The sequence below is a fragment of the Nicotiana sylvestris genome, chromosome 4, assembly GCF_000393655.2.
Source record: "Nicotiana sylvestris chromosome 4, ASM39365v2, whole genome shotgun sequence".
Taxonomy (NCBI): Eukaryota; Viridiplantae; Streptophyta; class Magnoliopsida; order Solanales; family Solanaceae; genus Nicotiana; species Nicotiana sylvestris.
The window spans coordinates 12,947,344-13,019,432 of NC_091060.1; the positions used below are offsets into that span (position 1 = coordinate 12,947,344).

Here is a 72,089-nt window from a genome sequence, read left to right on the forward strand (position 1 = left end):
TAGGAAGATACAAAATTGGATTGGGATTATTAAATCAAATATGATCTATTGGTTCGAACCATTTCACATAGGCATTGGTAAAGCAATTAAGTCATAAAGCTAGCATACTTTTCCCATTTAGCAAAATAATCACTTATGAACATCCTTAGTTCGTTTTGGCTGAGTAAAACAACTTGAGGTGTGTCATGTTGAATAAAATCCCAAAACTCATGGCCCTCATTTAATTAGTTTTAACTCTTTAGAAATTGAGATTTGCCATTTTGTTAAATAATCTATGGCCCTCAGATAATTAATACTAATTCTTTTATAATTGGGATGTGTCGTGCCAAATAAAAATGACAAATGTGTGGCCCTCATATAATTATTTCTTTCAAAAAACTTAAAATTTGAGGCGTGCCACTTAGCTAATTTTCAGGGCCCTCGCAAAGTTAATAAAACGTTAGTTGCTTTAGGCACGTTTAATATACTGTCGTAGTTGTGGACACGTTCGCGTGACATGATTACAATTCTAAAGACAATTCGGAGTATGCGTTCGTGCAACTTTGAACAAATCTTCTCAATAAAAAATGGATTTTCGGAGGTTATTAAATTAAATTATCTCATATAGTCCGAGGCGCGCCGCTTACCATTTAATCATACAAAAAATGACAAATGTTCGCAGTTTGTTTTAAGCACGCGCAACTTCGGCCAAATTCGTTTTTATAATAAAAAATGTTATTAATTTAATTATGTACACGTACACGTGACATGATTCCTTACATACAAAAAAATAAAACGAATATGCGTACGCGTGATTCGTTTCAAGACAATTCTATAATTACAAATAATCAAGCTAAAAGCGGTAATAAAAGTTAAAAATATGCAATAAGTTTAAAATTTGTAATAAGTCAGATAATTAGGCCAAGTATAAATTGTTAAGCGACCGTGCTAGAACCACGGAATTCGGAAGTGCCTAACACCTTCTCCCGGATTAACAGAATTCCTTACTCGGATTTCTGGTTCGCGGACTGTTAAACAGAGTCATATTTTCCTCGATTCGGGATTCAATTGGTGACTTGGGACACCATAAATCTCCCAAGTGGTGACTCTGAATTTCTTAAAATAAATCCCGTTTCGATTGTCCTTTAATTAGAAAAAAATCTCTTTACGTATACCCTTTTCCGCGGTATAGGAAAAAGGAGGTGTGACACAAGTATACACGTAATTAATCATCTATGTTGGATTAAGAAGATGAATCCTGATGTTATTGACCATTTTCATGCACTCTTGTTTATCTGCCTTATGTGGGAGAGTTATTCTATGGCACATGAGTTGTCTGTGCGGTCATGAGTCATTGTTATTGTTGGTACGTGAGTGGTCCCTGCGGATATTAGATATTGTCACGCTCTTGGCACGTGAGTCATCCACGCGGTTATGAATTGTAATATGGGCACAAGATCCTAAATGATTAGGGCTCATGAATTAGGACCCGTGATTTGTGATTATGAGGTTTGGTACCTCGTGGAAGTTCTTGAATAAATCTGATGTGAAAGCGGTTGTTCTTATTGAGTTATTACTTGATTTCTTTTATTTGGTTTCACCGGACTTAAACTGCGTTCAGCTTACTCTACAACGTTATTACTTGTTTGCCACGGTTGCTAATTGTTGCTCTTATTTCCCTATTATAAGCATTGTTTTTGTTATTGTTATCATTCTTAGCTCTATATTGATATTGTCCCCTACTATTTCACATTTATACTTGTTCTGGTTGTTTAGTCCAGCAGGTATCTTGGCTATCCCTCGTCACTACTCTGCCGGGGTTAGTCTTGATACTTACTGGGTACCGATGTGGTGTACTCATGCTATGTTTTATGTATATTTTTGTACAAATTCAGGTACTTTAGAATTTGGTTGTTGGTTAGCTAGTTGTTCGGACCTTGCCGTGGAGACTCAAGGAATACCTGACGTCGCGTTCGCAGGCCTCGGAGTCACCTTCTGATATTGTACATATACTCTTTATTTCTATTCCGAAACAGTTGTACTTAGAAGACTTTCTAGTAAACTCGGTAAAGCTTATGACTTGTACTTCAGGTTTTGGGATAGTTGGCTTGTATAGAAAATTCATGTTTCATGTTTAATAGTTTTTGGTTGAGTTTTCCATTTATTCAGTAAGTATTAGGCTTACCTAGTCCCTAAGACCAGGTGCCATCACGATATTTTACGGAGAAAAATTGGGGTCGTGACAGTATCTTTCCTTATTAAAAGAAGTGGCATCAAAAGGACCACATATATCAGTGTATATAATTTCAAGAAGCTGTGTGCTTTTTGTTGCTCCTTTCTTTGTGTATTTTGTTTGTTTTCCTTTAATACAATCCACAAAAATATTAAGGTTTATAAATTCCAAATTTGGAAGGATTTCATTCTTAGCTAACCTTTTCAGTCTTTCTTTGGATATGTGACCTAAACGTTTATGCCATAAGTAAGCAAAATGTTCATTCACCAAACTACGTTTGGTTCCAACATTATGATACAGAGTTAAGAGAGTTTTCGGCAAACAAATTATCAAAGTTCAATTTGTATGAATTATCACAAATAATATCAGAACCAATAAAATGATTATGCTTAAATAAACTAAATTATCCATTGCCAAAATTTAAAAAAATATCCAGCTTTATCCAACTTAGACAAATATTTAAATTTCTTGAAAGAGACTATACATAAAAAGTTTCAAATAAGTCTAAGTGACGCCAAATATCTAGGATTAAACAATAAGTCCTGATATCTTCAATTGGAGCCTTCATTCTATTCCTCAAGTACACAAATCTTTCATTCCGATTTATGGTCTGGGTTGTAAGGAATCCCTGCATTGTATGAGAAACATGAATAGTAGATGCAGAGTCAATCCACCAAATATTATATGAAAAGTTAAATTTGATTCGAGACACGTAAAAGCACAAGGCTTACCTTTCTTCTCGAACCATGCCTTACATTTCAGGCAATCTTTCTAAAAGTGTCCAAGTTTTCCACAGAAACTATACTTATAATTATTGCGTTCCTTCTTACGTACTTTAGAAGAGGATTCATTGACATTATGTTGCCTTTGTTTAACTTTTCCATGTTTCTTCCTTTCTTTCTAGCTCCTTGATGTCCTACAAGGTTAATGGAGTGGGCTCATTGATTCTTCAGCCTTGTTTCCTCTTGAACCAGCATTCTGTACAGTTCATGCATGTTCTATTTGTCTTTCATGGTGTTGTAGTTCATTTGGAAAGGACTATACTCAAATGGTAATAAATGGTAATGAGTTAATGATTAATTGAACAAGGGAATTCTCATCCACTTTTATTCCAAAAGACTTAAGTCTTGCTACTGTATTTGTCATTTTAATGGCATGGTCATGCATGGTACGCGAACCATCAAATTTCATAGTAGTTAAAGTACTCATTAGTTTCCCATCAAGATTTGTCAGCGGTTTGGGAGCATTCTTCCACAAGTTTCAGAAGTTCTTTCGTGCTTTTAGTTTTGGGAAGAGTAGTTTTAATGTTGCCCGAAATATTCATTCGCATAAACATTAAGCTTAGTCTGTTAGACATGTCCCAGTGCTTAAAATAAGACCTTTCTTCATCACTGCTAGTTTCAGTAATAGCAGTTGGCCTCTCAGTATAAAGTGCAACATCAATATCTAAAACTCCGAGATGGAATTTGATTTGTTCATACTAGTCTGAGAAGTTGAGTCTGTTAAAGGTCGTAACAGAAGCAGAGTGTGAATGAAGAGCAAGTGCTGCAAATAAAATATGCTCATTTGTTAATGCTTTGAGTAAAAAAATTAAAATTCAAATTTTATGTATTGTTAAACGTATATTGATGTTCTCTTTTAGGCGAATATTCAAAATACAACTTTAGACATTATGATGCTTAAATATTTGAACATAATTCGATAACTTTTAATGCACCAGTTAGTAATACTTACTATCTTTGGATATATATAAATAGAACTAATAGCACATCGACTTAATGTTCGATGATTATAAGAACAAACTATAAATCTTTGGGCGATCCATAAATGTCTTATAATCAAGAACTTCAATTTACCCATAAATATTATATCATTTATAAGCATCGAATTTTATGGGTAATTGAATTTATGTTCAATAATTTTGGAATTAATCCTTCAAAGATTCGACCACTTTGGTGATTAACGAATTTCGCATATATGATTCCAAATAATTTCATCAAATTTTATAACCTTAATTTTGATGAATTTAGAGGATTTTTGCATAACAGTGAAACATTAAGAGCTTTTCCATGATAAAGTTCATCTCTTTCTTTTAATTCCTGCTAAACATTCACATCAAAAGTATTCACATACATACTGTAGAAAAGTTCTCCAAGAACTAACAATTAGTCAATGTACTCTTTCAAATTTAATTTAATATTCTGGATATAACTAAACTGTTATCAAACTAGAAAAGATGACATAATAAAGATTTGCCATAATAATTCCAAATCTAGTAAGAGACAATATTATAACAAAAAATTCAATTCCAACAGAATCATGATTCATGTCTCTGCCTAACAATATTCTTGGGAACCATTGTTTATAAGAAGTTGTCACGACCCAAACCGATGGGCCTCAACGGGTGCCTGAATCCTACCTGTCAAACACCCCTAAGCATGCGTCTAAGATATGAACCTAAATAACATCTATTGCATTACGAAAATAACATACGTGAAAGAAATCTGTCATCAAGTCATATGTACGTATACATGCAAAATACAGTGGGCGAGCCGGCAAGACTGCTATAGACAACTATACATCCAAAACTGAAAGCCGACAAGGCCACATACAAGCTAACTAGACATACTGTCCACAGACCTCTAATAGAAATATAACTGTACAAAGACGGGACTGAGCCACGTCATACCTATATATATGTACACACACAAAAAAAATGTATTGTACCAAAATCAAAAGCAGCTCCGGATCAAATGGAGCACGCCAACTCTCGCTGATCAGGGATCCTAAGAAGGGGGACCGTCAGCTTGCCTACCTGCACTTATGGGCATGAAACGCATGCCCCGTGAAATAGGGCGTCAGTGCGAAAAATGTACTGAGTATGTAAGGCATGAAAATTAGTACGTAAAAGACAAAGATGAAACATGGAATATAGAAACACATCTTTAAATCTGAATAACTTTGTAAATTCTAAAACGTTTATAACGTCATGCACATGCGTATAAATGTCGTGTCATGCATAGGTATGGGTGTACATAATATCATCAAGCCACTAAGGGCATCCCATCGTATCATCTCGGCCACTGTGGGAAACATCATCAACATATACCAGCTGATCAGGTGGTGGTGCGTATATAACGCCGTAACCTTTTCTCATATCCTATATACATATATTTATATGTATACACATATATAACGCCATCTGGTCATGGGTCAATGTACATGTACAAATGAGTGAAATGCATGAAAAATACGTAATAATCTCGATATTCCTTTCGGATAAACTTTTCCAACTGCGTATTATTCTGAGTCTCATGAACAGAAGCTAATATTAATTCTCATGGGGAATCAAGAATATAAACACCCATACTATTTCTATGAATAGAGTAATTTATGTAAACTATGTGTTTGCTCGTTTTTTCAGTATCATATAGACCATGCCAAAAGAAAGAAGGGAGAGTCTTAACATACCTGTTCCTGGAATTATTTGAACGGAATGAAGCTTCTGCTTTTGTGAAATATGTTGAACGAAATTCTGCTTGAATCTCTTGAAATTTTGAAACGAATTTGTGGTTGTTCTTTGAAATTTCAATCGAAATTTTGGCAAGAATTTGGACGAAATATTTTTTGTTTCAAGGTTTTTGGTTTCAAGCCAAATATATGAATTGAAGCTAAAGACAGAATGGATAAGATTTTCTAAGTTTTTCTAAGACTTAATCTTTAAGTCATGATTATGTTATTCATAGGTAGCCACCTAGAATTATGACTGCTTAGTCATTTTCTAGGTTTGTGGCTTCTTTCCACGTTTGGGGGGGGAGGGGTTAATTTATTAATTTTTTATCCACTAATTAGTTAACCGGGTAATGTCCTGTTACCCGGTAATTAATCAATTACCACAAATTACTTAAAATTCTATTTATTTTTAAAATACTTCATATATACTTTATATATTATACTACCGTGGTCATATGGTACCTTGTATGGTACTAATTTATAATTATCAGGTATTATCGCTCGTCCCGTATTTTATTCCAAATTGGCCACTTTCAACGAAACTCATTTTTTTTAATCCGTGTACCACTTTATTTAACATCAATATGATCTCATCCCCGAGTCTATGTCGATTAACTGAAAACGAAATTTTTAACGTACGAAAACACGAGATGTAACATCATTCCCTCCTTAGAAACATTCGTCCTCGAATGTTCAACTCCACTTTGGCAGGGTCGACTTTGTAACAACACTATTACCAACTCTCCCTATAGAAGCTTAATAATCCAACGCCACACCGAACAACAATTATCAATAACGACAATGGCCTCACATGACCAACGACAACAACCAACACAAGAATTTATACACGTACCTTATGATTATGACGTCTCAGTCGGACCCTTCTCTGGAGGAGGAAATAGGTAGGGATATCTAGACTTCATGTTTTCCTCGGCCTCCCAAGTCATTTCTTCCACATTGTTCTTCCTCCAAAGTACTTTCACGGAGGCTACCTCCTTATTCTGCAGCTTGCGGGTTTGTCGGTCTAAGATGGCAACCGGAATATCTTTAAATGACAAGTCCTCTGTAATCTGTACATATTCCGTGGGCACCACTCGGGTAGGATCGCCAATGTATTTCCGTAACATAGATACATGAAAAACCGGATGGACAGACTCCATCTCCGAGGGCAATTCTAACTCATAAGCTACTTGGCCTACTTTGCGAATGATCTTATAAGGCCCAATATACCGTGGGCTAAGTTTTCCTTTCTTGCTTTAAGAATACCCAGTCATCAACCCCGAACTCTAAATCTCATCGCCACACGTTAGAATATGACTTCTGACAACTCTAAGCTGTCAATAGTCGATCCCGGATAAACTTTACTTTTTCTATGGCCTGCTGAACCAGGTCTGGCCCATGTAATTCAGATTCTCCAACATCGAACCACCCTATAGGCGACCTACACTTCCGTCCATAAAGAGCTTCTTATGGAGCCATCTGAATACTGGCATGGTAACTATTATTATATGTGAACTTAATAAGCGGCAGATGATCATCCCAGCTACCTTTGAAGTCTATTACACAAGCTCGTAACATATCCTCTAGTGTCTGAATATTACACTCAGCCTGTCCGTCTGTCTGGAGATGAAATGTCGTACTAAGACTTAATTGAGTCCCCAATCCTTTTTGGAAGGACCTCCAGAAGTTAGCTATAAATTGAGCTCCTCTATCCGAGATAATAGATACAGGGACACCATGCAATCGTACTATCTCCTTAATATAAAGCTTTGCATAATCCTCTGAGGAATATGTAGATCTAATGGGCAGAAAATAGGTTGACTTTGTAAGCCTATCAAAAATCACCCATATCGAATCGAACTTATGCTGGGTACGAGGAAAGCCTACGATGAAGTCCATATTGATTACTTTCTATTTCCAAGTCAGAATCTCCATAGCCTGCAATAGTCCACCGGGTTGTTGATGCTCAGTCTTAACCTACTGACAGTTAGGACACTGAGCAACAAATTTTGCTATATCCTTTTTCATTCCGTCCCACCAATACACTTCCCTGATATCATGATACATCTTTGTTGCTCTTGGATGGATAGAATAACGAGAATAGTGAATGTGATGACCCAAAAGGGTCATCACTTGTTTTAGAAATGAATTCTACATTTCGAGGCCTTAAAAACCTCTTTCAACATCATCTCAATTTGCGTGCATAGTCTGGGCGCATAACCGAAAAGCCATTATGTGGAAATCTATGAAAAATGATGAATTTTGACTTTCAAATGAATTTAAGTTGACTTCGGTCAATATTTTGGGTAAATGGATCCGTACCCATGATTTGACGGTCCCGAAGGGTCCGTGGAAAAATATGGGACTTGGGCATATGTCCGAAATCGAATTCTGAGGTCCCAAGCCCGAGAAATGAATTTTTAAAGAAAATTGTTTTCTAGAATATTTATGAGTTTTGGAAATGAAATATGTTTAAAACTTGATGGTATCGGACCCGTATTTTGGTTTCAGAATCCGATATAGGTCTTATATATGATTTAAGATGAGTCTGTGAAATTTGGTAAGAAAAGGAAGTCATTTGAGGTGATTCGGACCCGTAGTTGTGAAAATTGATACTTTGAAAGTTTTGAAAATTTTCTTAGATTTCTATGCTAAATTCCTTGTTTAAGAGGTTATTTTGGCGATTTGATCGCACGAATAAGTTCAGATGATGTTTTTGAGTTAGTGTGCATGTTAGGTTTGGAGCCCCGAGGGCTCGGGTGAGTTTCGGATGGGTTTAGGAAGGTTTTGAACTTAGGAAAAATTGCAGGTTTTTGTTGTCTCAGGTGCACAGAGGTTTTGTTCTTCGCATTCGCATGGTTCCACTCGCGAACGCGTAAGGCAATTTCCTCAGGTGCCAGTTTGTTCTTCGCGAACATGGAGCGTGGGACGCAAACGCGAGGCTGTGGGAGGGAAGTACCCTTCGCGAACGCATAAGGTTAAAGGCCTAGGGGGGAGGGTGTTTCACATTTATTCTACGCGAACGCGGCCATCTGACCACGAGCGCGAAGGCTCTAGGAGATGAAGCTCCGCAAACGCGAGCTATCGAATGTGAACGCGATGATTAGCTGGGCCTGACCCATAGCGAACGCGACAAGCCTGTCGCGAACGTGATGAAGGCCTGCCTAGTGATTTTTGAACAGTAACAGAACATACGGGATTTAACCCAAATTTCATAACTTCTTCTTCCAAACTCCAAGCAATTTTTGAAAGAGAACTTCACCACAAATCCATAGGTATGTAATCGTGCACTCATTTTTTTCAATTTCCATTAACACCCATTAGATTTCTAGGCTTAAATCATGTTCTTAAGGGTAGAAATTAGGGATTTGGGTAGAGTTAGGACTTTTTGTATCATCGGGATTTAGACCTCGTTTTTGGGTCGAATTTTGGAACAAATTATATATTCGGGGTCATGGGTAAATGGGTGATCGGATTTTGGTCCGAACCTCGTATTTTGACCAAGCGGGCCCGGGATCGATTTTTGACTTTTTGGGAAGAATGATAGGAAATCTATAATTAAGCATTGGATTTGGATTCTTTGGCGTTTATTGATGTTATTAAGTCGATTATGTCTAGATACAATTGATTTGGAGCCAAATTCAAAAGGAAAAAGCGGTGTTTGAGGCTTGAGTTGACCGTGAAAGTTCGAGGTAAGTATTTGGTCTAACCTTAGCTTGAGGGATTAGAAGTCGTGTCTTATTTGCTACGTGTTAACTGTGGAGTACGACGTATAGGCATGGTGACGAGTATCTATACGTCGGTGTCAAGCATGCCCGTGAGTCTTGTATTGTTATTGTTATGACTTTGTTGTGGTTTATTGCTCTTTATATGAGGATTATCATCATTGTTCCCTTGCCAGTATGTTATTATCATTATTGTTCCCTTACCGGGATGTTATTGTATTATTATTATTCCCTTGCCGGGATGTTTGTTTTGATATTATTGTTCCCTTGCCGGGATGTTGTTGTAATATTATCGTTCCCTTCCCGAGATGTTGTTATATTGCTATTGTTCCCTTGTCGGGATTCATTTATGATTGGTGTTGATAAATGAAATGGGAGCGAGTTGCACGCCTGCAACTGTAGTATATGAAATGGGAGCGGGTTGCACGCCTGCAATGGTAATATGTGAAATGGGAGCGGGTTACACGCCTGCAACGGTAATATATGAAATGGAGCGGGTTACACGCCTGCAACGGCATAATATGAAATGGGATCGGGTTGCACGTCTGCAACAATATTACATGTGTACATGTTCTTATATTTACTTATATTTGCTGGTAATTGGTTTATGGCATTCCTTATATTTTTCTACTGTTGTTCTGTTATTACCTGTTACTCCCCGCAACATGTTTCCCCCGCCAAACTTTAGTTGTAATTATTTTCTTTTATTTCCGATATATATGATTTAACTACACAACTTTATTTGGTAGTCTGGTCCTAGCCTCGTCACTACTTTGCCGAGGTTAGGCTGGGCACTTACCAGTATATGGGGTCAGTTGTGTTGATACTACACTCTGCACTATGTGCGCATACTGATACCGGAATGCTTGGACCGCAGTGATGGTGCTGTCTTCAGTCCATACAGGCGACCTGAGGTAGTCCTGTAGACGTCCGCGGGCCTTGGCATCTCCTCCTATATTTTCTCTTACTGTTTTTACTTATTTAGAGACAGACTTATGTGTTTTATTCAGACCTTGTTGGTAGTATTCTTAGACCGTTTATGAAACTGTGACTCCAGTTCTGGGTAGTCTTGTTTAAATAGTTGTATTAGATATACTCAATAGTTTTATCAGTTGAGATCTGGCTACCATCAGTTGAGGATTAGGGCATCTGACGTCCCTAAGATAGCTTTCCACACTTGGTATGGGCATTATGAGTTCTTGGTGATGTCGTTCGGGTTGACAAAAGCCCCAGCAACTTTTATGGATTTGATGAACTGAGTGTTCAGGCCTTACTTGGATTCGTTCGTGATAGTCTTCATTGATGATATTTTGATCTATTCCCGCAGCCGAGAGGAGCACGAGCAGCATCTTAGAGTGGTTCTTCAGACTTTGAGGGGTAGCTAGTTGTATGCCAAGTTTTCGAAGTGTGAGTTCTGGTTAAGTTCAATTGCATTCTTGGGTCATATTGTATCAGCAGAGGGTATTCAGGTAGATCCAAAGAAGATTGAGACAGTCAAGAACTGGCCTGACCAGCACCAGCTATAGAGATTCGGAGTTTCTTGGGGTTGGTAGGCTATTATCGTTGGTTTGTGGAGGGGTTTTCGTCTATTGCAGCCCCAATGACCAGGTTGACCCAGAATTGTGCCCAATGTTCGGACGAGTGTGAGGCGAGCTTTCAGAAGCTCAAGACACCTTTGACCACGACACCGGTATTAATTTTGCCCACAGGTTCAGGGCCATATACACTTTATTGTGATGCATCTCGTATTGGACTTGGTGCGGTGTTGATGCAGGATGGCAAGGTCATTGCTTATGCTTTGCGTCAGTTGAAGATTTATGAGAAGAACTATCTGGTCCATGATTTGGAATTAGTAGCCATTGTTCATGCGTTGAAGATTTGGAGGCATTATCTAAATGGCATGGTGTGTGAGGTGTTCACGGACCACAAGAGTTTGTAGTAATTGTTCAAGTAGAAGGAGTTAAACTTGAGGCAGAGAAGGTGGTTGGAGCTATTGAAAGACTATGATATCACCATTTTATATCATTCGGGAAAGGCCAATGTAGTGGCCGATGCCTTGAGTAGGAAGTCAGCCAGTATGGGCAGTCTTGCTTATATTCCGGTCGTTGAGAGGCCGCTTGCTTTGGATGTTTGGGCTTTGTCCAATCAGTTCGTGAGGTTGGATGTTTCTGAGCCCAGCTGCGTGTTAGCTTTCACAGTCGCCCGTTCTTCTTTATTGGAGCGTATCCAAGATCGGCAGTATGATGATCCCCATTTGTGTGTCCTTAGAGACACGGTGCAGCACGGAGGTGCCAAGCAGGTTACCTTAGGAGATGATGGAGTTCTGAGATTGCAGGCTCAAGTTTGTGCGCCTAATGTGGATGGACTCCGAGAGTTGATTTTAGAGGAGGCCCACAGTTCCCGGTACACTATTCATTCGGGCGCCGCTAACATGTATCAGGATTTGCGGCAGCATTATTAGTGGCGGAGGATGAAGAAAGGCATTGTTGCATGTGGCTCGGTGTTTGAATTGTCAGCAGGTTAAGTACGAACATTAGAGGATGGGTGGGTTGTTCCAGAAGATTGAGATTCCTGAGTGGAAGTGAGAGCGTATTACTATGGACTTCATTGTTGGACTCCCATGGACTCAGAGGAAGTTCGATGCAGTGTGGGTTATTGTTGATAGGATGACCAAGTCAGCACATTTCATTCCTGTGGCAGTCTCCTATTCTTCCGAGAGGTTAGTTGAGATCTATATCCGGGAGATTGTTCGTCTTCATGGTGTGCCCATATCTATCATTTCGGATCGAGGTACGCAGTTTACCTCACATTTTTAGAGAGCAGTTCAACAAGAGTTGGGCATACGTGTTGAGTTAAGCACAGTGTTTCACCCTCAGATTGACGGGCAGTCCAAACGGACTATTCAGATTTTGGAGGATATGCTCTGAGCTTGTGTCATTGACTTTGGAGGCTCGTGGGATCAGTTTTTCACTTTAGCAGAGTTTGCTACAACAACAACTATCAGTCGAGTATTCAGATAGCTCCTTATGAGGCTTTGTATGGTAGGCGGTGTCGGTCACCGGTTGGATGGTTCGAGCCGGGGGAGGCTCGGTTGTTGGGTACGGATATAGTATAGGATGACTTGGACATGGTCAGGATTATTTAGGATAGGCTTCGCACAGCTCAGTCCAGGCAAAAGAGTTATGCCGAGATTTGTGAAGAAGGGCAAGCTTAGCCCTAGGTTCATTGGCCCGTTTGAGATTCTTAATCGAGTTGGAGAGGTGGCGTACAGACTTGCGTTGCTGCTGAGCTTATCAGTCGTGCATCCAGTGTTTCATGTGTCCATGCTTCGGAAGTATCACGGCGATTCATCCACGTGTTAGATTTCAGCACTATCCTGTTGGACAAGGACTTGTCTTATGAGGAGGAGCCGGTAGCTATTCTGGACCGGCAGGTTCGTTAGTTGAGATAAAAGAGTTTTCCTTATGTTCGTGTTCAGTGGAGAGGTCACCCTGTTGAGGAATCGACCTGGGAGTCCGAGTCTGATATGCGGAGCTGTTATCCCCATCTTTTCCCCGACTCAGGTATTTCCTTCTTCTATCTGTTAGAGGACGAACAGTTATTTTAGAGGTGGAGAATGTGATGACCCAAAAGGGTCATCACTTGTTTTAGAAATAATTCTAAATTTCAAGGCCTTAAAAACCTCTTTTAGCATTACCTTGATTTGCGTGCGCAGTCCGTGCACTTAGCCGGAAAACCATTATGTGGAAATCTGTGAAAAATGATAAATTTTGACTTTAAAATGAATTTAAGTTGGCTTCGGTCCACATTTTGGGTAAACGGACCCGAACCCGTGATTTAAGGGACTTGGGCGTATGCCTAAATCAAATTTCGAGGTCCCAAGCCCGAGAAATGAATTTTTAAAGAAAATTATTTTCTGAATTATTTATGAGTGTTGGAAATGAAATGTGTTTAAAACTTGATGGTATCGGGCCCGTATTTTGGTTCCGGAGCCCGGTACAGGTCTTATATGTGTTTAAGATGAGTCTGTGGTATTTGGTAAGAAACGGAAGTCATTTGAGGTGATTCGGACCTGTAGTTGTGAAAATTGATACTTTGAAAGTTTTGAGATTTTTCTTAGATTTCTATGATAAATTCATTGTTTAAGAGGTTATTTTGGCGATTTGATCGCACGGATAAGTTCAGATGATGTTTTTGAGTTAGTGTGCATGTTTGGTTTGGAGCCCCGAGGGCTCGGGTGAGTTTCGGATGGGTTTCAGAAGGTTTTGAACTTAGTAAAAATTGCAGGTTTATGTTGTCTCAGGTGCACGGAGGTTTTGTTCTTCGCGTTCGCGTGGTTCCACTCGCGAACGCGTAAGGCAATTTCCTCAGGTGCCAGTTTGTTCTTCGTGAACACAGAGCTTGGGACGCAAACGCGAGGCTGTGGGGGCAGTACCGTTCGCGAACGCGTCCAGGCACTCGCGAACGCATAAGGTTAAAGGCCTTGTAGGGAGGGGGGTTTCATATTTGTTCTACGCGAACGCGGCCATCTGACCGCGAAGGCTCTAGGAGCTGAAGCTTCGCAAACGCGAGCTATCGAACGCGAACATGATGATTAGCTGGGCCTGACCTATCGCGAACGCGACAGGTCTGTCGCGAACACGATGAAGGCCTGCCTAGTGATTTTTGAACAGTAACAGAACATACAGGATTTAACTTGGACTCATTTTTTTCAATTTCCATTAACACCCATTAGATTTCTAGGCCTAAATCATGTTCTTAAGGGTAGAAATTAGGGATTTGGGAAGAGTTAGGACTTTTTGTATCATCGGGATTAAGACCTCATTTTGGGGTCGAATTTTGGAACTAATTATATATTCGGGCTCATGGGTGAATGGGTGATCGGGTTTTGGTCCGAACCTCGTATTTTGACCAAGCGGGCCCGGGATCAATTTTTGACTTTTTGGGAAGAATGATAGGAAATCTATAATTAAGCATTGGATTTGGATTGTTTGGTGTTTATTGATGTTATTAAGTCGATTATGTCGAGAAACAATTGATTTGGAGCCAAATTAAAAAGGAAATGCGGTGTTTGAGGCTTGAGTTGGCCATGGAAGTTTGAGGTAAATGTTTTGTCTAACCTTAGCTCGGGATGTTGTTATATTGCTATTGTTCCCTTGCCGGGATTCTTTTATGATTGGTGTTGATAAATGAAATTGGAGCGGGTTGCACGCTTGCAACGGTAGTATATGAAATGGGAGCGGGTTGCACGCCTGCAACAGTAATATATGAAATGGGAGCAGGTTGCACGCCTGCAACGATAATATGTGAAATGGGAGTGGGTTGCAGGCCTGCAATAGAGCGGGTTGCACGCCTGCAACGGTAGTATATGAAATGGAAGCGGGTTGCACGCCTACAATGGTATCATATGAAATGGGATCGGGTTGCATGCTTGTAACGGTATTACATGTGTACATGTTCTTCTATTTCCTTATCTTTGCTGTTAATTGGTTTATGTCATTCCTTATATTTTTTTACTGTCGTTCTGTTGTTACCTGTTACTCCCCGCAGCATGTTTCCCCCACCCAACTTTATTTGTAATTATCTTCTTCTATTTCCGCTGTATATGATTTAACTGCACAGGTTTATTTGGTAGTCTAGTCCTAGCCTCGTCACTGCTTCGCCGAGGTTAGGCTGGGCACTTACCAGCACATAGGGTCAGTTGTGCTGATACTACACTCTGCACTGTTTGGAGATACAGAATAATCGGAATGCTTGGACCGCAGTGAGGGTGTTGTCTTCAGTCCACACAGCCAACCCGAGGTAGTCCTGCAGACGTCCGCGGGCCTTGTAGTCTCCTCCTATATTTTCTCTTACTATTTTTACTTATTCAGAGACAGACTTATGTATTTCATTCAGACCTTGTTTGTAGTATTCTTAGATCATCTGTGAAGTTGTGACTCCAGTTCTGGGTAGTCTTGTTTAAACAATTGTATTGGATATACTCAGTAGTTTTATTGTTTTTCTTCTGCTTGTCATAAATTTCACTGTCTTTAAATTAAGCTTATAATTGTTAAAAAATTTAAAATGGGAAAAAGGTAAATTGTCCAAATAGTCGGCTTGCCTAGCTTACATTAGTAGGCGCCATCACGACTCCTGAGGGCGAAAAATCTGGGTCATGACAAGTTGGTATCAGAGCTCTAGGTTACATGGGTCTCACAGTTCATAGACAAACTTACTAGAGTTTGAGGGATCGGTAAAGAGACGTCTGTATTTATCCCCCAGAGGCTATAGAGTTAGGAAAAAACTTCACATTTATTCCTTCCTGTCGTGCGGTTTGGTTTCTCAATGCTAATTGAATTTCTACTCTGTTCTTTCGCAGATGGCGAGAACACGCACTTCCTCATCCACTGACCAGCAGCCCGAGCCCCCAGTAGCAGCTCCTACGAGGGACAAAGGGCGAGGCCGAGGTCGTGCTAGAGGCTGAGGTAGGGGCAAAGCTCAGCCTAGAGCAGCAGCACCAGTGGGGAAGCCTCAGGTTGACTTTGATGATGAGGTTTCGGCCCAGACAGTTTCGGTGGGCCCATCTCAGGTCCCATAGGGGTTTATTGCTATACTAGTACTCTAGGATGCTCTGGTCCGTCTAGTGGGCCTTATGGAGAGTGTCACCCTGGTAAGCTTGCTTCTTGTAGCACCAGCCGTCTCTCAGGATGGAGGAGGAGCCCAGACTCTTGCTACTCGCACTTCGGAGTAGATGGCTCCTCAGTTTCAGACTCTAGCAGCTCAGCCAGTTGGAGCAGTTAGTCGGGTGTGATAGCTCAGACCGGTGATGGAGCATCTATGTCTGCCGATACTTTGTGAATATTGGACAGGTTCACCAAGCTCTTCACTACTACTTTCAGCGGTGCATCTTCTGAGGATCCCCAGAATTATCTAGACAGCTGTCATAAGGTTCTCAGGAACATGGGAATAGTGGAGACTAATGGGGTCGACTTCGCTACTTTCCGCTTGTCTGGATCCGCCAAGACTTAGTGGAGAGATTATTGTTTGGCTAGACCAGCCGGATCACTAGATTTGACTTGGGAGCAGTTTACTCAACTATTTCTGGAGAAGTTTCTCCCTATCACTCAAAGATAGGCCTATCAGAGGCAGTTTGAGCGTCTCCAGCAGGGTCCTATGATCGTTACTCAGTATGAGACCAGATTCATCGACTTGGCACAACATGCTCTTATCATACTTCTCACAGAGAGAGAGGGTGAGGAGGTTCATTAAGGGACTTATTCAGCCGATTCGACTTTAGATGGCTAGGGAGACAGGGAGTGAGATTTCTTTTCAGGAGGCGGCCGATGTGGCCAGGAGAGTGGAGATAGTTCTATCGCAGGGAGGTGGTTAGGGGTCCGACAAGAGGCCTCGTCATTCAGGCAGATTCAGTGGTGCCTCGTTTGGAGGCATGGATTCGTATGGTAGAGGCCATTCTCCTAGGCCTTTTCAGTTAGCACTTCAGGTTTCTCACAGTGCTTTAGGTGGCCATGGTTCTCATATGCAGTATTCTGATTAGCAGTCTTATAGTGCACCACCGGCTCCTATTAGTGCACCGCCACTTCAGAGTTTTCAGGGTCGTCAGCCCCAGCAGCCGAGGGCTTGTTTTACTTGTGGCGACATGAGGCACATTTCTAGATACTGTCCTCGAGCATCGAGCATCTCTCAACATCCAAGTTCCCATGCCATAGTTCAGGCACCGAGTGTTCCACAGCCCACCCAGCCAGTCAGGGGTGGGGGTAGAGGAGCTAGAGGTGGAGGAAGAGGTGTTAGAGGTGGAGGCCAGCCAGCTGCAGGCCGTCCTAGAGATGTAGTCCAGGGTGGTGGGGCCCAGCCCCGATGTTATGTTCTTCCAACCAGGCCTAAGGCTGAGGCTTCCGATGTAGTTATCACAGGTACTGTTCTGGTTTGTAATAGAGATGTTTCAGTACTATTTGATCCAGGGTCTACATAATCCTATGTGTCATCTTATTTTGCATCATATCTGGTCATGCCTAGTGATTCCTTGAGTGCTCATGTTTATGTGTCTACACCGGTAGATGATTCTATTGTAGTAGATCATGTTCATCGCTCTTGTGTAGTTGTGATTGGGGGTCTTGAGACTTGAGTAGACTTATTACTGCTGGACATGGTTGATTTTGATGTCATACTGGGGATGGACTGGTTATCACCTTACCACGCTATCTTGGACTGTCATTCCAAGACTGTGACCTTAGCCTTGCTGGGTTTACCTCGTTTAAAGTGGAGAGGGACTTCTGGTCATTCTACCCGTAGTGTTATCTCTTATGTGAAGGCTCGAATGGTCGAGAAGGGGTGTTTGGCCTATTTGGCATATGTTCGTGATTCTAGTGCCGAGGTTCCTTCTATTGATTCTGTGCCTATTGTTCATGAGTTCCCTAAGGTATTTCCTTCAGACTTGCTGGGTATGCCACCCGACAGGGATATTGACTTCTGCATTGATTTGGCTCCAGGCACTCAGCCCATTTCAATTCCGTCGTATCATATGGCCCCACCTGAGTTGAAAGAGTTGAAGGAGCTGTTGCTACACTTGCTTGAAAATGGCTTCATTAGACCCAGTGTTTCTCCTTGGGGTGCGCCGGTGTTATTTGTCAAGAAGAAGGATGGATCGATGAGAGTGTGCATAGATTACCGGCAGTTGAACAAGGTTACAATCAAGAATAAGTATCCATTGCCGAGGATCGTTGATTTGTTTGATCAGCTTTAGGGTGCCAATTTATTTTCGAAGATTGACTTGAGATCTGGCTACCATCAGTTGAGGATTAGGGCATCCGACGTCCCCAAGATAGCTTTCCGCACTCGATACGGGCATTATGAGTTCTTGGTGATATCATTCGAGTTGACAAAAGCCCCAACAGCTTTTATGGATTTGATGAACCGAGTGTTCAGGCCTTACTTGGATTCGTTAGTGATAGTCTTCATTGATGATATTTTGATCTATTCCCACAGCTGAGAGGAGCACGAACTTCATCTTAGAGTGGTTCTTCAGACTTTGAGGGGTAGCCAGTTGTATGCCAAGTTTTCGAAGTGTGAGTTCTGGTTAATTTCAGTTTCATTCTTGGGTCATATTGTATCAGCAGAGGGTATTCAGGTTAATCCGAAGAAGATTGAGGCAGTCAAGAACTGGCCTAGACCAGCATCAGCTCTAGAGATCCGGAGTTTCTTGGGGTTGGTAGGCTATTATCGCTGCTTTGTGGAGGGGTTTTCATCTATTGCAGTCCCAATGACCAGGTTAACCCAGAAGGGTGCCCAGTGGTCGGACGAGTGTGAGGCGAGCTTTCAAAAGCTCAAGACACCTTTGACCACGGCAACATTATTGGTTTTGCCCACAGGTTTAAGGCCATATACACTTTATTGTGGTGCATCTTGTATTAGACTTGGTGCGGTGTTGATGCAAGATGGCAAGGCCATTGCTTATGTTTCACGTCAGTTGAAGATTTATGAGAAGAACTATCCGGTCCATGATTTGGAATTAGCAGCCATTGTTCACGTGTTGAAGATTTGGAGGCATTATCTGTATGGCGTGGCATGTGAGGTGTTCACGGACCACAAGAGTTTGCAGTATTTGTTCAAGTAGAAGGAGTTAAACTTGAGGCAGAGAAGGTGGTTGGAGCTATTGAAAGACTATGATATCACCATCTTATATCATCCGGGAAAGGCAAATGTGGTGGTTGATGCCTTGAGTAGGAAGTCAGCCAGTATAGGCAGTCTTGCTTATATTCCGGTTGGTGAGAGACCGCTTGCTTTGGATGTTCGGGCTTTTTCCAATTAGTTCGTGAGGTTGGATGTTTCTGAGCCCAGCCACGTGTTAGCTTTCACAATCGCTCGTTCTTCTTTATTGGAGCGTATCCAAGATTGGCAGTATGATGATCCCCATTTGTGTATCCTTAGAGACACGATGCAACACGGAGGTGCCAAGCAGGTTACCTTAGGAGATGATGGAGTTCTGCGATTGCAGGGTCAAGTTTGTGTGCCTAATGTGGATGGACTCCGAGAGTTGATTTTAGAGGAGGCCCATAGTTCCCGGTACTCTATTCATTCGGGCGCCGCTAAGATGTATCAGGATTTGCGGTAGCATTATTGGTGGCGGAGGATGAAGAAGGACATTGTTGCTTATGTGGCTCGGTGTTTGAACTGTCAGCAGGTTAAGTACGAACATTAGAGGCCTGGTGGATTATTCCAGAAGATTGAGATTCCTGAGTAGAAGTGGGAGCGTGTTACTATGGACTTCATTGTTGGACTCCCACGGACTCAGAGGAAGTTTGATGCAATGTGGGTTATTGTTGATAGGCTGACCTAGTCAGCACATTTCATTCCTACGGCAGTCTCCTATTCTTCTGAGAGGTTAGTTGAGATCTATATTCGGGAGATTGTTCGTCTTCATGGTGTGCCCGTGTCTATCATTTCGGATCGAGGTATGCAACTTACCTCACATTTTTAGAGAGCAGTTCAGCGAGAGTTAGGCATACGGGTTGAGTTAAGCACAGTGTTTCACCCTCAGACTGACGGGTCGTCCGAGCAGACTATTCAGATTTTGGAGGATATGCTCCGAGCTTGTGTCATTGACTTTGGAGGCTCGTGGGATCAAATTTTGACTTTAGCAGAGTTTGCCTACAACAACAGCTACCAGTCGAGTATTCAGATGGCTCCTTATGAGGCTTTGTATGGTAGGCGATGTCGGTCGCCGGTTGGATGGTTCGAGCCAGGGGAGGCTCGGCTGTTAGGTACGGATCTAGTATAGGATGCCTTGGACAAGGTCAGGATTATTCAGGATAGGCTTCGCACAGCTCAGTCCAGGCAAAAGAGTTATGCCTACCGCAAGGTTCGAGATTTAGCTTTCATAGTCAGTGAGCAGGTATTGCTTTGAGTTTCGCCTATGAAGGGCGTGATGAGATTTGTGAAGAAGGGAAAGCTTAGCCCTAGGTTCATTGGTCCGTTTGAGATTCTTGATTGAGTGGGAGAGGTGGCGTACAGACTTGCGTTGCTGCCGAGCTTATCAGTCATGCATCCAGTGTTTCATGTGTCCATGCTTCTGAAGTATCACGACGATTCATCCACGTGTTAGATTTCAGCACTATCCAGTTGGACAAGGACTTGTCTTATGAGGAGGAGCCGGTAGCTATTCTGGACCAGCAGGTTCGTTAGTTGAGATCAAAGAGTTTTCCTTCTGTTCGTGTTCAGTGGAGAGGTCAGCCTGCTAAGGCATCGACCTTGGAGTCCGAGTTCGATATGCAGAGCCGTTATCCCCATCTTTTCCCTGACTGAGGTACTTCCTTCTTCTGTCCGTTAGAGCCGTTAAAAAAATCTTTTAGCATTACCTCGATTTGCATGCTCAGTCCAGGCACTTAGCCGGAAAACCATTATGTGGAAAGCTATAAAACAAATGATGAATTTTGACTTTAAAATGAATTTAAGTTGACTTTGGTCAATATTTTGGGTAAACGGACCCGGACCTGTGATTTAATGGTCCTGAAGGGTCCGTGGAAAAATATGGGACTTGGGCGTATGCCCGGAATCGAATTTCGAGGTCCCAAGCCCGATAAATGAATTTTTAAAGAAGATTATTTTCTGAAATATATATGAGTTTTGGAAATGAAATGTGTTTAAAACTTGATGGTATCGGGATCGTATTTCAGTTTCGGAGACCGGTACAGGTTTTATATGTGTTTAAGATGAGTCTGTAAAATTTGGTAAGAAACGGAAGTCGTTTGAGGTGATTCGGACCCGTAGTTGTGAAAATTGATACTTTGAAAGTTTTGATATTTTTCTTAGATTTCTATGCTAAATTCGTTGTTTAAGAGGTTATTTTGGCGATTTGATCGCACGGATAAGTTCAGATGATGTTTTTGAGTTAGTGTCCATGTTTGGCTTGGAGCCCCAAGGGCTCAGGTGAGTTTCAGATGGGTTTCGGAAGGTTTTGAACTTAGTAAAAATTGCAGGTTTTTGCTGTCTCAGGTGCACGGAGGTTTTATTCTTCGCGTTCGCGTGGTTCCACTCGCGAATGCGTAAGGCAATTTCCTTAGGTGCCAGTTTGTTTTTCGCGAACACGGAGCTTGGGACGCGAACGCGAGGCTGTGGGGGGAGTACCCTTCGCAAACGCGTCCAGGCACTCGCGAATGCATAAGATTAAAGGCCTTGGAAGGGGGGTTTCACATTTGTTCTACACGAACGCGGCCATCTGACCGCGAACGCGAAGGCTCTAGGAGCTGAAGCTCCGCGAACACGATCTATCGAACGCGAATACGATGATCAGCTTGGCCTGACCCATCGCGAACGCGATAGGCCTGTCGCGAACGCGATGAAGGCCTGCCCAGTGATTTTTAAACAATAACAAAACATACGGGATTTAACCCAAATTTCATAACTTCTTCTTCCAAACTCCAAATTGGGCGATTTTTGAAAGAGAACCTCACCACAAATCCATAGGTATGTAATCTTAGACTCATTTTATTCAATTTCCATTAACACCCATTAGATTTCTAGGCCTAAATCATGTTCTTAAGGGTAGAAAATTAGGGATTTGGGTAGAGTTAGGGCTTTTTGTATAATCGGGATTTAGACTTCGTTTTGGGGTCGGATTTTGGAACTAATTACATATTCGGGCTCGTGGGTGAATGGGTGATCGGGTTTTGGTCTGAACCTCATGTTTTGACCAAGCGAGCCTGGGGTCGAGTTTTGACTTTTTGGGAAGAATGATAGGAAATCTATAATTAAGCATTGGATTTGGATTGTTTGGCATTTATTGATGTTATTAAGTCGATTATGTCTAGAAACAATTGGGTTGGAGCCAAATTCAAAAGGAAATGCGGTGTTTGAGGCTTGAGTTAGCCATGGAAGTTCGAGGTAAATGTTTGGTCTAACGTTAGCTTGAGGGATTAGGAGTCATGTCTTATTTGCTACGTGTTAACTGTGGAGTATGACGTATAGGCATGATGACGAGTATCTATACATCGGTGTCAAGCATGCCCGTGAGTCTTGTATTGTAATTGTTATGACTTCATTGTGGTTTATTGAGCTTCATATGAGGATTATCATCATTGTGCCCTTGCCGGGATGTTATTATCATTATTGTTCCCTTGCCGGGATGTTTGTTTTGATATTATTATTCCCTTGCCGGGATGTTGTTATATTGCTATTGTTCCCTTGTCGGGATTCTTTTATGATTGGTGTTGATAAATGAAATGGGAGCGGGTTGCACGCCTGCAACGGTAATATATGAAATGGGAGCGGGTTGCACGCCTTCAATGGTAATATGTGAAATGGGAGCGGGTTACACGCCTGCAACGGTAATATATGAAATGGGAGGGGGTTGCACGACTGCAACAGTAGTATATGAAATGGGAGCGGGTTGCATGCCTGCAACGGTATCATATGAAATGGGATCGGGTTGCACGCCTGCAACGGTATTACATGTGTACCTGTTCTTCTATTTCCTTATCTTTGCTGGTAATTGGTTTATGGCATTCCTTATATTTTTCTACTGTCATTCTGTTGTTACCTGTTACTCTTCGCAGCATGTTTCCCCCACCCAACTTTAGTTGTAATTATCTGCTTTTATTTCTGTTGTATATGATTTAACTGCACAGGTTTATTTGGTAGTCTGGTCCTAGCCTCGTCACTACTTCGCCGAGGTTAGGCTGGCCACTTACCAGCACATAGGGTCAGTTATGCTGATACTACACTCTGTACTGTGTGCAGATACTGATACCGGAATGCTTGGACCGCAGTGAGGATGTTGTCTTCAATCCACACAGGCGACCCGAGGTAGTCCTGCAGATGTCCGCGGGCCTTGGCGTCTCCTCCTATCTTTTCTCTTACTATTTTTACTTATTCAGAGACAGACTTATGTATTTCATTCAGACCTTGTTTGTAGTATTCTTAGACAGTCTATGAAGTTGTGACTCCAGTTCTGGGTAGACTTGTTTAACAATTGTATTGGATATACTCAGTAGTTTTATTGTTTTTCTTTCGCTTGTCATAAATTCCACTGTCTTTAAATTATTGCTTATAATTGTTAAAAGATTTAAAATGGGAAAAAGGTAAATTGTCCAAACAGTCGGCTTGCCTAGCTCATATTAGTAGGCACCATCACGACTCCCGAGGGCGGGAAATCCGGGTCGTGACAGTGAGTTTCTCCTATAACCTGCTGACACAGCTCTGCAACATTAGGCACACATAATCTCCCTTGATATCTGAGGACCCCATCTTCTATAATTTCAAACGGTGTCTTTTCCTTCTGAAGAGTGGTATCCCTATAATGAACTAGCACAAGATCCTCGTACTTGCATTCCTTTACTTCAGTTACTAAAGAGGATGTTGTTGTATCCTGAAGGGTAATTCCAATATCACCCGAGTCCAGTAACTGAACTCCAAGACTGGCTAGTTGATGAACCTCATGGGCTATTCCCCTCTTTTATGGCCGAAAATACGAGGCTACCCATAGATCTACGGCTGAGGGCGTCAGCTACTACGTTTGCCTTCACCGGATGGTATAAAATATCAACATCATTGTCTTTAAGTAGCTCCAACCATCTCCTTTGACGTAGATTCAATTCCTTTTGCTTGAAGATGTACTGGAGGCTCTTATGATCTGTATAGATATCAACATGAATGCCATACAAGTAGTACCTCCACATTTTTAGCGCATGAATCACCGTGGCTAACTCTAAATCGTGGGTCGGGTAGTTCTTCTTTTGCTTTCTTAGTTGTCTAGAAGCATAAGCCACAAGCTTACTATGCTACATCAGCACACAACCCAATCCAATGCCTGCCGCGTCACAATAGATCACATAACCATCGGTCCCTTCTAGAAGCATTAGAACCGGTGCTGATGTTAATATGTCCTTTAATGCCTGGAAACTCCGTTCGCAAACATCAGTCCATTGAAACTTTTCTCCCTTCTGAGTTAACTTTGTCAAAGGTGCTGAAAGGGAAGAAAATCCTTCCACGAATCTTCTGTAATAACCTGCCAAACTGAGAAAGCTACGAAACCTCCATCGGTATTGTGGGTCTAGGACAAGTCTTTACTGCCTCAATCTTTTGTGTATCCACCCGGATACCTTCACCCGAAATAAAATTCCCAAGGAAAGCTAAAGAGTTCAACCAGAATTCACATTTAGAAAATTTTGCATACAACTTCCCTTCTTATAGAACTCTGAGCACAGTACGCAGATGATCAACATACTCATCCTCTGAACGAGAATACACCAATATATCGTCGATAAATACAATTACGAACAGATCTAAAAAAGGCCTGAAGTCACGATTCATCAAATCCATGAATACTGCTGGGGCATTGGTCAGACTGAATGACATAACTCGAAACTCAAAGTGCCCATATCTAGTCCTGAATGTTGTCTTCGGAATATCTTCATCCTTAACCCTTGCCTGATGGTACCCAAACCTCAAGTCTATCTTTGAAAAACACTTGGCACCTTGCAACTGATCAATTAAATCATCAATTCTCGGGAGTGGGTACTTATTCTTGATCGTCACCTTATTCAACTGCCTATAATCAATACACATGCGTAAGGAACCATCTTTCTTTCTCACAAACAAAACAGGTGCTCCCCACGGTGACGTACTAGGTCTGATAAATTCTTTTTTAAGTAAGTCCTTTAATTGTTCGTTCAATTCTTTCAGCTCTGTGGGGCCATCCTATAGGGAGGAATAGATATTGAGTGAGTATCTGGTAGTAGGTCAATAGAAAACTCAATTTCTCGCTCTGGTGGGAGACTCAGAAGCTCATCGGGAAAAACATTGGGAGACTCATTCACCACAGGTATGGACTGAATGATTGGTGAATCCATTTCCATATCCTGAACCCAAACTAAGTGATAAATACATCCCTTTCTGATCATCTTCCTTGCCTTGAGATAGGAAATGAATCTTCCTCTCGGCGATGCCGTATTACCTTTCCACTCCAAAACAGGCTCCCCCGGAAATTGAAATCCGACTATCTTTGATCTACAATATATGTTGGCATGACAAGAAGCCAACCAATCCATACCCATTATAATATCAAATTCTACCATATCTAACTCGATTACGTCTGCTACGGTAGTTCGACCATGAACTACTATTATACAACCCCTATATACTTGCTTAGCTATCACTGAGTCTCCAACAAGTGTAGATACCTCAAAAGGTTTAACCAATTCAGGTTTTGTTCCAAACTTACCAGTAACTAATGGAGTAACGTATGATAAGGTGGAACCTGGGTCAATCAGTGCATATACATCATATGAGGAGACTGATAATATACCTGTAACAACATCAGACGATGACTCCTGGTCCTGTCGTTCTGCCAATGCATAAATGCGGTTCTGAGGGTTGCTCGAGCTAGATGCTCCGCCTCTGCCTCTACCACGACTCATTGGTGCTTGGGGACCTTGCTCAGGGGGGCGTACTGATGATGACGAACCAGCTGCAGATCCCGACGGCTGAGCTATGCTTGCATCATATCTCATCGGACAATCCCTCATAACGTGGCCTGGATAACCACAAGTATAACAAATACCTAACCCCATACGGCACTACCCGGTATGCTTCTTACCAAATTGAGTACATCGCGGCAAGGGTGGCCACATCTGATTTGACTCACCCCTTTACTAAGAACTTGAGGCCTTGAAATTCTGACCAGACCTTGAATATGTAGAATAATCAAATCTCTTATTGCCAAACTGAGGGGGCGCGCTAGCCGAGGGCTGGGATGGATACCTCGAGTATTGCTGCCTCTGACCACCTCGAAACTCACCAGAAGGACCCGAAGACCTCGCTCTCTTATTCTGGGCCCTATCATGCTCATGATCATCCATCTGTTTCTGTTTATGCTCCTCTACACCCTGAGCGTATGCCTGAATACGAGAAATATCCATGTCTGGCTGAAGTGAGACCGACATACAATCGTAAAGCAAGTGAGGCTCTAACCCCATCACAAACCGGTGCACCCGATCCTCTATCTTATATACAATAGTGGGAGCATACCTAGCCAACGAAGCAAACTGAAGGTTGTACTCCCGAACACTCCATGTTACCCTGCCGAAGGGTCAAGAACCTATCAACTCTGGCCCGTCTAAGCTCTGGTGGTAGATAATGACGAAGAAAAGCTTCTGTAAACTTCTGTCATACCGCTAGAGAGGCATCCTCACCTCTAGACAATTTCAAAGACTCATACCAATTAACTACAACATCTCAGAGTCTATAGGAAGCTAGCTCAACTGACTCAGTCATAGTGGCCTTTCATTACCCATAACGTCCTTTGCACTCTATTAATAAATACCTGAGGGTCCTCATTTGGATCTGCTCCAATGAATACCGGAGGGTCTAAATTAATAAAGTTACGAACCCTCACACTCACAGACCTATTTGCATGACCAATACCTACTTCCTAATGTCGAGCCTGTGCGGCTACTAATCGGGTCAATAATTGAATAGCATCTCTCATCTCCTGACCCGGTGCATCCGATTGAGGTGTTGATTGTACAGGGGCGGGCGCTAGAGCTGGTGCCCCTCGGAGCTCTTCTAGAAAGGGCGGGGTATGTGAAGTCTAAGATGGAACCTCACCATGAGACTCTTCCCGAGCCCTAGTAACTCGTGGCGCTCGACTAGTAGTCTCATCAACCACGAACTTTCCCTGCTGGGTTGCTGTACTCTTTGGAGGCATCGCTGAAAATATAGCATATTGTTAGGAACATGAATTCGTGTATCGTATGATCTGAGATAAAAAGAGAGGATAACATCATATATGTCCTGTAGCCTCCTGTTTATAAGTGTGGTGCACAACACACTCATAAACAAGATTCTATTAGACACGGTCTGCAGACAACCCTAGGACAGAACTGCTCTGATACCACTTTTGTCACGACCCAAACCGATGGGCCGCGACAGGTGACTGAGTCCTACCTGTCAAACACCCCTAAGCATGCGTCTAAGATATGAACCTGAATAACACTGCTGTATTACGAAAATAACATACGTGAAGGAAACCTGTCATCAAGTCATATGTATGTATACATGTAGAATATAGTGGGTGAGCCGACAAGGCCACATACAACCCAACTAGACATACTGTCCACAGACCTCTAATAGAAACATAACTGTACAAAGACGGGACTGAGCCACATCATACCCATATATATATATATATATATATATATGTACATATATATATATATATATAAATGTATCGTACCAAAATTAAAAGCAGCTCCGGATCAAATGGAGCACGCCAACTCTCGCTGATCAGGGATCCTAAGAAGGGGGACCGTCAGCTTGCCTACCTGCACCTGCGGGCATGAAACACAAGCTCCATGAAATAGGGCGTCAGTATGAAAAATGTACTGAGTATGTAAGGCATGAAAATTAGTACGTAAAATATATAGATGAAACATGGAATATAGAAACACATCTTTAAATCTGAATAACTTTGTAAATTCTAAAACGTTTATAACGTCATGCACATGCATATAAATGCCATGTCATGCATAGGTATGGGTGTACATAATATCATCAAGCCACTGAGGGCATCCTCGTCTCGGCCACTGTGGGCAACATCATCAACATATACCAGTTGATCAGGTGGTGGTGCGTATATAACGCTGTAACCTTTTCGCATATCCCATATACATATATTTACATATATACGCGTATATAACGCCATCTGGTCATGGGTCAATGCACATGTATAAATGAGTGATATGCATGAAAAATACATAATAATCTCGATATTCCTTCCGAATAAACTTTTCCAACTACGTATTATTCTGAGACCCATGAACAGAAGATAATAATAATTCTCACGGGGAATCAAGAATATAGACACCCCTACTATTTCTATGAATAGAGTAATTTATGGAAACTGTGTGTTTGCTCGTTTCTTCAGTATCATATGGACCATGCCAAAAGAAAGAAGGGAGGGCCTTAACATACTTGTTCCTGGAATTATTTGAACGGAATGAAGCTTCTGCTTTTGCGAAATATGTTTAACGAAATTCTGCTTGAATCTCTTGAAATTTTAAAACGAATTTGTGGTTGTTCTTTGAAATTTCAATCGAAATTTTAGCAAGAATTTGGACTAAATGTTTTCTGTTTCAAGGTTCTTGGTTTCAAGCCAAAGATATGAATTGAAGCTAAAGACAGAATGGATAAGATTTTCCAAGTCTTTCTAAGACTTAATCTTTAAGTCATGATGTTATTCATAGATAGCCACCTAGAATTATGACTACTTAGTCATTTTCTAGGTTTGTGGCTTCTTGCCACGTTTGGGGGGAGGGTTAATTTATTAATTTTTTATCCACTAATTAGTTAACTAGGTAATGTCCTGTTACCCGATAATTAATCAATTACCACAAATTACTTAAAATTTTATTTATTTTTAAAATACTTTATATATTATACTACTGTGGTCATATGGTACCTTGTATGGTACTAATTCATAATTATCGGGTATTATCGTTCGACCCATATTTTATTCCAAATTGACCACTTTCAACGAAACTCGTTTTCTTTAATCCGTGTATCCCTTTATCCTTCATAACACTTATTTATCGCTTGTTATAAATAGCGTAAGTACGTTAACGTCAAGATAATCTCATCCCGAGTCTATGTCGGTTAACTGAAAACAAAATTTTAACGTACGAAAATGCGAGATGTAATAGAAGTACTACGACTAAAACAATTTTTAATACTTTCATAGTTCCCATCAAAGTTACCATAATACATATCAACAGCAAACTTGAATTCCTAAATTTCATAATTAGGGTTCATCAAATTGGGAGAAAACTTTAATCTTTATGGAAAATCATTTGTTCCAAAATCTTGTGCTCTTGATACCACAAGTAAGGATTTTTAATGTTCTAGATTGTGGTGCATAAACAATCGATATAAAATCCTATTAATTATTTAGAACCGTGCAACTATATAATTTTCACATAAAATACATATACAATAATTTCAATCAAGAAAACTTACCTGAATCCATAATGTGTTTTCTTGATAATATTGAGCGAAAACCTTCTTCAGAGTTGATGTTCTTGAGAAAATAAGTACGTCTCTCTCTTTACTTTTTTTTATGTTCTTTTTAGAATAGAGTGTGATAAAGATACGCTATTCTTCTTTTAATAGGCAGAGAGTGGGACCATTGATTAATTCCCACTTTTCATTAAAGTAGGTTAATGGGGAGTTATAATCATAATTAACTTCCCATAATTTTATCCATATACTAATTTAACAAAATATATTTATTAAACCAAAATATTTCATAAGCCACACGTGGGACATATTTTATATGGATAAGAAGCACTAATTCAAGATATGACCGTTGCAGAAATATTACATAAGATACCAAGATTCATCCCGTCATTATTAGCTTTTATTGGGCTTTATTACCCTTTAATATTATTTTTTTTATATTGGTAATTAATTGGTAGATCCTACACCCATAGCTCTAGTATAAATAGAGACTTACATTCCGTTGTAAGTGGAAGAAAGACTAATAGCAAAAATCTAGTATTCCCTCTCTGAAGCTTTATACAAGTGTTGTCAAGGTTTTTCATTTATTCTTGATCCTGGTGGGAACATTCCAAACTCCGGGCTTGTCTTTTCTCCAATTGTTCTTATTTTATTCGCTTGTGCCATTCTTTACTTTATTTTATCGGATCAATTTAATCACGTATCTATATAAACCACGATACAAATTCAACTGTACCGTTTTTCCGGTAAACAAGCGTGTGGAGGAGAGGATGGTAAGTTGTGATGGCTACTGTTGTGACAGTTATATAGCTTGTTTGGCCAAGCTTTTGTGAAGCCAAAAGTGCTTATTTTTTCAAAAAATAATAATAATATTTTTTAGAGCCGAGTTGTTTGGCCAAGCTTTTAAGACAAAAATAAGTGTTGTTTAGTAACAAAAACTCTTTTTCATAAGCTAAACAAAAAGTAATTTCTCCCTAAAAGTACTTTTTGAACCTTGGCCAAGCACAAATTGTTGCTCCAATATTGGCAAAAGCGCTTTTCAAATTGATTAGCTAAACACAAATAATTTTTCTTTAAAAATACTTTAAAAAAATATTTCTGACAAAAAAATACTTTCCAAAATAAGCAACTTTTGAAAGTTTGGCCAAATAAACGGGTAATTTGCCCGTAAAGCCCCACGAACTCTTTTTCTTGGAGTGCTTGCTGATTGAATTAAAATGATAAAAAGACAGGGAAAACACATGGAGTTAATAAGAAATTGAATTTCGAAGGTGAAACATGTAATTAAAAAAGATCCGTTATACAAAGTTGATAGCTCAAAGGGTAATACTAAATACACTCCAAAACTAACAGGTTGATTAATTTACAAAACAGAATAGTCGAACGAGACATTTGTGTTTCTCAACAAAAGGATGCTCATTAAACAACCCTCAAGCAAGCAGATCAATCTTTTACAACAACCTGCTCTGATTATATCTAGACAAATAGAAGCCAGCCGACGAGCAATGACACAAAATGCACGTCGTGCATGGTGAAAAAATATGGCTATGTATATTTTTAGACAAACCAGTTACACTAAGACCGGCAATAAACACCCATGGATTCGGAAAAAAGGATCAAACACTCTTTTCATCAGTCACCACTTGAAGCAACTTGTTCGGAAAAAAATATTGAGTGTGGATTATGTAAAGAGGGGTTTACTTACTGACTCAACTTTAAAATAGGCATCACGCGCTCATCAAAAAATATACGACATGCAATATGCCAGGATGGATAGGGGTTTTTAAAAATTATACCCGGAACGAATTGAAGTGCCTATCTAGTCACTAAGTAAGTTTATGTCTATCTTACAAAAGATGCCAAGTTTAAGGGGTTATCTAGGTATTTGGCCAACGAAAAGGATACCGCATTTACTCGCATTACTGCTTTATAGCTTTCTTAACTTGTAGCCCAGCATAATGCTAGTCTAAATCCGCTCTATCAACTATTCTACCGGGTAGTTGTGAGCTTGTGCGCATATCCAACTGTTCTAATGAGAACCTGTTACTTTTTACCGACACAAGTACTAATGTTTTTTGTCAATCGGAATTTGAACTCTGATCTCCAAGATTTACACAAACATCAGTGACCACTAGGCCATACCCTTGGGTGCAAATGGTTAAGCTAATTCTAAGATCCGATCCAACTTTTCAGCCACAAAATATCCATGTTAATGGATAGCTGATCCAGTTATTACCTGCTCACATCTTGGCCACTTTGAACATAGTAAAAAACACCGCTAACAACATTATCTGGGAGCTCATTCCACTGAATATTTTCAGATGTTATTCTCAAACAGAAAATAACTTGTCACATACCATGCTATCAACAACTAACAGCCCCAATTTAGCCAAAACAATTAATAAAACAAATTCAGGAACTGCAGTAAGAATGTTAAAGACCAAAAAGAGTTGACATTTTATATAGCATATTTAGCCGTCACAGTAATTAGAACCCCATATAATACATCACCATCTGCCTGGGGTATCTATAGAATCAAAACTTGTTCAGAATTTCAAAAATAGAGTACAGTTGCTCCATCAGTGGACCTCAAGAAAAACCAGGAGCAAAAGAGTCTGCAAATCAAGATGGTTTTGCCACTTCAGTTTTTTCATAGATACGCTGAAGCTCACGACTAGCAGCTTGATAGGAAGCTGTATACAAGATGAAAAAATGAGTGTTAAAATAGAATAGTAGTAGAGGTGGTAAAATTGGTTAATGAGTGAAATAGGTAACACAGGACACATCGGCTAATTAAACGGGTCTAGCTATAAATGGGGGGAAATAAGAGCAGCTTTCACATACTTATCCAAACCCGTTAGAACACGTGATTACTTTTGTCATACATTTATCACACACTAATCCATTTTACCACCTCAAACTAGAAGGAATAAACAAGTAAAAGAAAAATGTGTCTTGCACTTATGGAGAAACAGAGTATTCACCTTTCCAAGTTTGGAAATTTTTCTGGTTGATAGGAGAACCAGTGATATTTTGAATTGCTTCAAACAGCTTTTCCTGAGGGGTATTCTTTAACTCCTGGACCACGGCATAAATTGTCTTCCCATTCTCGAAGTAAATATGATTGTTAGGATGTTTGGTCTTGCAAGCAGCATGACGCTCAAATTCAAAAGCATTTAGATTCTGCGTAAAAAACATTAATGCCCCCTTAGACATGAAATTTTGAGGAAGCATCTTGGCTGAATTGCCGAAAACATATAATAGAACACTAAAAGTTCTTGCCTTGGACAGCTTGCAGTCATTGCAGCCACACAAGTAACCAGTCCCTTTAATAATTCCTCGAACAGTTTTCTGCATGTATGCATGTAAAAGATACTCAGAACAAAAACCTCTAAACATCACTGAAGAATTCAAAATCAAAACGTACCTCTCTTGACCACGAGACATACTTCACCGGCACTCCATCAAGCATACCAGTTGACAATAGACTTTTAACATTGGATGGGAAATTGTTCGGGGAACTCTTAGGTGTCTTCTGCGCCTTCTGCTTGGACATGTTTTCTGTTCTGACAGTAGTTTCTGGAGCAACAATCTCAATTTGATCTGCAGAGTGCTCCACTGTACTTCTCTCTGTCAGTGATTCTGAAGCTTCAAGAGAGGATTCACTTATCAACATATCATAGCTGCTGATGACCTTGTCAGAAGGATTATTTCCTCCATGCTCTTGCTGAATCTCCCCAAAAGATATGGTGGCTCTTTCACCCTTACTCATTGATATGAAGCTTGAATTTTCTTTGCTGCAAGTACCAGTTGATATGACAGCTTCTACCACTTTATCAGGAGTTGGGCACCTAAAGGCAACACCAATCTCTGCATTACCAGTCAGACCCACAGGCATGAAGTTTTCATTAGCTTTACTATAAGAAGGGAACATAGAAATGAAATTCTCATGCGCCTTGCCATAAGATGGTATTGGTGTGAAATTTCCATTTTCCATGTATGGCTGATTTGCTGTTCTGTAATAGCCGTTTCCTTTGTCAAATGATTGATCCATAAGATACAGACTGCAGTCACCCCTGCCGTACTGATGACCCATTAGCATGCGATTTCCATTCACCTTGTTGACTGTATTGCCTATAGGAGTGGCGGTTTGTTCGCCCTCTGCGAAGTCGTGCCCCATTGAAATGACATTTCCAATTCCAGCACTATATGTTAGTCCTACAGCTGTAGCATTTATGCTATCTTCTCCAATATTTGAAGAGTTCCGCAAAGAAAAAGGATAACCACTTGTATATTCATTTGCAAGATTGACCCTGGCTTCTCTAGTTCCAGCATTCTGATAAACAGGATCTTCCCCAGCATGAGACATTGATAAACTCACAGTTGAATTATTTTGAAGAAGATTCATGAAACGGTTTCTTTCTGTTGTCACATTTTCATTGCCTGAAGAGAAGACGTTTGTATCGCCAAAGCTGAATGTGCCTAGAGGCTCAGGTGCACGTGATCGATCACTAGAATGAAGTGGGGCAGACTGAGAATTAAATGCATTACCCCAGAAGGAAAAGTTCAGACTTGCAGGTGTTGAAATTGGTTTATCGCTGACAGACTGCAGAGCTTGTTTCTTATTGGAGAATAACTCCCCTTCAGAAGCATCCATAAAAAATTGATGAGCACGCTTCTGTTCAATCCTCAACGAAGTCTCGCCGCCCATCTCTCCATCAGTTAGAGGACCATTGTCTTTTAGCACCCAAAGGCCCTTATTCTGTAAAGACTGGGAAGATCACATAACAATTGTCAACGAGAGGAAAAGAAATAATTCAGGTTGTAATAGTAAAAGCAACCTGGAAGGGAAATGAGTACGAAGCAATTTGGAAGGGAAATGACCAACTTCAGGATAAATAATGAGCATATGATAGTCATATGCAGAAGGCCTAATCGATATGCATGAGTTTGTTTTCTTTAACTTCTATATTTGTTTGGGAGGAAAATAGATTACCTAAAAGAGAAAGGTCGCTAGCAAAGTCAGTTGTAACTATTTAAAAGATGGGAAAAGGGTCGAAAATACGCCTGCACTTATGAAATTGCTCATGTTTACCACTTTTATAGTTGGGTCTATTCAAACCACCCCACCCTCACCCCCACCCCAAAAGAAGAAAATCTCAATTTTTCCTTCCCGCATAACGATCCTCCAGCTGAATTTTTTAATTCGCTTTTGCTGATGTGTCCGTCAATGTGGATACTTCTGTCCCCTTTATTAATTTCTGCTTATCTTCTTCGTAAATTAGGTCTCCGGTCAACTCTTCCAAGTTGGAGTTCTCCATCAATTAATTTCCTTTCCCTTTCTTCTTCTTTTGAAAGTTAGGATTTAGGGTTGAAATAATTTTTCAATGTCTGAAGGAGTGTGTTACTACGTGAAATCCATGCCAACGTGAAATCTGGTATGCCAGGAGATGCCATTTTGGTAAAGAAAATGCCTTAGACAACTCCATTATCTATCTCAACAATCAGATAACCCCCCGCCAAAATATGATTGGAAACCCCTTCAACCAAAGAGTACTCTGGCGACTCCACTTACCACCAATCCAAATAATCATCCCAAGCCGAAACAGGAAATATGTGGATCGAGATCTCACTAACCGACAACTCAAACAAGAGAATTTTTATCCAAAATTCTCAACTCCGAGAAAGGAAAAGCCAATCTGCACTCAGGCAGAACATTCGATTCGAATCATCCTTAGCGGAGGAGCTCAGCGCCATTTGTAAAAATCTTGAGAAGCTAAGAATCGATAGAGAGAAGACGGAGAAGATGCTCAAGGAAAGGAATCTGCTGCTGGATTTGCAGATAAAAGAGATGCTAAACAAAGGGGAGCTGCAAAAACAGCTTGAGCTTGAAGTTGATCGTTTTTTCCAATTGAAAAAGTTCAGATTATCCAACACGGTAACTCTATTTTTGTTCTGATTGCTTTCAATAGATTTTATTTTGATCAAAACTGGGAAGAATTTTTTTTTCAAATCTTTGTTTGAAATAAAAACAAGTAAATTTCAGAGATTAAATTAAGTCTCAAAGGAAAAAGACTTGTTTAAGCAAATCATTTGACAAGCTCTTGGCATACGGGATTTGAGGTGCTGACACATGTCCTTCAGATATTGAAGAAAACTCAGCGCTAAACCCTTACTTTCAAACGAAGAAGGGAGATGAAATTAATTGATGAAAAACCCTTATCTGGAAGTGTTGGCCAGAACGATATTGATGAAAAAAGGGAAGGTGAAATTAATAGAGGAGATAAGTGTCCACATTGGCAGATGCATCAGCAAAAAGTGAATAAAAACAACTGGAAGATCATTAATTGGAAAGGGTCTAATTGAGACTTTTTCCTATCAGCAGGGGTTTGGATAGACCCCAAGTATAATGGAGGATAAACTTGAGCAAGTTTTTATAGCACATCGGTATTTATGACCCTTCTTCCTTAAACTATATACATTAAAAGTCTAGGTAATCCTCAGCTGCTGTCTTTTGGAAATTAAAGCTAAAGACCAGTTCAAAGAATCTGATCAGGAATGCAACCTGATATATTAATAGGTTATTAAGTCACAATACGTCCTACTTGGCAAGTCGAAGACAATAGGTATAGTACTTTCAAAAAGGAAAAGCAGGAAAAAGTTATTGTAGAGACCACTTAAGGTAAATGGGCAAAAATATAGCTATGAAGTACGCCTACGGGTAATTTGAATACAATACCAATCTGACATACACATTTTTGTATTATTAGCATGATATTATTGCATTTATATCCAGAAGAATGGCTATTACTTGTTTTTTTTCTTTTGATAAGTAAATGGCTATTACTTGTTTAACAAAACAAGTGTCTTCATTAATGCATCCCTGGCATAAAATTACGGATGTTGGTAACAAGATTATGTTAGTTTTGCTCCTTTCCCTATACGTTTGAGAAACATGCATGCATTTCATGACTAATAAGGCACTCCTTTAGTTATCTTTCCTAATTTCCCTTCCCATCTTGAATATTGGAGCATTATTTGAAAAGCTTTAGACTGACTTATCAAAAAACCTGAATGGAAACAGCCTGCAATAGCACTTAAAACTTTCTCTGAAAAATAAAATTCCTAATTGGGAAAAGGAAAAAAATCTAAACACAAATGGCTAGATACGAGGAATAAAGCTACCTGCTTTGAATATTGAACCAACTAAATTCTAGTACACTAAATATATCACGGATATAGAAATAGTTACCGGAAAGGGAGCGAGAAGATAAATGCATCTAATCAGGTGCATCTGCTGACTGAACAAATATATATCGAACAAACAAGATGAGATCAATGAAGTACCCTCTACAAGCCAAGGAGGAGTCAAAATGTATCCTGTCTCAGAATGCAGAACGGAATACCAGTAATGCAACCTTTTGGTTCGAACAACTGAACTCAATTAATTTTATACAGCATGAACCAACAATTCTTCAACATGAAAAAGATTAAGCTTATGCCAAAATGTAAAAAAAAAAAAAAAAAAAAAAAAAAACATTGTAGCATGCTTTGAGATTGAAATGCAAGAAAGAATTACTGCCAAATTTAACAGGAACGCGAGAAACATAAAAATAATAGTCTTACAACAGTTAAAAATTGTCTAGTGCAACAGAATGTGCATAAATGCTGAAATAATTCAAATAAAAAACTTTACCATTTCCAAGTATTTCAAATGTAGTCCTCCGATTTGACGTACAGATAACTCCAATTCAGACTAGCAGCTACCCAGCTCTACCAATGCTACAATCTCTCCATTACGTTTAGAACGACATTCCAACTTCAAAAGCAAAGCCAAGAATGAAAATAAAATAATTAGAAAACAAACGAGGGAATAAATTCAACACTAGACCTAATAAAATGGGGGAAAAAACTGATAATTAAAAAACACAAAATTACAATGGTAGATTAAATCAAGCAGAATACCAAAAATATTGAAGATAAAAAATTAATAAATAATCTGTTACTTCTCAGGTAGATGTGCTAAGTTCAACATCACATCGCTACCATTGACAAAATGAAAATTTGGGACGTAGGAGGTAGCAGATACCCAATGCAATAGTCGAGGTGTGCTCAAGCTGCCTCGATACCACCATCATAATTTTTTTAATTCTTTTTATATCTTTATTTTTTATTACGGAAGGTGTCCGGATTAGCTTGTGCGCACCTTGCCTAATTCCATAGGGTGTACCCTCTACCTCCACTAGCATTTCATATATCATACATTTCATATAATTTAATAATAAAAATCAGTTTACAGCTCCATCAAAAACAAATTCAGGTATATATAAGATTATATACATGTAAAAATATATCATGCATTTATATCGATGATCAACGTGAAGCTAAGCCCTAACTAAATGAATTAAGCATAATGACTGAGTTTTTCGAACAGTTCACCTCAATCGCCGGCGAATTCTCCGGGATGAATTTCCGGTGAAATCAGTCGGACAGTCTTTTGAGTTCAGTGTTTTCTCCTAAATTCTCTCAGAAAATGAAAAGAACACTGAAATTTGACGAGTGAGACTGAGAGGAAAAGCTCAGGGGTTTTATACTAATGTGCGGAGAGATCGTCTACCACGCGGTCTACGATAAATAACGTAGTACGCCTTTGTATATTATTCGATACGTTTCAAGGGGAGATGATCTTAGCCGTTGTTTTGTTGAATTTGGAGGGAACTTTTTCGGAAGAAAGTGATCTTAGCCGTCAAAATTTTGTTCTTGCTATGGATAAAAAAACAATAAAAACCTATTAGATAACAAAAAGCAATTAAAGATTTGAACACACAATATTACTCGAAGCTTGATATCATGACTAATAGTTTATCATTACGGATCTTATGATAAGTTGTTCATAATTAGATTTTGGAAGGTGAATGAATAAATCGAGACGTTTTATTAATTATAGATGAGACGTAAAGATTTGAATACACAATATTACTCGAATCTTAACGTCATGATAATTATCGTTTTTTTTTTTTTGTTTTTATAGTAAGCTATTGATATATAGTATTTTAAAAGTTATTGCTAGACGAGACGAGACATAAATCCTAAGACATCACGAGGCTCAAGCCTGTTTTTTAGTTTTATTATTTTCAAAATATAATGTTTAAAGGCATAAGATATAATTTTTTAATCTAAATTATATAATTTTGGAGCAAGATTGACTTTTGATGGGAAAAAACTTATCCGCATCAGGTATTTACACCAAACCAATAGATACATGACATGTATCTTGCATGTGGACTTCAATCATTTAACCATGATAAATTATATGCATTCTCATCTAATTTAATTAATTAACTATAATGAGTTAATATAGGTTGGTGCAAACAGCCGATGTTGTGTCCACACTTAAGCTGGATGTCTCAATGCTAAGCTGGATAGACTCTGATATTTCATATGAAAACTTATCAAGAAAAATCTAAAGGAGATTACATAATTAAATAAGCAGTTACAATGAATAAATTACACAGGAATTAATTATTTTTCATTTATAGGAGGGTAATTAGATTATTTCTTCTTAAATCCCATCTTATCTACAGCTTCAGTACTCGGACAAAACGGATGAGCTAAGGAATTACGTAAAACAAATCTGAGGAAAATGGTAAAAGTTTTAAAACCTTGATATATTTTCCTCTCTAGTGTTTCTAAATTTAAAATTCAAATATTTTGTAAATAAGAAATTAATCATATACTACTTGTTTTATCCTAAATTACTTGATCACGCTTCTTGTCAACAACATAAAAATATATTCACACGATTTAATATAAAATTTGAAATTTAACATGTTACATTATCTTTTCTAGATTACCAATCTATTATTAAAGAGACACCAAGAATTGACTTCAAATGACACCATTAGTGTATTACTTATAGCAAATGAGCTTGAATTTTTTACTCTTTTATTTTTTTGGCACAAGGTTTTATCTGCACAACAAATTAGTGTACAAGACAATACTCCGTGATGTTGTATAATTTTAATTTCGATGTGACATTTTTAACAAATTATTCCGTTTTAACTAATTGCTCTCTCAATGCCCCCTCAATCATAATTTATCATGGCAAATTATAAGAACTTAAATGCAAATATATATGATTTAATGATTTAGTATAAATATGTATGAAGAGGAAAGTAAAAGAGATTAGATTTTTAGTAGAATATTGTGGGTCATATTGACATGAGAAAATTACGGACAAGGACATTAAGTAAAATGGGGTAGTAAGAATCGTGATTATCATGATTGTAAAGTTAATTAAATGATTCCAGCAGTACATAGAAAGCGACTAATAAATATAAGCTGGATCCAACCATTAATGCTCTTCAAAATTTACTTTTGAAAAAACAATTTTCAAAGGTTCTTACCTTATGATAACAGGATGATATAAGCCGGTTAGGAGTGCGATAAATCAAACCAAACCGAAAATTGATTCAGACGAAGAAAAAAAATCGCATTTTGGTTTTGATTTTTAATTGTAAAACCAATAAAATTTTGTATGACTTTGGTTTTAAGCAAAAAATTAACTGAAAAAATCAAACCAATACAAATACCTATTTAAAAAAATTATAATTATACATATATATGTGTATTCCTATATAAAATTTATAAATTTTACCGTACATATTAATCTTTTACACTTTTGGTTTAGTTTGTTATCTAGTCTTTGCTTAGCAATTTAGTTCTTTGCATTTATTTTCTAGTTTGATTTATAGTCTTTATTTTGATAAGTTCAAGAATCTATTTTGAAACAACTTATTTTTATTTGAGTCCTTAAATTATTCACCACAATTTAATTCAATTTCATTAAAATATCTTGGTAGATGAATTTTTTCTTAAAGAATAATTGGTTTTGGCTAGTATTATGCTAGAATATAGTCGATAGAATATGTGTATGATAATATAGTTTTCACATATTTTTTATAAAAAAAAAGTAAAAAAAAAAATTTAATCGATTAAAAACCGACTCAATTGGATTGATTTAGTTCCAGTATTTTAAAATTTGACTTAATTAATTTAGTTTTTTTTAAAAGGGAAAATCAATCTAAACAGAACCATGAACACCTCCGGTAGGAGCAGGAGTAGGTAAGTTAGTATCGATCCGGTGAAGAAAAGAGAATTTAGTTGATAGAGACGTTAGATCTGGAGGAAGCATCTGGTCACATATCCCAAAACCTTCACGGGAAAGGAACGGACTAACTCGCCCTACTTCTAAAGATAGATAGAAAAGGTTAGGGAGTCCCAACACCTTAAGCTGGTATATTCTCCAACAAAGTCCTTACAAATTACCATTATTCTCCCCATTCACTCAACTTATACTTCAAATTATGCAGAAAATTGATGTTGGTCTATAAATTATAAGAGCAAAGTTTTTGCCTGTGTAAACTGTATTTCAAAAGGCCTTTATGTTATTTGCAAATAGAGCCTTAATCAGTCTTCATCAAACATATCACTCTCATTATTAGTGATTAGACTACAAAGATTAATGTGCAATGCACCTAATTAGCATTAGCACTATTCAACTTACACTCAATATCAATTGACGAGAGGCACTTATATTTTGAACATTAACGGAAAACTGAGCATTCTTTGAACGGTAAACATATATGAGATCAATCAAATGAAGATTTAATGTTCATTCAGAGTAGGCGTGCTAGCTATTATGTGCAAATGACGCATACGAAAATTTGATTAATATTTTACTCTATCAATATGAACTACAAAGACAAGAGGGGTTGATCTGATGGTAAGCAATCTCCACTTCCAACTAAGAGGTTGTGAGTTCGAGCAGAGGCGGATCTAGGATTTAGATGTTGCGGGTGCCATATTACTTTGAACATATACATGTTCTTATTTATACAGTCTAAATATTGTATATTTATATGGTCCAAATAGAGTAAATATTTAGTCTGTTTGATTAGTTATGTGCTTCTGCTCGAATTATTTGTCTTTCAATTTATACGGACAAATTAATTAAACAAAAAAAATGTACTAATTATGACAGTTTGACGCAATAAGGGGTTTCGTTCTAATGGAGAGAAGATTCTCGGGAGAAGAATTATATATATATATATATATATATATATATATATATAATGTTGGTGGAATTTTTTATCTTTTAAAATAAATTTTATATTGATAAAATTATCATCAATTTTTTTTAATATTTATAACTTTAAGATTAACTAAAAGTATAGTTATTAAATCTTTTTTTTATTTGAGTAGAAAGTCCTAAACTTTAAGTTCCAATAAGCTTATATAAATAATTTTCTTATTTAAACTATGTAACATAATTATAGTACCTTTTATGGTAATTTTCCTAATATTTATATTAATTCTAAGAGAATATAATATAAATTGATAATAACGATCATGAACTACCGTGATACTCCGACTAATAAATATGAAGGAATCCTTATTAACTCAAATTAAAATTAAACAAAGAAAGGAAACAGTGAAATGTAGTTTAGGTTACTTTCGTAATTGTAGTCAAATTGTTGTCTATCTGAAGCAAGAAAGCCAAAACATCACAAAATTGTCACAAGGCCAGTTCGATCCCTCGCCTTAAGGATGACATGGTGATCTTCTACCACTGGCACCTTAGTGACTTTTGTTGCTCCGGGTGGCAACCCTTTTATTTAACTGATTTCGGGCATATAAATACATATATACATATAATTTCTACCGAAGCTTGCGGGGTGACGTACCACCCCCTCGGGCCTTAATAGATCCGCCCCTGAGTTCGAGTCTCCACAAGAGCAAGGTTGGAAGTTCTTGGAGGGAAGGATGCCAAGTCTCTATTGAAAACAGCCTCTCTACTCCATGGTAGGGGTAAGATCTGTGTACAAGCTACCCTCCCCAAACCCCACTAAGTAAGATTATATGCGGCCTGTGTTGGGCTTAATCAGGTCAGCTTATTTGGACTTGGCCTCTCTACCCCCTCTAGGGTAGAGAAATTTTACTACCATAAAAAAGAAGAAAATTGAAGATCCCTTAAATTTAGCCATTATCAGTTACTATCCATGATCCCCCCCCCCCCCATCCCCCACCAATTTCCAATAACCCCCTACATTTCCGATTCTTTTCCTCTTCCAAAAGATTTCAAACCTAATTTCTCTCTTACTTACTAAATCACCCAAATCTCTTTCTTTATGATCCCCCTACATTTCCGATTCTTTTCCTTTTCCAAGGATTTGCAATCTCAATTTCTCTCTTTCTTACTAATCACCGAAAGATCTCTCTTTCTTTTTTTATACAATGCAGATGTAAATTGCTATATTACAGTAGAATCAAGCTATGGGTAAGTTTTGAATCTAGTGTTCTTTTTTATTTTTTTCTAATTTTCAAGCTTTACTCTGCATTAATAATGGCTATATTTATACAAATAGCTAGCCATATTTATAATTTATTTTTCTATCCGTATATATATATATATATATATATATATATATATATATATATAAAAAATATACCGTCTATTTTTAGTTTAAGCAGTTGAAAAAGCGACTATTTAGGTTAATTCTTCTTTGAAATATATGTACCATGAAGTAGGAGAAAATTGTTCAGAAATTACCAGCTATGTCCATTTATAGGTAGCTCATTACAAAAATTGGTCAATTGATAAAATATTACTAATATTAGCCAAATAGCTATTTGTAGCAAAAAAATATCAAATTTTGGCTTTGTTTTGAGTGGGTGTTATTAGAATAGATTGAGAACAACTTAAGGAGTTTGAATCTCAGTTTTGGGATGATTTGGTGAAGTTTTAAGGTTGTTTGAATTGAAAATTCGGTAAAAACTGAACATGAAAAAAATGATATGTGTATCACATATGTATCATATTTGTATCTATTGTGTATCACATGTATATCCATGTATACCTGTGTGTGAGATACATGTTTGATACATGTGTCGCAGAAGACTTTTTTGAACTCGATTTAATTACGAATTTTGATACAAAATCAGTCCAAATCACCTCCAATCTTCCTCAAATTTTGTATATTGACTTATCTATATATTTTCAATGAATTTCAACTATAACCATTGAAAAAGTTCCTTTTTTGTTTAGATTTTTGGAATATTGTATATATATTTTGTATTTCATCACCTTATTTGTTACCTCATCCATAAAATTTCCTTTCCGTCTTGTATCTAGTGTTGTTAATCACGCTTAAAAATATGGAAGGTGATTTTTGCATATGATTCTTTGAGAGAAAGAACCCTATTATTTGGTTTTTCAATTTTTGTTGGCTAATTTTGATAAGTCTATGATTAATGACTAGGGATTAATAAGTTAAGATTTATTTAGGATATTTGTGTAAGTTTCCCAAAATTGTTTACCCAAATGAAAAAAAATTTGGCTCATTCATAATGGTCCTACATAGGCCTAAGTTATTAGGATCAGCTATCGCCACGTGGTTTATTCCAAGTTGAGTTGACCTATAAAAGGTCAAAATCATCAATCTTTTTACCACAAGAGATTGCAAAGTGGGAAAAGATATAGAAGTTACCTATGCTTATCAATTCTTTATTACTCCACAAGAAATCACCTTAGGGTGGTTTGGCACATGATAAAAATTTAGGGGCTTTTTCACTTTTAGCCCCGCCATAAGTTATTATATTCGGTAGCTGGAAAAATATATAAAATTTGTATAATAATATAATATACAGAATGTATATATATATAAAAAAAATATTTTTTTTTGACTTTACTTTGAGAATAGCTATACAGTATTATTTTCCCAAAAATTTATCAGTTGTTGGTGTTTATACCAAAAATGAAGAAATATATATAGGAGGAACAATTTACATCAACCAAACAAATAAATAAATACAACATCCATAAGAAGATCAGAAGAAAACTGAATCTGCACCCAAATTAAACTCCAAGTGATCATTTTCCAATGGCGTCAAGTTCAAATCCAAGCACAAAACTCTCTTCGATTTCTTAACAACTTGAGGAATACGTAAAGGATCTTGAATTTTTTCATTATTCATTACAGCTCTATGTCTTCTCATATGCCCTCCTAAAGCTTGTCCTAAACCAAACTCAAGCCCACAAATGGAACACTCATGTGTTTTAGGTTTAATATTAGGCAACTGAAATAATTGCATGTTATTCAATTCTCTCATATTGATCAATCTTGGCTTCTTGTGACTTGCCCTATGGCCACCTAATGCTTGAAAAGATGAAAATTTACGATTACAAGTCTTGCACTCGAAAACTCGATTAGTTGTTGAGTTGTTGTACTTCATAATATTGTCAAAATGATAATCATTTGATTGGTTTGAGAATAACATCAAGAAATTTGCCATTGTTGTTACGCTATGGAAATTTTCCTCTTCTTCTTCTTCTCTTTCTCTCTTTGTTGGTATAAGCACCATGTTTTCTTGAAATGTTACACTTTTTTTATTGTACGATATGAGAGGAATGAAATTGAGGATTTTTATGGGGTTAGTTATTTATAGGGTTTTGTAGTTGGGAAGTTTGACGTTGATTAGTTGACCTTTCTTGTAATGACGACATATTGTAGTTAACACGAAACTAAATGGGAACTCAAAAAAAAAATTATCATCTCCGTAATAATAGACTTTTTCTGCTTAATATTTCTTTGGTACAAATCTAAGTGATGACTGACTAATTTTATGACTTGAGACTATTGACTATATTTCTTAGAGATATGTAAAATATTAATAATATATACATATTATAAAAATACAGTTATTCTAAACCGATTAATTCTAAATTCTAAAAATTTGTCATCGGTGGGTGCTGATTATATTCAAAGAAGCACACTGCTATCTGCAGTTCGCGGAACCACAACTTCCATCAAAGGGTGTCAAAATATAAAAAATTAGTTATACACCGAAAAGTCAAGGGTAGACAACACATAGTAAATATACATAAAATAAAAAATTTATGTAGCAATTATCAAGAGCATTAGAATGAATTGGTTAGTTAAGAAACTAATTGAGGGACCTAAGTGTAGACAAAAGAACTTTAAGGGTCACATTGTTAGAGGGGTGTGAAGGTCACGTGATTCTGTTATATAGAACAGTGCCCTTCCTCAATTCAGTTGTATCATTTTCCTTTTACTGAAGCTAAAAATATTCTCTCTACTCTCCATCTCTTCTCCCCATTTCTCTTTCTAGATTTTATCATACACAACCCTAGATTCATTTTGCATGTTATGAAGCTTGATTCATAGAGTGTAGATTCAACAAATTGACATGGTATCAGAGCAGCGATTATTGTAATTGCGTAGATTGGAGTACTTAAATTGCAGAACTTAGAGCTCGATCATGGCGACAGATAGATCGCACAACTACCACACAATCACCACTGTTTCTTCGAGATTCAGATGCACCTGGAACCAGTGACGGACCAAGGATTTTGTGCAAGCGGGTTCAATCGGAGAAGTCCATAACTAACATAAGCGGTATAAGCCGTATAAGCGGGTTGAAAAGTAATTTCTATACAAAATTTACCTTGCTTTAGCCATAATTTATACATATATACAGTATTATTTTTTGACGAAGCAGGTTCAGTTGAACCCACTTCTCACCACTTGGGTCCGCCCCTGCCTGGAACAATATTGATCTCGTTAAAGCTCACAGGGCCAAAATATTATGCCCTGTGGAGCAGAGCAATGAGGGTTGCACTGTTAGTGCAGAACAAGTTAGATTTTGTGGACGGTACATGTGTAAAAGGATCGTACAAAGGAGAATTGGAGATACAGTGGGAAAGATGCATTGATGTTGTGGTTTCGTGGTTAGGTAGAACTGTAGCTAGTGAATTGGTGCCTAACATCATGTATGTTTCTAGTGCAAAGAAGGTATGGGATGAGTTTAAAGAGAGATTTGATAAGGATAATTTGACCAGGATCTATCAACTTTGGGTTGAGATTGCAAGTCTGAAGCAAGGAACTGAGTCGGTTGCCTCATATTTCTCTAAAATGAAATATCTATGGGATGAATTGGATATTTTGGCACCATTGCCCTCTTGTGACTGTGAAGAATCGAGGCCCTATATGGAACATCTAGTGAGACAAAGATTGTTGCAGTTCCTTATGGGTCACAATGAGAGCAACAGTCAAGTGAGAAGCAATGTACTGCAGAGAAAGCTAGTTTTATCAGTAAATCAAGCTTATGCAGTAACTGTGCAGGAGGAGAGTCAAAGAGCACTAGGTGTTGTGGAACCAAACAAGGAACCACTGACAATGCTTGCATGAAGAGGTTAGATGTTCAAAGGCAAGAAACCAAGGCTGATTTGTGAGCACTGTGGTTATAAAGGTCACCTGAAAGAGAACTGCTACAAAATAATCGGCTATCTTCCAAATTTCAAAAGTAAGAAGAAAGGGCAACTAGGTACATATAAACCTTTTGCTAATAATGCTAACATAGATGCAGGTATTGAAACTAAAAATCAACCACAAGGAAACTATCTCACAAAATAACAATACAAACATTTGGTAAACTTGTTGGAGAAGACTTCATTAGCAGAAAGGAGTGCAAGATCATCAGAGTTAACAGGATCCTCAAACATGACAGGTGTTATGTCATTGATGTCTAATATATGTATCCAATGTATATGTATATGATTGGATAATAGACTCAGGAGCATCACATCACATAACCTTCTGCAAAAATGTATTGGATTTTATTAGACCTATAGAGGGACAAAATAGTTATGGAGTGCAAACATCTACATGAGATAGGTCTGAAATCACACATGATGGAAATGCTACAATCTTAGAGAATCAGAAAATTAAGAATGTCTTATATGTGCCAAACTTTAAGTTCATCCTGCTCTCAATGTCCAAGTTGACTAAGGATTTATGCTGCTATGCATGTTTTTTCCCTGATTTTTGTGTGTTTCAGGGACTATATAGTGGCAGGGTGTTGTGGATTAGTAAAGAGGATAGTGGACTCTACATACTTAGTAGAGGAGTTGTTGCTGCTGCTGGTTCATTTTACAAGGAAGGGGTGACAACTACACTGTGACATTAAAGGCTAGGACATGCCTCTACACATGCTATGCAACATTTGCCAAACTTGAAGAATAAAGTGAAGCTAGAGATGCAAAAGGACTGTCAAATTTTCCCTCTAGCTAAACAAAGTAGACTAAAATTTCCTATCACTAATAGTAGTTCAAGTTGTGTGCTTCAATTAGTGCATGCTGATGTATGGGGCCCTTACAAGGTACCAACCTATGATAGAAAATAATATTTTGTCACTTTGGTTAATGACTATAATAGGTATACTTGGACTTGTTTGCTGAAATCAAAATGTGAAGTCTTTGTTGTATTGAAAGATTTTCTTTCCTTGATCAAAAATCAGTTTGGTACAATGGTTAAGACATTGAGGACAGACAATGGAACAAAAATTTTCAACAATTAGTGTAATGAGTTGTTAGTTCACTTGGGATTGTTCACCAAAGCAGTTGTCCATATACTCCACAACAGAATGGAGTAATGGAAAAGAAGCACAGGCACATCATTGATGTGGCTAGAGCACTTAAGATTCAAAGTTATATGCCAATCAGATTCTCGGGGAGAGAGCATTAGGACAACAGTATACCTAATCAACAAAATACCTACAGAGGTCTTAAATAAAAGAGCTCCTTATGAATTTCTATATGGTAAACAACCAAGTATAGATCATTTGAGAGTATTTGGTTCTTTGTGCTATGCAAGTACCCTCCCTAGAGGAGATAAGTTTGCTCCTAGAGCAAGAAGGGCAGTAATGATAAGGTACTTAGAGAAACAAAAGGGGTAAAAAATATTTGATTTAGAGTCTAACATTTTCTTTGTCAGCTAGGATATAAACTTTAGAGAAGATGTCTTTCCTTTTCAAGGTAAAGAAGCATGTCAGGAGGATTTGTTCACTCTTGTTCCAGTAGACATGAATACTAGTGCATCAAGAACAAATGTTGATGATGTTCCTGTTGCAACTCTGGAAGACTTGCAATGGAAGTATGAATACAGAGGCAATCCCTGCCATTCTCCCTCAACCAAGCTAAACAGCAACAGACTCATCAGATACAGACTTGGATGAGTCAGCAAGAGCAAATGTATATATGCCAAATGCATTAGAAGATGTTGTAGTTGAACCTCCAGCAGTTATGAAGAAAACTGAAGCAAATTACAAGAGCAGCAAGCAACACCTCAACAATTACAGTCATTTGAACCTGTTGATAATACAGAAGCTCCCACTATTAGGAAATCTACCAGAGGCACAAAATCAATAATTTGGCTCAAAGATTATGTTACTAGCTGGAAGCCATGCTATCCCATCTCTCATTATGTCAACTACACATATTTTCCACAACACTACCAAGCATATCTCACCAATTTTTCTGCCCTTACAGAACCAAAAACTTTCTATGAAGCCTCTACAGATGAGAGACGGATTAAAGCTATGCAAGAAGAAATTCAGGCACTTGAAGCCAATATGACCTGGGAGATAGTAGAGTTACCACCAGGAAAGAAGGCAATTGACTCAAAGTGGGTATACAAAATCAAATACAAGGCAAATGGTGAGATTGACAGGTTCAAGCCACGCTTGGTAGCTAAGGGTTATACACAATAGATAGGTCTTGACTACCATGAGACTTTTTCACCTGTTGCAAAAATAGTCACAGTGAGGACTGTGATTAGCCTTGCAGCCTCTAAGGGGTGAAAGTTATTCCAAATGGATGTAAACAATGCATTTCTGCAGGGTGATCTTTGTGAGGAGGTGTATATGACTTTACCACAAGGATTCAGTAGGTAGGGGGAGTGTCAGGTTTGCAGGTTACTTAAGTCTCTTTATGGACTCAAGCAAGAATCAAGGCAGTGGAATATAAAGCTGACTACTGTTCTTACTAAGGCAGGATACCTACAAAGTGCCTATGATCATTCCTTGTTTACAAAGAAGTCAAGATCATACTTAGTAATCATCCTAGTATATGTGGATGACTTGATGATTACTGGGAGCAGCAGTGATATGATTGATGAAGTTAAAAGGACCTTACATAAGTCCTTCAAGTTGAAAGACTTAGGAGAGTTAAGATATTTTTTAGGATTTGAAATCATGAGGTCACACAAAGGCATCTTACTGAATCAATGAAAGTATGCATTAGAGATTATATCAGAATTGGGACTCAGTGGTGCTAAACCTACAAGTTCACCCCTTGAGCAAAATTAAAAGCTTACTATTATTGACTATGATAAGCATGTAGGACTCAAAAGAGATGAGGAGCTAACAGATATTGGAGGCTATCAGAAGTTGATTGGAAAGTTGATCTATTTGACTATAACCAGACCTGATATCTACTTTGCAATGCAGGTCCTAAGTCAACTTATGCAACATCCAAAGCAATCACACTTAGAGGAAGCTATGAGAGTGGTGAAATATATAAAAAGAGCACCATGAAAAGGAATACTATTGAAGAAGGGATCGTTAAAAGAGATTTCAGCCTATTGTGATTCTGACTGGGCAGCCTGCCCAAACACCGGAAGATTAGTGACAAGCTATGTCATTAAGCTTGGTGAATCACTGATTTCCTGGAAGTCTAAGAAGCAACAGACAGTAAGTAAAAGTTCTGTAGAAGTAGAGTATAGAAACATGACAGCTGTTAGTGCAGAATTGGTATGGCTAGTAGGATTGCTGAAAGAATTTGGTGTATCTTTACAGATGCTAGTGAAGGTTTTCTGTGATAGCAAAGCAGCTTTACAAATAGCTGTAAATCCAATCTATCATGAGCAGACAAAACATATAGAGATTGATTGCCACTTTGTGAGAGAAAAGATCAAAAGTGGACTAATGTCCACTCACTATATTTCTACAAGAGAACATGTAGCAGACATGATGACCAAGGTCCTTTGAGTTGCTCGGCATCAAATGTTAATGTCCAAACTGGGAACGTTCGATGCTTTCCATTCTCCAGTTTGAGGGGGAGTATCAAGAGCATTAGATTGAATTAGTTAGTTAAGAAACTAATTGAGGGACCTAAGTGTAGACAAAAGAACTTTAAGGGTTATATTGTTAGAGGGGTGTGAAGGGCACGAGATTCTGTTATATATAACAGTGCCCTTCCTTAATTCAGTTGTATCATTTTTCTTTTACTGAAGCTAAAAATTTTCTCTCTACTCTCCATCTCTTCTCCTCATTTCTCTTCCTAGATTTTGTCATACGCAACCTTAGATTCATTTTACGTGTTATGAAGCTTGATTCATAGAGTGTAGATTCAACAAACTGACAGTAATGGACCCGTTAATATGGCACTGCCACTGACTATATGGATCATGTATGGATAGGGTTTTAAACAGAGCTAGAGTGTAGGAAATGGATTCGGTAGAACCCAGTAATTTTAGTGATTCAAACCTTTTATTGTCTTAAAAAAATATTTAATATATATAAATCATTAATTTAGACTCAATAACTCAAAATGATTAAAATCCTGAATCATCAAGATTTAAATCATGACTCCACATCTGATTATAGGTCAGGTATGTACATATATAGGAACACCTATTATTGGTCTGCTATACATGTGTCACGACTGAATAGGAATATAATGGATTAGATGAGGTATGAACATTTATACTAAGAGGTCGTTTGGTAGAGTGTGTTAGAGAAAATAATGCATGCATTAGCTTTGTGTATTAGTAATGCTTTGTTTGGTGCACTTTTTCAACCTATGTATAATTAATACAAGTATTAGTTATACACTCTATTTGGCATTATCCTATGTATAGCTAATGCATAGAAAATCATGGCATTAGCTATACAAAGGCTATTAATGTGTGCATTTGCATGGTTAAAGGCAAAATTATCCTTAAAGTCCCTTAAGTTAAAGAATATGGAGGGCATTTTTGTAAATAATTAAATTTCTTAAAAATTATGCAATGCATTTTAATTTTTAATACACCACACCAAACAATGCATAAGAAATAATTTTTGTATAACTAATGCTTGCATTACTAACCCATGCATTACTAACCCCTGCATTACTAATGCACCTTATTTAGCATTATTTTTATACGCCCTGCCAAACGACCCCTAAGTCTATGACTGGTCTATATTTGGAAGTCATGCATGTATAAAAGGTTAGTCCTTGTTCTAGCGCGTACATTTGAATTTCAAAAATCATAGTGTTGACAATAAGTAAAGTCGTTGTGGGTTCGTTATGTAGTTATAGGAATTTATTGTGTAAATTTTTATTATAATAATACTACTAGAATGAGTTGTATTGAATTGAATGGGACATTGGCTGGCCACTACTGCTATTTGTATTAGTAGGGTTAGGTTAACAAGACCAATTGTACAGCTACTATATGCAGCTAGTCAACAACTCGATATCCATTTTCTTGCTTGTATTAATGTTCACGACCACGTAATATATATATATATATATATATATATATATATATCTTAGAATACGAGTCATTACTCGTATTCATTTCATATATTACACATGTATATATTTTCACAACACGATCAAATTAAATTTCTTGAAAAGTCTATGTAATTGCTTTATAGACCAACTAAAATGAGGTCAACTAATTAAAACTAAAGAAATTCACATGCCGAATACTCATTCAAAAGGGTAAATAATTGGGTTGGGTGTTTAAAAATGGGTAATCTGAGAAATTTCTTTTTAAAAATATTATTTTATATGTAAATTAGAGTCTATTGGCCGGAAGTTTACCTCTCCGGTGACTGTTATATTTTAGTATACATAGGTATATATATATAGTATCATTATATTATATTTACGAAATAAATTTAATCTAGTATATCCACTAGTTTTATATTGTACTGTCATATTTTTTCTTTACTTATATTAAGTGGTGACTTGATACAATTGCACCTAAAAGAGTTGGCGTATTATAAAATTTCTGCGTTTCGGAGTGACTAGCGCGGCCGCGCTCGAACCGCGCATGGGCCGCGCAAATGGCGTTCTACACTGTCGCTGCTTCCTGGACTAGTGCGGCCGCGCTCGTGACCGCGCTTGGGCCGCGCTAATCGACTTAACACTGCCCCGTTTCTTCTGCTCTAGCGTGGCCGCTCTAAGGCCGTGCTTGGCCCATGCTAGAGTGGATCGGCTATTTATCTCTTCTTTTCTTTCTTCTTTCACTCGTACTCAACTCCGAGAGGCTTTCCTTTCTTTAATTAGCTCCAAAAACTGTCCTAAGTCTTCATAAGCTCGACTTGCTGCTGCAAAACATAAAATTCACAATTAGAGCCATTTTATCGTCATTTAACTTTCCTAGAAAAGTGAAACATAGTCAAGTTGGGGCATAAATGTCGCCAAACTACATGAATCTAGCCTATTATCAACACCCCACACTTAAATTATTGCTAGTTCCCGAGCAATTCACCATACTCTACAAAGGTTCCTTCACTAAGCTTTTCCTTAACGTATCACACCAAGAACATATCACCAAAGTTGCATCTAGTAGCGTAACATCTTTGCCTCAAGAGTTGACTCTCACGTGCCGTGCAATATTCATACTTACTCAAATTACTCTATACAGAGGTCAAGACTTACCTTTCCTTCGTGAATCAAATGCTCTCACATCCCACAAGAGAGTAGTTCCACAAGTAATAATATTAAGAACAATTAGGAACTGAGATAGACAAAATTCACTCACTCTCATAAAGAACATTCATATGCCACAAAGATGCACCATAGGCTTGCCCGTAGTGTACTACTCTACTAATCGAGCTCATTCAGTCTAAGATTAATTAGGACTTCATTTGCTTGTAATGTAGGCTAAGGGACGGGTAGGATATATTTGGATGTAGTGACTAACCTCCCTAAGTACTTTTAATACAATCACTTTCGCATTCAAAACCATACTTATGTCAGACCAGACATTCCATCACACTTCTATTTATAATACCCCGGCTCTTTTAGGTGCAATTGTATCATGCCACCACTTATCAAAGACTATATTTACTTATTTTCTTTTCACTCTCTCTCTTTTTTTAAGTGTAGCTTATTCTTTGATTTTTCAAAATACTGCACCTCTTTTCTCTATTTTATTGGTTCCACTCAAAAACCAAACCACCACCCCACACTTTAACTTTTGCATATTTCATAACCATTCAAGTTCTCATGGGAGGTAAAAGAGTTCAAACAGATGGGCCGTTCAAACAATTGGGTAAGGTTTGTAATGTGGTTTCCAAAGAAACAAGCTTATAGGCTCAACGGGATTAACTACGATGTATCACATTTAGGTGGGTATACTTTATATATCTAGCTTAACAAAGAAATATCTATATCACTTCTAAGACTGAATGAAGCTACTATTTTGCTTTGCAAACACACACGGCAAGTTCTAGGCATCAAATGCAGAGCATAGAATACAATACAAATCACATGTCACATGACTCACTCCAGATTGGATTATCAAAACACTCTCGTTTGAGTACTCAAGTCAGTTACAAACATACAATTTAAGGCACTCTAATAAGAATCAATAACTGCGACTAAGCGTCACACTCTAGTGTCTACTGTGTTCAAGTATATCAACACTAAGGGATTCTCTTCCTATCTCAGCTCATAGGCCATAAGTACCAAATAAAAATTAGAAACAAAATAAACAAAAACTAACTACACCCGGTTCAAGCAAAAACCTTGGAAAAGAACCGCGACTCAAAGAAAAACCAAGGGGGAGTTACTACACTACCTAAAACAGAAAAAAATTTGGTATTTTCTTTAGACTTACCTCCCTCAAGAAACTGTCTAGAAGATCCGTCATCAGGAAGAGTCCAACATATTTTTGATTTTTTTTAAAAGGTCGATTTAGACCCTCAAGAACCCCGCCGAATGAGATTCGTCGTCGGGACAAGTCGACTCACCTAATTCGACTGCTACTCAAAGCCACAAAACAAAAGAAAACATAAAACAATCATGTTCTTACATATATACTCATACACCGAAGTATCCCCCACCCCACACTTAAAAAGAAGACATGTCCTCATGGCATACAAAATAAAGAAATGTGAGGTAAAGGAACTTCCCTGATGGATCAATCTTGATCGGAGACCGTCCCCGAGTCCAGATGACATGCACGACCTAGAGCTCATAGCCAGCCCATTATTTTCTTCTCAGATTTAACCTGTTGGGTGGACACCGCATCAACATTGTCATACCTCCTTTTACCGGCACCGCGGGGGGCGTAGGAGTTTTTTCCAATTAAAGGACAATCGAAACAGGATTTGTTTATTTATTTCAGAGTTGCCACTTGGGAGATTTAGGGTGTCCCAAGTCACCAATTTTAATCCCGAATCGAGGAAAAGAATGACTCCATCTTACAGTCTGCGCACCAGAAATCCGGATAAGGAATTCTGCTAACCCGGGAGAAGGTGTTAGGCATTCCCGAGTTCCGTGGTTCTAGCACGGTCGCTCAACTGTCATATTCAGCTTATTTATCTGATTTTATACAATTTTGCGATCATGTGCAAGTTTTAACTCTTTACCGCTTTTATCATTATATTTTTAAAAGAATGTGAACATCGTTTAAGAACATGTCTTTGGATTGCGTCACATAAAATGCACCCGCGATCCGGAACGTATTTTTATTCATTGTTTTGGGATTTGGATTTGGGTCGCATAAATGCGCACCCGTGTTTAAGAATCTATTATTATTAAAATCGTGCCTAAAGCGATTAGCGTATTATTATTTATGGGTAAGACCGTGGAATTCACTAAACAGTCCATCCTGAATTCTAAATACTCAATTAAACATTTATTGAGGGCCCCGCAATTGGTGCATTTTATTGGGCGAGGCTCATCTCATTTTATTTTTAAAAGGACAGTCCTAAAATGCCTACATTTTTCTATTGAAATTTGTCTCTACAAAATAAAAGAGAAAATATCTTAATTTATTTACATGTTATTACCTAGTTACATTATACTAGGCATGTTCTCAGTTTGTCAAAATAAAAAAAAACATAGCAATCTAATTTTAATCCTAGACCATTTACATGCTGAAATCAACCAATATTATTTAACTAAACAATGTTTCTACCAAGTTCCTACTAGATGGCCTATTCGTTTGATTTTTGACTCGACGGAGTTACTACACCATTTATTTATTTATTTTTAGGCAATATATGTAGATAGTTCATATGTTAAGCTATCGTCGGATGATCCACTATATGTATTAAATAGCTACATGATTCTGATTTTTGCAAGCTAAATAATTTGTACATACAAATAAAATTCAGAATATAATTAAAGCAAATTTAGAATTTCAACTCTTCATTTTTCGTATTCATGCTTCATATTTCGGATTACAATAACCAGCGTGTCAGTTGTGTACCTGATATTGGAAGCAAAAGAAAATGAAGATGAGAATCAGCAACAATAATAACAATACAGCACAGCAACAACAGTCCAGCAACAGTAACAACCCAGGAACAGAGTTTGCAAACCGGTGAAGTAGTAATCCCAAAACAAAAACTCTCAGCTTGTATGAAACAACAATTAATGCTGATTTCAAACAATGAAAGAAAGCAAAAGATTTTTTTTTTAGTTTTTTTTATTTGAAAGTTTGAATATTTTTCGGAATTTTTCTCTCTTAAATATTCAGCTTTTTTTTCCTCTCTCTCTATCTGTCCGCTCTTTTTCTGTCTATTCTCTTCTTATTCTTCTCCTTTTTTTAAATCTGATTCAAGACCTCTTATTTATCTCCCATCCCAAAGTCTAATTAATTTTAATTAAAATCAACCACTTTCTCCTACCAAACCCATTATCTTCTCACTCATCCCCCACTACATTAAACTAATATATCAAACCAACCCATTACATTTTGTCCCTCATGCCTACTATAAACAATTACCATATTCCCCTCCACTACATTTTGTCTTGTCCCCCATTTATATTAAACAACTATATTACCCACACCCCATTACATTTTGTCCCCTATGCTTGACATAAAGAATTATTCAAAAATGTTCAATTACCAAACTACCCCTCCGACCTTATTGCAATTACCATTTTACCCCCGAATGTACTGCAATTTACCAAACTACCCCCATCAGCTATAACAAATCAATTAATCAAACTCAACCAAAATATAGCTAATATGACCAATTTCTACACAAATTCAAACAACAAATCATATGAACACAAATGATGAACAACAAAGAAACAACTAAAATTATTTTGATTGAACAATATTTTTTAACAACAAACAAACCTACTTTCAGATTCAACAACAACAACAACAAACAAGTATATTCAGATTTCTAAATTCAATAATCATTTGAACTTAAAATTAAATCTAACAACATTACAACCAACAATTTCTATATCAAAACTTAAACAAGATCATGAAGCAAACTGAAGAAATAATCATAAATGATAAACAACAAACAAGAAAATCAAACTTATACTAATTTCGGATTCAAGAACAATCAAACAAAGTATAAACATAAATGAAAAGATTCAACAACAATAACAAGCAAGTTTTATTCAAATTCGAATTAAACTTGTATTAAGTTTAAACAAAACAAATAAACATATTCAAATCAGTAAACTTCAAATAATCAATTGATTTTTTTTTAAAATTAAATCCAACAAAATATAACAAAGATACATGATTCAAACTAAAATTAAAACAAAACAAAACATAACTTCACATTAAATTACTGAACTTTAAACAAAGTGAACACGAATTTAATCTACAACAAACAACGGATTCAAGCGATTTAAACTAACATTCTTTTATATTAACATTAAATCCTTTTAAATTAATAAAACAAACTGAAAAATATTTAATTGAATCTTCAACTTAAATCTTAACAACATTATAAATAAACTAATCAATTTTTATCTAGAAATAAACAAGAAAAATGAAACAAAACAAACTGAAAAAATAAAAAATAAAACGATGAACATGAAATTAATATCAAACATATTTGATTTCAAATCCGAAAAATATCAAACAAATTAACGGACAGAAACGAAACTTACAACTAACCGGAAATGAGCAACGATGAACTCGAACGGACACGAACAACTTGAACAAAGCTTGAATAAACGAGATAGTGAGTCTTGTTTTTTTTTTAGATTGGACGCGCCGGAAAAGGGTGAGGCAGCAACAAACGGGGTCTATTTGGTGAAGCTCGACGACGAAGCAGCAGTAACACTGCTGGAGCAGTGAAGCATTAGCAGCTCGACGAAGCAGACAGGGATGAAGGAAACTGAAGCAGACGACGCAAGCAGCTGGCCATGGCGAAGCTGTAGCAGCTCGACGAGGCAGCTAGAATGGAGCAGCAACGATGAGGAAGCATCAGCGACAGCAGCGTCGACGAGACCGGAAGAAACATCCGCGATAGCAGCGTCGACGAAGCTTGGAAGAAAGCAGTCGCGAAAGCAGCGTCGACGAAGCTTGGAAGAAAGCAGTCGCGAAAGCAGCCATCGACGAAGCTTGGAAGAAAGCAGTCGCGAAAGCAGCCATGGCGGACAGTAGAAACGCAGTAGCAACCATCTTAAAGAAGAAGAAACACGGGCAGCGACGATGGAGAAGATGATGAAGAAGATGAAACAGAGGGATCGTTCATGGTGGTCGAAAAACATGGAGCTCGACGACGAAGAAGAAGGCAGCTTGCTTGGTGTTTTGTTTGGAGCTGTGTGTATGTCGACAAGGAAAAGCCATGGATGAGCTTTGAGGGGGAAGCCATGGATGAGCTTGGAGAAAAATGGAGAAGAGAGAAAGAGAGGGGGGGCGGGTAGTTTTAGGGTTTTTATGTTTGGGTTTCAACAAAAAAATGAAAAATGGGAGGGGGTTGGGCGGATGGTTTAGTTATGGGGCGGACCGGGTCGACCCGGTTTAGAATGGACCGGGTCATGAGGAAGGTTGGGCCATTTTTTGGGCCTGTAGCTTGAATTTGAAGAAGAGGCCCAATTTCGATTTGTTTTACATTTTTGTTTTCTTTTCTTCTTTTATTTTTCTAAAACTAAATTCTAAAAATCCTTAAATTATCATATGGAACTAAATTAATTTATAAAAGTGCAAATTAACTCCCAATAACAATTAACACACAATTAAGTAATAATTAAGCATGAATTTGTACAATTGGACATTAAATGCTAAAAATACAAAAGATGCCTATTTTTGTAATTTTTATTTTTTGTAAAACAAACTCAATTATTAACAATTGTAGAATTAAATCCTACATGAAAAATGCGACATATTTTTGTATTTTTTATTAATTTAACAAATAAACATGCACAGACAAACAGAAATAATTATCTAAAAATATCACAAAATTGCACACCAAGGAAAATCATTTTATTTTTGAATTTTTTGGGAGTAATTCTCATATAGGGCAAAAATCACGTGCTTACAGCTGCCCCTCTTTGCCCGAAGACACGAAGGGTTTTCGTGCAAAGATAAAGCGAGCGATTTTTGCCCATCCGAGTACTCCGTATGAAGCATTTTTTTTGAAAAAGATTTGACTGAACCTTTGCTTCAAAGGTTTCCTACATATCCTGGGCTAAACAGGAATTAGGTCAATGTAGTTCGGGAAGTTTTGGTAGCTGGGACTACCGTGGGACTGTGATGTTACTGTTGTTGTATGCTATTACCACTGCTTACCGATCTCCTTGTTACACCGTGCTTAAAAGAAAACAAGAAGCTAGGCTAGACTGCAATTTGTTCTTGTTGCCTTTCTTTCTTGTCTGATTGCGTTTCTTCCGATGCTTTTCTTCCGAGACTTTAGGGATGACACTGGCCTTTTGCTTTTCTAAATACCAATTTTCATCATTTTGTTCGGTCCGCTAGGGAAATGTAATACTGAAATGTATTCCTCTGTTCTATGGGCGGGCTCCCAACTTCAACACTTGAAATGAAAAGACTGAAATGTATTCCTCTGTTCTATGGGCGGGCTCCCAACTTCAACACTTGAAATGAAAAGACTGAAATGTATTCCTCTGTTCTATGGGCGGGCTCCCAACTTCAACACTTGAAATGTAATACTGAAATGTATTCCTCTGTTCTATGGGCGGGCTCCCAACTTCAACACTTGAAATGAAAAGACTGAAATGTATTCCTCTGTTCTATGGGCGGGCTCCCAACTTCAACGCTTGAAATGAAAAGACTGAAATGTATTCCTCTGTTCTATGGGCGGGCTCCCAACTTCAACACTTGAAATGAAAAGACTGAAATGTATTCCTCTGTTCTATGGGCGGGCTCCCAACTTCAACACTTGAAATGAAAAGACTGAAATGTATTCCTCTATTCTATGGGCGGGCTCCCAACTTCAACACTTGAAATGTAATACTGAAATGTATTCCTCTGTTCTATGGGCGGGCTCCCAACTTCAATACTTGAAATGAAATACTGAAATGTATTCCTCTGTTCTATGGGCGGGCTCCCAACTTCAACACTTGAAATGTAATACTGAAATGTATTCCTCTGTTCTATGGGCGGGCTCCCAACTTCAACACTTGAAATATAAAGACTGAAATGTATTCCTCTGTTCTATGGGCGGGCTCCCAACTTCAATACTTGAAATTTAAATACTGAATTTATTACTCTGTTATATGGGCGGGCTCCCAACTTCAACACTTGAAATGTAAAGACTGAAATGTATTCCTCTGTTATATGGGCGGGCTCCCAACTTCAATACTTAAAATGTAAATACTGAAATGTATTCCTCTGTTCTTTGGGCGGGCTCCCAACTTCAATACTTGAAATGTAAATACTGAAATGTATTCCTCTGTTCTATGGGCGGGCTCCCAACTTCAACGCTTGAAATGTAAAGACTGAAATGTATTCCTCTGTTCTATGGGCGGGCTCCCAACTTCAACACTTGAAATGTAAAGACTGAAATGTATTCCTCTGTTCTATGGGTGGGCTCCCAACTTCAATACTTGAAATGTAAATACTGAAATGTATTCCTCTGTTATATGGGCGGTCTCCCAACTTCAACACTTGAAATGAAAAGACTGAAATGTATTCCTCTGTTATATGGGCGGGCTCCCAACTTCAACAACAACTTTAAAAATAAACGTCATTCCTCTCTTCAGTCGGGCTCCTGACTTCAATAACAACTTTAAAATAAACGCCTTTCCTCTCTTCAGGCGGACTCCTGACTTCAACAACAACTTTAAAATAAACGTCATTCCTCTCTTCAGGCGGGTTCCAGACTTCAAACAAACAACTTTTAAAATAAAACGTCATTCCTTTCTTTAGGTTGGCGAGATTTCAACAACTTTTAAAAATAAATGCCTTTCCTCTCTTCAGGCGGGCTCCTGATTTCAACAACAACTTAGGAAGAAATGCATCTCCTATGGGTAAAAAAAAACTTAGGAGGAAATGCCTCTCCTATGGGTAAAACTAAACTTAGGAGAAAATGTCTCTCCTATGGGTAAAACTAAACTTAGGAGGAAATGCCTCTCCTATGGGTAAAACTAATCTTAGGAGGAAATGCATCTCCTATGGGTGAACCATTTCCTCCTGAATTATTTACTTACCTGTGTTGTCTTCTCTCGTACCTGCTGGGAATTATTTTGCTGGGGATGAATTTTCCTTTTCTTCCTTACCCACTCTAGTTTGTCTGACCCTCTTGAAACTTGGTCGAAACTCTGTCGAGGATGCTTCTACATCTCGATGATCCGCTGGGGATAACACTGCGAACTGTTGAGTAACCCTATTGGGGATAACACTGCTGAGGATAACTCTGTTGAGTAAATATGTTATCTTACTCCTTCCAAAATTACTTCCTTTTAAGTAGGAAGTTTCATTCCTCTGCAAACTACTTCCCTTTTTTTTTTTTGCATAGCTTCTTCCTTCGAAGACTACCTCCCTTAAGACTCGTTTTGCCTTTCCCCGAAAGGAACCGCTGAGGATACCGATTTTCACCAAACTTGTGTTGGACTCCTCGAAACTGCTGGGGGATAACACTGTTGGGGAATTATTTACTTACCTGTTGGGGGATAAAATGTTATCAGCTGGGGATAACGCTGTCGAGGATAACACTGCTGGGGGATTCTGATTCCTTCAGAACTTGTGCTTCACTCTTCGGAAGGCTGTTGGGAATGATGTTGGCATGTTGCTTTTTCTGAGCTCAAGTTTCATCCCTTTGTTCTGTCCGCTGGGAAACAACTTCCTCCATTGAAACTTATTATGTTGGGGGCAACACTGGTTCAAAGACCACTTTCCTTGAGACTGGTGTTATCTTTATTCTTCCCCGAATGGGTACCTGACTTTCAGAAAATTTTCTAAATGAAAGGAAAATTTTCTGCCCCAGTTTGACAATCTCCCTTATGGCATGCATTTCTGACATCAATGCCATTTCCTTTGCCTGTTTCAAATCAAACAAAATTTGTTAGTTTAAAGCGCGGTGGTTGGTTGTGATACTCCATTAGGATGACTTTTACCTTTCTCCTTCCTTGCTATGCTTTCCACAACTTGTTGGGGATGATATTATTTGCTGGGGATAATCCCTTTCTACTGGGGATATCCCTCTTCTTTTGTGGCATAGCTCGGAAACTGGCATTTCCCCGACCTTTTAGTCTCGTATGAATTTCCCAAATTATGCTCATTGCTCTCCTTGCTTTGTCCACGGGCCTCGGCCTTGAGGTTTATAACCTTTGATTTTGGCAAGGATATCCCTCTTAACATTCGTCAATCCTTTTGTCAATTCCCTTTTGCTGGGGATATCTTTCTTGACACTGGCCTCGCGCTTGTTCCTTGCTGACTATACCACTTGGATGTACTAGCCAGATGTCATCTTGCATAATTGTAAAGTTGATGGCATATTTTGAAGTCAATTCTCACTTGTTCTGACCAAACAGACTCTATTGGAGAATTTTTCTATGAAAGGAAAAGATAAAAGGGAACAGAATAAAAAGACAAAGGAAAAAGATGACTCTTTAACAAAAGAAACTATAAATAAAAACCTATCAAACGCAGATACCGACTCTAATGGTCATGACATGCACATGTGGCCGATCCTCTATCGTCAATCATCTTTCTAGATCTTCAATTGGCGATTCCCCGTCTGATTCCCAATCTTATTCGACTTGTAGTGCCCAAAAGGTTTTCACCATCAAGTCTCTCTCATTTTGGTTTTTCTCTCAGCTTTCATCGCCTTATGGTGTCCGTGAAGATTTTCACCGATAAGACTCTCTCATTTATATCACTTTCCAGCTGGGGATTTGGAGTGTTGCCGGTATGACTCTCTCTGCTGGAGATTAGAGTCTTTTCTATTGTGGAACAGAGTGTTATGTTCACCGGTAAGACTCTCATTTGTCTGACTTGGCATTCTTTGAAGACCGATCAGAAGGTCTTTCTTTGGACCGTAATGTGGGTTTTGGATAGGCTAGAAAGAAAGGGTATTAAAGGCTAAAAAAAATAAATAAATTTGGGATTCAAAATTACAACTTTCGAAATCATATTTGTTTACAACAAGCACAACCCTTGCCCCAGTTTCTTGCTTGGGGATTATTTATTTATTATTTATTTATTTATTTTTTACTTTTTATTACACCATGCACACCATGCACACTATGCACCCTATGACCGAGCTGTGAAGCGCCTACGTATTCTCTTTGAGGAATCAGGTCAAACGTAGTTCCCAATTCCTTTTTTTCATTTGACTTTCCTTTGTTTTTTTTTTGTTATCATTTTTCTTTTTCTTTTTTTTCTTTTTTTTTCTCTTTTTTCGTTTTATTGTTTTCTTTTCTTTCTCTTTTTTTTTTCTTTTTCTTTACCTGCCATGCTTGTGTTTTCTAGTCGTTGCTAATGATTCCGAACGAGGGGTACGAAAGAAAAAATAAATAAGGCTAAAAAAGGGCTAACGAAGGATAAAGTGTTTAGGTAGCAGAACAAAATGTCTTCGTCATTCCAGTCTTCAAAACATGTCAAATGCAAACAACACAATTAAACAAAGATTGGTAGCCTCTTCTTATGGTGCTGGAATTGACAATTATATTCAACATTTGCTTGTTCATTTGTCACTTCTAAAGCACCGTTGGGCGACACTCTTACTCTCATTATCATGAAAGGTGAATCTTGCTTTTAACGGTTTTCTTTATGTTTTACTTGCCCCAGTTCTACATGACTCGAGCTCCGAATAATCTCAAACCATCTTTATTTCCTTTAAATGCTCTGATCACCTTTCCGGGGTTTTATGATTAACTTTTAAGATTAGGCCCAAACTGTGTGCGCATGTCATGTCATGAGAATCGGCGCTGTAATAAAAGACCGGATTTGCTTTAGACTACCGGTGGAATGGTTTGAATAACAAGACAAACAAAACAAACCAGAATAAAATACTAAAACAACCTGGACAAAACTTAAACAAACCGTTATGACAAAGCGGAAAGATAAGCGGAAAGATACTGACACAGAACAATATCCGAATTACAATCCTAATAACCCAAACAATAGAAATGACAACAAAATAAGCCACCACAAGCTTCTCTCTTGCTAACCAAGGAACGGAGCGTCCTCCCACTTTATCACAACTGGCATCTTAGCCACTGAGCTTCGCATCAGTATCGCCCAGACCATTGCCAACTTTAACATCTTCAACCTCGGTCAGCAAGTTCCCAATAGGATTCGAGTGCTTCTGTTATCAAGCCTGATCCCCGCAAAGTGTGCTTCTGGGTCTTGTATTTCCGGCTTACCACAAACCAACCACCTAACCTTCTTTGTGATTCAAAGCAAAACAGGTTAGAATGGACTCAGTCGGTCCTCATTATTAACAACATTTTTTTTCTTATTTTTCTTTCTTTGTTTTTTGATTTTTTTTCATTTTTTTCATTTTGTTTGAATTTTTTTTTATTTTTTTTCATTTTTTTCATTTTTTTTGTGTGGTCGAATCTTATGGAGATTGCCTACGTATCATGACCCCGCATGAATCAGACCTTGCGTAGTTCGAACCAATAAAAGATAAACAACATTTTTTCAATTTTCATATTAAAACAAACTAGGTTTCAAAGGTTTGAAGATGACCTACAAACTCGAAAATCAAACAACCCACATATTCTAATAAAAAGATTTACAAACTCCAAAAACAAATGGCCAGCTTCCTTTCTCCGTTTGACAAATGCAACCGAACGATTATTTTTGCAAACGTGGCCCCTTCCAAATTTTACATGAATTTTGAGGCCGGGGAGGATTATTTTATGACACTTTACAAACTTGTCCATTCTTTTACGAAAAAAACCTTCCGACAATTGAAAGATACTCTAAGGCTATTTCGGCAAGAACGGTTTAAGACACTGCCGCAGCTGGTTCGGCTTATTTTTGACTAAAAATCCAAGTGGTATTCGCCTGACCGCTGACTCTCTTTTTTTTCTTTTTTTTTTCTTTTCAAATTACAATAAAAACCTGGTGTCGCAAACACGTCCCTTCAGCGCCTCGGGGACGAATATTTTAAGGCTGTATGGGTCAACTGGACCAAAAATCCTAAACATGACCCAAAAGGTGGCTGTTTATGCAAAGTCAGCCTTCAGGTGTCCCTTTCGGGAACATTCGGCTATTTTTGACAAAAACAGCATCACCCTGACTTATTTATGACTCTCTTTATCGTTTTTCAAATTAGAAAACTCAATATTGCAAACACGGCCTTTCAACGCCTCGAGGACGAAGATTTTTAAGGCTGTGTGGGTCAACTGGACCAAATCTTAAAAAATGACATAAAGGTGGCTGTTTATGCAAAGTCAGCCTTCCGGCGTCCCTTTCGGGAACATTTGGCTATGTCTTGATAAAACAGCGTCACCCGACTTCTTTATGACAAAATTAAAATTTGACATTTTTTTTTGTTTATTTATTTGTTTTTGGCTATTTTAGCAAAAGGTGGGGTTGGACCCGATGAGGGTTGCCTAGTATCTCACACCCGGTGAGAATCAAACTCGCGTAGTTCGGGCAATTAAACAAACTATTTTAAAACACAAACCCTTTTTTTTTTAATTTTTAGCATTTCAAGCAAAATAAATGAATAAAATAAAAATACTATTTTTTTAAAAAAAAAAATAACATATTTTCGCTTCCGTTGGCAAATAAACTATTTTGAAACAAAAATCAAGACTCTTTTTCTTTTCCCATAACAGAACAAACTATTTTTTTCTATTTTTTTTTTTTTGGAAAACAAGACAGAACAACGACTCTTTTTTTTTCTATTTTTCCTTTGCTTTTAATAAAACAAACTAATAAGACATTTTTTTTCATTTTCTCAAAATTTTGGCAGAGTTTTGACAGTATCTGGGCATTGGTTTTTTTTTCAAAAATAAATAATCAATTCCCTAACCGCTATTTTTTTATCAATTTCACAACATTCCTGATATTCAAAAGCCGGTCAGCATGCGGGCGCGAGACAAATAAATGCATGGAAAACAAATAGGATGCATCAGGATGGCCTTTTTATTTCAGGTTGCTAGTCCTAGACGGACTCAACCCCCGTGTTGAGTCCCCTAAGTCAAAAATGCACATGATGCAGGTAAGCGTTCCTACTAGGGATTCGGCATGAAGTTTAGTTATTCTAGGTTCAGAACCTGGATGTTTGTTCTAGACCTGGATTACCCGAGCGGACAGCTCGAGCCGAGGGGGCAGCGTACCGGGAATACAGAAGCTTCACCGGCTTAGCACTTGTCCGAACCTCGTTCTAAATTGGGATTTGGCACTATACAGAAAAGAAGTCGTACGAAGTACACCCCTCTTCATGATTCAGAAGACTCAGAGAGGTGATGGGTTTCGACACAGTTTATATACAGTTCACAAAATATCAAAGCGGTAAAAGCAATTAGTTAGCACATTAAGCACAGATCATGTAACAAAATCAGATAAAGCTGAACATAACAATTTATTCTAAGCTCGATTTCTAACCCTGAACCAGTGGTTCTGGGTCACTCTGATCCCCAGCAGAGTCGCCAGAGCTGTCACACCTCCTTTTACCGGAACCGCGGGGGGCGTAGGAGTTTTTTCCAATTAAAGGACAATCGAAACGGGATTTGTTTATTTATTTCAGAGTCGCCACTTGGGAGATTTAGGGTGTCCCAAGTCACCAATTTTAATCCCGAATCGAGGAAAAGAATGACTCCATATTACAGTCTGCGCACCAGAAATCCGGATAAGGAATTTTGTTAACCCGGGAGAAGGTGTTAGGCATTCCCGAGTTCCGTGGTTCTAGCACGGTCGCTCAATTGTCATATTCAACTTATTTATCTGATTTTATACAATTATGCGCTCATGTGCAAGTTTTAACTCTTTACCGCTTTTATCATTATATTTTTAAAAGAATGTGAACATCGTTTAAAAACATGTCTTTGGATTGCGTCACATAAAATGCACCCGCGATCCGGAACGTATTTTTATTCAATGTTTTGGGATTTGGATTTGGGTCGCATAAATGCGCACCCGTGTTTAAGAATCTATTATTATTAAAATCGTGCCTAAAGCGATTAGCGTATTATTATTTATGGGTAAGACCGTGGAATTCACTAAACAGTCCATCCCGAATTCTAAATACTCAATTAAACATTTATTGAGGGACCCGCAATTGGTGCATTTTATTGGTCGAGGCTCATCTCATTTTATTTTTAAAAGGACAGTCCTAAAATGCCTACATTTTTATATTGAAATTTGTCTCTACAAAATAAAAGAGAAAATATCTTAATTTATTTACATGTTATTACCTAGTTACATTATACTAGGAATGTTCTCAGTTTGTCAAAATAAAAAAAAAACATAGCAATCTAATTTTAATCCTAGACCATTTACATGCTGAAATTAACCAATATTATTTAACTAAACAATATTTCTTCCAAGTTCCTACTAGATGGCCTATTCGTTTGATTTTTGACTCGACGGAGTTACTACACCATTTATTTATTTATTTTTAGGCAATATATGTAGATAGTTCATCTGTTAAGTTATCGTCGGATGATCCACTATATGTATTAAATAGCTACATGATTCTGATTTTTGCAAGCTAAATAATTTGTACATACAAATAAAATTCAGAATATAATTAAAGCAAATTTAGAATTTCAACTCTTCATTTTTCGTATTCATGCTTCATATTTCGGATTACAATAACCAGCGTGTCAGTTGTGTACCTGATATTGGAAGCAAAAGAAAATGAAGATGAGAATCAGCAGCAGTAATAACAATACAGCACAACAACAACAGTCCAGCAACAGTAACAACCCAGGAACAGAGTTTGCAAACCGGTGGAGTAGTAATCCCAAAACAAAAACTCTCAGCTTGTATGAAATAACAATTAATGCTGATTTCAAACAATGAAAGAAAGCAGAAGATTTTTTTTTTTAGTTTTTTTTTATTTGAAAGTTTGAATATTTTTCGAAATTTTTCTCTCTTAAATATTCAGCTCTTTTTTTTTCTCTCTCTATTTGTCCGCTCTTTTTCTGTCTATTCTCTTCTTATTCTTCTCCTTTTTTTAAATCTGATTCAAGACCTCTTATTTATCTCCCATCCCAAAGTCTAATTAATTTTAATTAAAATCAACCACTTTCTCCTACCAAACCCATTATCTTCTCACTCATCCCCCACTACATTAAACTAATATATCAAACCAACCCATTACATTTTGTCCCCCATGCCTACTATAAACAATTATCATATTCCCCTCCACTACATTTTGTCTTGTCCTCCATTTATATTAAAAGACTATATTACCCACACCCCATTACATTTTGTCCCCTATGCTTGACATAAAGAATTATTCAAAAATGTTCAATTACCAAACTACCCCTCCGACCTTATTGCAATTACCATTTTACCCCCGAATGTACTGCAATTTACCAAACTACCCCCATCAGCTATAACAAATCAATTAATCAAACTCAACCAAAATATAGCCAATATGACCAATTTCTACACAAATTCAAACAACAAATCATATGAACACGGATGAACAACACAACAACAATATCACATGAACACAAATTGAACAACAAAGAACAACTAAAATTTTGATTGAACAATATTTTTAACAACAAACAAACCTACTTTCAGATTCAACAACAACAACAACAAACAAGTATATTCAGATTTCTAAATTCAATAATCATTTGAACTTAAAATTAAATCTAACAACATTACAACCAACAATTTCTATATCAAAACTTAAACAAGATCATGAAGCAAACTGAAGAAATAATCATAAATGATAAACAACAAACAAGAAAATCAAACTTATACTAATTTCGGATTCAAGAACAATCAAACAAAGTATAAACATAAATGAAAAGATTCAAAAACAATAACAAGCAAGTTTTATTCAAATTCGAATTAAACTTGAATTAAGCTTAAACAAAACAAATAAACATATTCAAATCACTAAACTTCAAATAATCAATTGATTTTTTTTAAAATTAAATCCAACAAAATATAACAAAGATACATGATTCAAACTAAAATTAAAAAAAAAACAAAACATAACTTCACATTAAATTACTGAACTTTAAACAAAGTGAACACGAATTTAATCTACAACAAACAACGGATTCAAGCGATTTAAACTAACATTCTTTTATATTAACATTAAATCCTTTTAAATTAATAAAACAAACTGAAAAATATTTAATTGAATTTTCAACTTAAATCTTAACAACATTATAAATAAACTAATCAATTTTTATCTAGAAATAAACAAGAAAAATGAAACAAAACAAACTGAAAAAATAAAAAATAAAACGATGAACATGAAATTAATATCAACCATATTTGATTTCAAATCCGAAAAATATTAAACAAATTAACGGACAGAAACGAAACTTACAACTAACCGGAAATGAGCAACGATGAACTCGAACGGACACGAACAACTTGAACAAAGCTTGAATAAATGAGATAGTGAGTCTCGTTTTTTTTTTTGACTGGACGCGCCGGAAAAGGGTGAGGCAGCAGCAAACGGGGTCTGTTTGGTGAAGCTCGACGACGAAGCAGCAGTAACACTGCTGGAGCAGTGAAGCATTAGCAGCTCGACGAAGCAGACGGGGATGAATGAAACTGACGCAGACGACGCAAGCAGCTGGCCATGGCGAAGCTGTAGCAGCTCGACGAGGCAGCTGGAATGGAGCAGCAACGACGAGGAAGCAACAGCGACAGCAGCGTCGACGAGACCGGAAGAAACATCCGCGATAGCAGCGTCGACGAAGCTTGGAAGAAAGCAGTCGCAAAAGCAGCGTCGACGAAGCTTGGAAGAAAGCAGTCGCGAAAGCAGCCATCGACGAAGCTTGGAAGAAAGCAGTCGCGAAAGCAGCCATGGCGGACAGTAGAAACGCAGTAGCAACCATCTTAAAGAAGAAGAAACACGGGCAGCGACGATGGAGACGATGATGAAGAAGATGAAACAGAGGGATCGTTCATGGTGGTCGACAAACATAGAGCTCGATGACGAAGAAGAAGGCAGCTTGCTTGGCGTTTTGTTTGGAGCTGTGTGTATGTCGACAAGGAAAATCCATGGATGAGCTTTGAGGGGGAAGCCATGGATGAGCTTGGAGAAAAATGGAGAAGAGAGAAAGAGAGGGGGGGTAGTTTTAGGGTTTTTATGTTTGGGTTTCAACAAAAAAATGAAAAATGGGAGGGGGTTGGGCGGATGGTTTAGTTATGGGGCGGACCGGGTCGACCCGGTTTAGAATGGACCGGGTCATGAGGAAGGTTGGGCCATTTTTTGGGCCTGTAGCTTGAATTTGAAGAAGAGGCCCAATTCCGATTTTTTTTACATTTTTGTTTTCTTTTTTTCTTTTATTTTTCTAAAACTAAATTCTAAAAATCCTTAAATTATCATATGGAACTAAATTAATTTATAAAAGTGCAAATTAACTCCCAATAACAATTGACACACAATTAAGTAATAATTAAGCATGAATTTGTACAATTGGACATTAAATGCTAAAAATGCAAAAGATGTCTATTTTTGTAATTTTCATTTTTTGTAAAACAAACTCAATTATTAACAATTGTAGAATTAAATCCTACATGAAAAATGCAACATATTTTTGTATTTTTTATTAATTTAACAAATAAACATGCACAGACAAACAGAAATAATTATCTAAAAATATCACAAAATTGCACACCAAGGAAAATCATTTTATTTTTGAATTTTTTGGGAGTAATTCTCATATCGGGCAAAAATCACGTGCTTACAAACATGCGTACCTAAGTCTGCGACCGAGGTACGCAACCCTGCCACCTCCTGCTCTAAGGCTGCTAATCGGGTAACCTGACCAACCCCAGATGGTCCTACAGCTTCTGCAATCTGCTTATGGGCGGGCGACTCAGCTCTTAGTTCCTCCTGCTCATCCTCTCCCTCCGCAGATGCATCAGAGTCAGCACTATCATCACCACCAGGTGCCACAGGCTCCTTCCCAATAGTCACCTTATCAGCTTAAAACTTTGCCTCTCTCGGCACTTTTCCATCCACACTCAAATTTTCCAGCACCCGAGCTGCCCGGCAAAGCCTAGTGAATAGGGAAGGGAATAAGAAACCATACCTCTTCACCGGACAACGTGTAAACATCTCCTCGTGAATAAGCTTGGCCACGTCAAAGTTGTGACCATTTATAAAGCTCAAAATTAATGCAGCTCGAGGAGCATTCACTTTCGTGGTATTGGAGGACGGGAGCAGGCAATTGTTGATGACATACAGCCAGCACTTCCTTTCAAAGGTGAGCGTCGCTGAATGGAACTTCTTCCCATATTTCATCTACACAATTTCCTTGCTAGGTACACATATGGTTTCAAAGAACATCTGCCACAAGGTGTATTTTTTACCACAGAGTTCATAATAGTCGTCCATCTCCGCCACAGGTGCGGTCAGCCGGTATATCCTCCGAATAGCCTTAACAGAGGTATCCACAGCCTTCTTGCGCACTGTGACTACACCATTCACATGTTTTTTAACGTTGGCATAAAACTCGCGCTCAACCATCAAATTCCCATCATCCGGCTCTTCAAAGAAAATTTCTAGCCCACGTCTGACCAACTTATTGTATAAGTTGGGACAGTCATGGTGGAGCGACCCTATATCCATGCCCCTCTCCGATATTGGTTTCTTGGAGGCCTTATCAGCAAACGGTCCTGAGCTGCGGCGAAGACGGACTTGTTACTATCAAAAGGACGAGCAAGAGCTAAAGCGCGTGCTCTGGAGGATCCAGGCTTGACTGCTGGATGAAGTACCGGTGGTTCGGCATTTCCTAGAGGGTGCCACAGTACCTATTCCTTTAGCGTTTGATGGACTTATCACTCGTCCAAGCTCACCTACACTGGTTAGTACTTACTAAAATCAAAAATAACAAATTCTAACTATACTAAAGTCACTACGCATTGGGTTGCCTCCCAACTAGCGCCTTAGTTAATGTCGTGGAATGACAAATAAAATAAATCAATGGGTTGCCTCCCATGAAGCGCCTGATTTAACGTCGTGCCACGACGCAGATGAGCGTATTTAAGGCTAGCTCGACCTCTGAGGTTCAGTTAGATGGATCACTGACACTTTGTTGGTTTCTAAATGTGTGGGAATCTTTCTCTGAGGCAATCTCTATGGCACCTGAAGGGAGCACTTCGACCACCCGAAATGGTCCAGACCACCGTGACTTGAGTTTACCCAAA

At 38.0% G+C, this 72,089-nt stretch overlaps 3 protein-coding genes across 3 annotated transcripts; 1 reads left to right on the top strand and 2 right to left on the bottom strand.

Moving 5' to 3' along the window:
• Positions 1–31,890: 31,890 nt before the first annotated feature.
• LOC104221736 (uncharacterized) lies at positions 31,891–38,020 on the bottom strand. The gene is made up of 6 exons (XM_009772856.2): positions 37,897–38,020; positions 37,154–37,276; positions 32,885–34,228; positions 32,740–32,808; positions 32,442–32,640; positions 31,891–32,150 (listed from the first exon to the last, which is right to left on the bottom strand). The coding sequence occupies exons 2-6, from the start codon at positions 37,154–37,156 to the stop codon at positions 32,080–32,082; spliced, it is 1,686 nt and encodes a 561-aa protein (XP_009771158.1). The 5' UTR covers positions 37,157–37,276; positions 37,897–38,020; the 3' UTR covers positions 31,891–32,079.
• A 6,280-nt stretch (positions 38,021–44,300) lies between these two features.
• Positions 44,301–44,900, bottom strand: LOC104221735 (zinc finger protein ZAT11-like). Its single transcript, XM_009772855.1, has one exon. The coding sequence runs from the start codon at positions 44,878–44,880 to the stop codon at positions 44,347–44,349; it is 534 nt and encodes a 177-aa protein (XP_009771157.1). The 5' UTR covers positions 44,881–44,900; the 3' UTR covers positions 44,301–44,346.
• Positions 44,901–46,145: 1,245 nt separating this feature from the next.
• On the top strand, positions 46,146–46,727 carry LOC138889257 (uncharacterized). Its single transcript, XM_070172539.1, has one exon. The coding sequence runs from the start codon at positions 46,146–46,148 to the stop codon at positions 46,725–46,727; it is 582 nt and encodes a 193-aa protein (XP_070028640.1).
• The last annotated feature ends 25,362 nt before the right edge of the window (positions 46,728–72,089 follow it).

What these genes read in the sequence shown, in the direction of transcription:
- LOC138889257 (XM_070172539.1), top strand. Translation starts at nt 46,146, where the DNA reads ATGAGGGTTGCACTGTTAGTGCAGAACAAGTTAGATTTTGTGGACGGT.
- LOC104221735 (XM_009772855.1), bottom strand. Translation starts at nt 44,880, where the DNA reads ATGGTGCTTATACCAACAAAGAGAGAAAGAGAAGAAGAAGAAGAGGAA.
- LOC104221736 (XM_009772856.2), bottom strand. An exon ending in ATGTCTCGTGGTCAAGAGAG is followed by an intron (nt 32,809 to 32,884) that starts GTACGTTTTGAT and finishes GCATACATGCAG; the next exon opens with AAAACTGTTCGAGGAATTAT. An exon ending in AAATTTCCAAACTTGGAAAG is followed by an intron (nt 32,151 to 32,441) that starts GTGAATACTCTG and finishes TCTTGTATACAG; the next exon opens with CTTCCTATCAAGCTGCTAGT.